This window comes from Nerophis ophidion, linkage group LG28 (genome assembly GCF_033978795.1).
Source record: "Nerophis ophidion isolate RoL-2023_Sa linkage group LG28, RoL_Noph_v1.0, whole genome shotgun sequence".
Lineage (NCBI taxonomy): Eukaryota > Metazoa > Chordata > Actinopteri > Syngnathiformes > Syngnathidae > Nerophis > Nerophis ophidion.
This window is the reverse complement of record NC_084638.1, coordinates 25,361,475-25,420,707: the sequence shown is the minus strand read 5'-3', so window position 1 is coordinate 25,420,707 and position 59,233 is coordinate 25,361,475. Positions and strand designations below refer to the sequence as shown.

Here is a 59,233-nt window from a genome sequence, read left to right as displayed (position 1 = left end):
TTGAGACACTCCTGATTAAGGGCTATATAAATAAACATTGATTGAATTATTAAGTCCATATCATTTAATATATAACAATATATATATATATATATATATCTTTTTTTTCTTCTTTTTTTTAAATTTGTTAGGTTTTATCATCCCACTTTGTGACAAAATTATTTAAAAAAAATTATAATTTGTTGATGCAAAATCAATAAAAACAAAGTAATCGGATTAGTGATGTGGAATTCTTACATTGTTAGTCACTTTGTCTCACTGCTTTGAAAAGCTTCCATGAGTAAGAACGGAGAAAAAAGGAAGCATTTTCAAAATAAAATGTGATGAACGTCGCTTTCAATCATTTTAACACAATATGATGGTTGTTCATTTGCCTCATATTTTGTGTTCATTATAACATAAAAATTAAAGCACGTACGTTATCTAACAAGAGCTGGTTCGAGGACTTAACCGACACGCTGTGCTTTCATTGTGAAAGACATAAGCGGAATTATAGTCTTTGCGGCTGAGCGTCTTGACCAGGCTGCCGCTGGCTGGGAGCAGGATGCTGTCAGGCCGAGCGGACGCACCGACGTAGCGGATGGCGACCTTTCTTCCCCCCGCAGCTTCACGGTAAGAACCGTTAACGTCTTTTTAATCCCCCGGACCCCAACACTGGGACCCCGGCCCTTTTTAAACGGGGGCGGCGGCGCTTGACGGCTAACGCCGTGGGGCTCTCACTTTGCCGTCGAAAACGAAGCCATTGTTGGCGTAAATGTCACCTAAGTCATTTATTTACATGTTGCTTTGTGTTAGGTCACCAAAGATGGCGGATGTGTCCTCAAAGGCCTCCCGACACACCGCTAGCCAGCATCCATGACGCTGCTGCGATATCGGCATCGGTATTTATCATCTGCCGAGCAGCTTCCGGTTTTATTACCGGCAACTTCCGGTTTTTCAGATTGGGACATTTTTGTTCCGCGTTTGTGTCGTTAAAGCTAGCGCACGCCCGACTTTTCGTAGGATTCGGTTTTCGGTGAAAATTGTCGGAAAAAGTTAGCCTCGGTTTTCTTGTCGGTCATATTTTAGACTTCATATAAAAATCTGGGCTAAAAATGGTATCACGATATACTTGTTTTACATCGGACGATATTGATAATTAATTATGAAGTGAAATTGCGCCAAAACGCACAAAAACTTTTTTACTCACGCACGATTCATCGGGAAAAAAATAATTAAAATAATGGTGTAATTTTTAAGAAAATTTTACCTTTAGGAAATAATTTTCACTTTTGTGAATGTTTTTTAATTGAATTATTTTTTAGAAACATAAAAATAATTTTCCGCAAAAAAAAAATACATGGGTTTTTCGCACACCCTACTTTTCGTAGGATCCAGTTTTCGCGGGAAAATTGTTGGCAAAAGTTTGCCTCGGTTTTCGTGAATGGAGTTAGTTGTTTACACAAGAATCTGGGCTAAAATCTGTATCACGATATATGTGTTTGTATCGGACGATATCGGTAATTAATCATCAAGTGAATTTGCGCCAAAACGCACAAAAACGTTTTTACTCACTCACGATTCAACGGTAAAAAAAATATTTCAAAAGTGGTGGAATTTTTAAGAAAAATTTACATTTTAAAAAGATATTTTTCAAAATGTTCAAATTTTTTTTGTCAATGCGAATCATTTTTTTTATTTTTAAGAACATCGTTTTCTTACATGAGTAAAAATCGTTTTTTTCTATGGAGTGAAATCACTGCAAAATCTCCACAAACGCACAAAAAAAATAATTCTGCAAGTAAAAAAGAACATTCGGAAACGTAAAAATAATTTTCCGCAAGAAATAAATAATACATCGGTTTTTTGCCTGCCAGACTTTTCGTAGGATTCGGTTTTCGGAGAAATTTGTCGGAAAAGGTTAGCCTCGGTTTTCGTGTCGGTCACATTTTAGACTTCATATAAAAATCTGGCCTAAAAATGGTATCACGATATATATGTGTTTTATATCGGACGATATTGATAATTAATTAAGTGAAATTGCGCCAAAACGCACAAAAACTTTTTTACTCACGCACGATTCATCGGGAAAAAAACTATTAAAATAAGGGTGGAATTTTTAAGAAAATTTTACCTTTAAGAAAATAGTTTTCACTTTTGTGAATGTTTTTTAATTGAATTAATTTTTTAGAAACATAAAAATAATTTTCCGCAAAAAAAAAGTACATGGGTTTTTCGCACACCCTACTTTTCGTAGGATCCAGTTTTCGGGGGAAAATTTTTGGCAAAAGTTTGCTTCGGTTTTCGTGTAGGTGAGAACGGAGTTAATTGTTTACACAAGATTTTGGGCTAAAATCTGTATCACGATACATGTGTTTTGTATCAGACGATATCGGTAAGTAATCATCAAGTGAAATTGCGCCAAAACGCACAAAAATGTTTTTACTCACTCACGATTCAACGGTAAAAAAAATTGTTTAAAAAATGGTGGAATCTTTAAGAAAAATGTACATTTTAAAAAGATATTTTTCAAATTTTTGAATTTTTTTTTCTTTCAATGCTAATCATTTTTTTTATTTTTAAGAAAATCGTTTTCTTACTTGAGTAAATTGTTTTTTTCTATGGAGTGAAATTACTGCAAAATCTCCACAAACGCACCCAAAAAAAATTCTGCAAGTAAAAAAGAACATTCGGAAACGTAAAAATAATTTTCCGCGAGAAATAAATAATACATCGTTTTTTTGCACGCCCTACTTTTCATAGGATTCGGTTTTCGGGGAAAATTTGTCGGCAAAAGTTTGCGTCGCTTTTCGTGTAGGTCACATTTTAGACTTTATATAAAAATCTGGGCTAAAAACGGTTTCACGATATACGTGTTTTGTATCGGACGATATCGATAATTAATTATGAAGTGAAATTACGGCAAAACGCACAAACGTTTTTACTCACGCACGATTCAACGGCAAAAAAAATTGTTTAAAAAATGGTGGAATCTTTAAGAAAAATGTACATTTTAAAAATATATTTTTCTAATTTTTGAATTTTTTTTTTTTTTCAATGCTAATCATTTTTTTTTATTTTTAAGAAAATCGTTTTCTTACTTGAGTAAATTGTTTTTTTCTATGGAGTGTAATTACTGCAAAATCTCCACAAACGCACCCAAAAAAAATTCTGCAAGTAAAAAAGAACATTCGGAAACGTAAAAATAATTTTCCGCGAGAAATAAATAATACATCGTTTTTTTGCACGCCCTACTTTTCATAGGATTCGGTTTTCGGGGAAAATTTGTCGGCAAAAGTTTGCGTCGCTTTTCGTGTAGGTCACATTTTAGACTTTATATAAAAATCTGGGCTAAAAACGGTTTCACGATATACGTGTTTTGTATCGGACGATATCGATAATTAATTATGAAGTGAAATTACGGCAAAACGCACAAACGTTTTTACTCACGCACGATTCAACGGTAAAAAAAATTGTTTAAAAAATGGTGGAATCTTTAAGAAAAATGTACATTTTAAAAATATATTTTTCTAATTTTTGAATTTTTTTTTTTTTTCAATGCTAATCATTTTTTTTATTTTTAAGAAAATCGTTTTCTTACTTGAGTAAATTGTTTTTTTCTATGGAGTGAAATTACTGCAATATCTCCACAAACGCACCCAAAAAAATTTCTGCAAGTAAAAAAGAACATTCGGAAACGTAAAAATAATTTTCCGCGAGAAATAAATAATACATCGTTTTTTTGCACGCCCTACTTTTCATAGGATTCGGTTTTCGGGGAAAATTTGTCGGCAAAAGTTTGCCTCGGTTTTCGTGTAGGTCACATTTTAGACTTTATATAAAAATCTGGGCTAAAAACGGTTTCACGACATACGTGTTTTGTATCGGACGATATCGATAATTAATTATGAAGTGAAATTACGGCAAAACGCACATAAACGTTTTTACTCATGCATGATTCACTGGTAAAAAATATTTAAAATAAGGGGTGACATTTTTAAGAAAATTTTACCTTGTAACAAAATATTTTTCATATTCGTGAACACTTTTTAATGGAATTCATTTTTTAGAAACATAAAAACAAATTTCCGCAAAAAAATAAATAAAATAAATTACATCGGTTTTTCGCACGCCTTACTTTTTGTAGGATTCGGTTGTAAAAAATGGTGGAATGTTTAAGAAAGTTTTACCTTTTAAGAAAATATTTTTCATAATTGTGAACATTTTAAAAAAAATTTTGTTGCGAATTTTAATTTTAAGAAATGTGTTTTCTTACTTGCAAAGGGTGTGTAAAAACATTTTTATTTCTATGCAGTGAAATTACTGCCAAATCTCCACAAACACACAAAAATAAATTTCTGCAAGTGAAAAAGAACATTCGGAAACATAAAACAAATTTTCTGCGAGAAACAAATAATACATCGGTTTTTCGCACGCCCTACTTTTCGTAGGATTCGGTTTTCGGGGAAAAATTGTCGGGGAAAGTTTGCCTCGGTTTCGTGTAGGTGAATACGAGGTTAGTTGTTTACAAAAAAGTAAAAAATACTTAAAACAAGGTGTGGAATTTTTAAGAACATTTTACCATTCAGAAAATAGTTTTCATTTTTGTGAATGTTTTTAGAATTGATTTTTTTTTATTTTTTTTATTGCGAATCACAATTTTTTTTATTTTTAAGAAAATGGTTTTCTTACTTGCAAATGGTAAGTAAAAAAAATGTTTTTCTATGGAGTGAAATGACTGCCAAATCTTCAAAAACACACAAAAATACATTTGTACAGATGAAAAAAAAACATTCAGAAACATCAAATTAAATTTCTGTGAGAAATAAATAATACATCGGTTTTTCGTACGCCCTACTTTTCGTGGGATTCGGTTCTCGGGGAAAAATTGTCGCCAAAAGTTTGCCTCGGTTTTCGTGTCGGTCACATTTTAGACTTGATGTAAAAATCTGGGCTAAAAATGATACCACGATATACGTGTTTGTATCGGACGATATCGATAATTAATTATGAAGTCAAATTGCGCCAAAACGCACAAAAACGTTTTTACTCACGCACGATTTGCCAGTAAAAAATACTTAAAAGAAGGCATGGAATTTTTAAGAAAATTTTAGCATTAAGAAAATAGTTTTTATATTAGGGAATGTTTTTTAATTAAATTTATTTGTATTTTTTATTGCGAATCATTAATTTTTTTTATTTTTAAGAAAATCGTTTTCTTACTTGCAAATGGTAAGTTAAAAAAAAAAAAAAGTTATGGAGTGAAATTACTGCCAAATCTTCAAAAACACACAAAAATAAATTTGTACGGATGGAAAAGAACATTTGGAAACATAAAAAATAATTTTCCGCAACAAAAAAATAATACATCGGTTTTTTGCACGCCCTAATTTTTAAAAGGTTCGATTTTCGGAGAAAATTGTCGGCAAAAGTTTGCCTCGGTTTTCGTGTCAGTCACATTTTAGACTTAATATAAAAATCTGGGCTAAAAAATGGTATCACGATATACGTGTTTGTATCGAACGATATCGATAATTAATTATGAAGTGAAATTACGCAAAAACGCGCAAAAAACGGTTTTAGTCACGCATAATTCACAGGTAAAAAATAATTAAAATAATGGTGGAATTTTTAAAGAAAATTTTACCTTTTAAGAAAATAGTTTTCATATTTGTGAATATTTTTTAATTGAATTTATCTTTTGGAAACATAAAAATAGTTTTCCACAAAAAAAAAAAAAATACATCGGTTTTTCGCACGCCCTACTTTTCGTAGGATTCGGTTTTCGGGGGAAAATTGTCGGGGAAAGTTTGCCTCGGTTTCGTGTAGGTGAATACGAGGTTAGTTGTTTACAAAAAAGTAAAAAATACTTAAAACAAGGTGTGGAATTTTTAAGAACATTTTACCATTCAGAAAATAGTTTTCATTTTTGTGAAGGTTTTTAGAATTGAATTTATTTATTTTTTTTTATTGCGAATCACAATTTTTTTTATTTTTAAGAAAATGGTTTTCTTACGTGCAAATGGTAAGTAAAAAAAATGTTTTTCTATGGAGTGAAATGACTGCCAAATCTTCAAAAACACACAAAAATGAATTTGTACAGATGAAAAAGAATATTCGGAAACATAAAATTAAATTTCTGCGAGAAATAAATAATACATCGGTTTTTCGCACGCCCTACTTTTCGTGGGATTTGGTTTTCGGGGAAAAATTGTCGCCAAAAGTTTGCCTCGGTTTTCGTGTCGGTCACATTTTAGACTTTATATAAAAATCGGGCTAAAAATGATACTACGATAAACGTGTTTGTATCGGACGATATCGATAATTAATTATAAAGTGAAAGTACGCTAAAACGCACAAAAACGTTTTTTACTCACGCACGAACCGCCGGTAAAAAATACTTAAAATAAGGCATGGAATTTTTAAGAAAATTTTACCATTAAGAAAATAGTTTTCATATCAGGGAATGTTTTTTAATTGAATTTATTTGTATTTTTTATTGCGAATCATTAATTTTTTTATTTTTAAGAAAATCGTTTTCTTACTTGCAAATGGTAAGTTAAAAAAAGGTTTTTCTACGCAGTGAAATGACTGCCAAATCTTCAAAAACACACAAAAATAAATTTGTACGGATGGGAAAGAAGATTCAGAAACATAAAAAATAATTTTCCGCAACAAAAAAATAATTCATCGGTTTTTCGCACGCCCTACTTTTCGTAGGATTCGGTTTTCGGGGAAAAATTGTCCGCAAAAGTTTGCCTCGGTTTCGTGTAGGTGAATACGAGGTTAGTTGTTTACAAAAAAGTTAAAAATACTTAAAATAAGGTGTGGAATTTTTAAGAACATTTTACCATTCAGAAAATAGTTTTCATTTTTGTGAAGGTTTTTAGAATTGAATTTATTTTTATTTTTTTATTGCGAATCATATTTTTTTTATTTCTAAGAAAATGGTTTTCTTACGTGCAAATGGTAAGTAAAAAAAATGTTTTTCTATGGAGTGAAATGACTGCCAAATCTTCAAAAACACACAAAAATGAATTTGTACAGATGAAAAAGAATATTCGGAAACATAAAATTAAATTTCTGCGAGAAATAAATAATACATCGGTTTTTCGCACGCCCTACTTTTCGTGGGATTTAGTTTTCGGGGAAAAATTGTCGCCAAAAGTTTGCCTCGGTTTTCGTGTCGGTCACATTTTAGACTTTATATAAAAATCGGGCTAAAAATGATACTACGATAAACGTGTTTGTATCGGACGATATCGATAATTAATTATAAAGTGAAAGTACGCTAAAACGCACAAAAACGTTTTTTACTCACGCACGAACCGCCGGTAAAAAATACTTAAAATAAGGCATGGAATTTTTAAGAAAATTTTACCATTAAGAAAATAGTTTTCATATCAGAGAATGTTTTTTAATTGAATTTATTTGTATTTTTTATTGCGAATCATTAATTTTTTTATTTTTAAGAAAATCGTTTTCTTACTTGCAAATGGTAAGTTAAAAAAAGGTTTTTCTACGCAGTGAAATGACTGCCAAATCTTCAAAAACACACAAAAATAAATTTGTACGGATGGGAAAGAACATTCAGAAACATAAAAAATAATTTTCCGCAACAAAAAAATAATTCATCGGTTTTTCGCACGCCCTACTTTTTAAAGGGTTCGATTTTCGGAGAAAGTTGTCGGCAAAAGTTTGCCTCGGTTTTCGTGTCGGTCACATTTTAGACTTTATATAAAAATCTGGGCCAAAAAATGGTATCACGATATACGTGTTTTGTATCGAGCGATATCGATAATTAATTATGAAGTGAAATTACGCAAAAACGCGCAAAAAAACGTTTTTACTCACGGTAAAAAAATAATGAAAAAAATAGTGGAATTAAAAAAAAAATGTACCTTTTAAGAAATTTTTTTTCATATTTCTGAACATTTTTGAATGGAATATTTATTTCAAATTTTTTATTGCGAATTATAAATTTTTTCTATTTTTAGGATAATCGTTTTCTTACTCGCAAATAGTGAGTAAAAACATTTTTATTTCTACAAAGTGAAATTACTGCCAAATCTCCACAAACACACAAAAATAAATTTCTGCAAGTAAAAAAGAACATTCGGAAACTTAAAGATAATCTTCCGCAAGAAAAAAACTGTTTTTTTTGCAGGATCCGGTTTTCGGGGGAAAATTGTCGGCAAAAGTTTGCCTCGGTTTTCGCGTTGGTCACATTTTAAACTTTATATAAAAATCTGGGCTAAAATCTGTATCACGATATTTGTGTTTTTTTATCGGCTGATATCGATAATTAATTATAAAGTGAAATTACGGCAAAACGCACTAAAACGTTTTTACTCACGCACGATTCGCCGGTAAAAAGTAGTTAAAATAAGGGTGGAATATTACCTTTATGAAAATAGTTTTCATATTCATGAATGTTTTTTGATTGAAATTATTTTTTAGAAACATACAAATAATTTTCCGCAAGAAAAAAATAATACATCAGTTTTTCGCACGCCCTACTTTTCGTACGATTCGGTTTTTGGGAAAAATTGTTGGCAAATGTTTGCCTCGGTTTTCATGTAGGTGAGAACAGGGTTAGTTGTTTACATAACAATCTGGGCTAAAATCTGTATCGCGATATGCGTGTTTTGTATCAGACGATATCAATAATTAATTATGAAGGGAAATTATGCAAAAACGCACAAAAATGTTTTTACTCACGCACGATTCACCGGTAAAAAATAATTTTAAAAATGGTGGAATTTTTAAGAAAATTTTACCTTTTAAGAAGATATTTTTCATATTTGTGAAAAATGTTTTTATTTTTTATTGCGAATAATTTTTTTTAATTTTCAAGAACACGGTTTTCTTGCTTAGAAACGGTGAGTAAAAACATTTTTATTTCTCTGGAGTGAAATTACTGCACAAAATCTCCACAAATGCACAAAAATAAAATTCTGCAAGTAAAAAAGAACATTCGGAAATGTAAAAGGAATTTTCCGCAAGAAATAAATAATACACCATGCACCGGTTTTTTGCACGCCCTACTTTTCGTAGGATTCGGTTTTCGGGGAAAATTGTCAGCAAAAATTTGCCGCGGTTTTCGTGTCGGTCACATTTTAGACTTTACATAAGAAACTGGGCAAAAATCTGTATCACGATGTTCGTGTTTTGTATCGGACAATATCGCTAATTAATTATAAAGTGAAATTACTGCAAAACGCACAAAAACGTTTTTACTCACGCACGTTTCACCGGTAAAAAATAATTAGAATAAGGGTGGAATTTTACCTTTAAAAAATTGTTTTTCATCTTCATGAATTTTTTGGAATTTAATATTTTTTTTATTATTTATTGCGAATAATTTTTAAGAAAATCGTTTTCTTACTTTCAAATGGTGGAAAAAAAGCATTTTTATTTCTACGGAGTGAAATTACTGCCTAATCTCCACAAAAACACTGAAATATTTTCACTCATGTGCAACTATTTGCAAGTATAAAGTAAAAAAAGATGCAGAAGTATAAAAACAAATTTCTGTGAGTAAATAAACAATTATTCCAATTAAAAAAACAACCTGTATACTCTATTAAGTATACATGCACATAGGAAATGTAAATGTATGTACATGTGAAGAAGGTACAACAATGTACAAGGTAAAACAAGGAGGTAAAAATAGATCCAATACAGGAAAAGTAGTTAAAAAGAGGTAAAATAGGTCGAGAGTATGTAAAAAGTGGATAAAAAGGAGGTTAAAAAATAATGCAAGAATAAAGTAAAAAGGATGGTGAAAAGAAAGTTAAAAAAGGTTAAATAATGTAAGATAAGGGTAAAAGGTAAAAAGTAGGTAAAGTAAGATAAAATAAGGTATAAAAAAGTTTAAAGAAGGTGAGAATAAGGTAAAAAAAAAAAAGAGCTAACATTTGGTAAAAGAAGGTGAATAGAAAGTAAAAAGAAGGTTCAATGTATGCAACTACGTAAAAAAGGTGTGTAAAAATTTGGTTAAATAGTATTATTTTAAAAAGGGTAAAAGAAAAAATAGGGTGAAAGGGTAGGCGAAGGAAGATAAAAGGTTTTAAAACGTTAAGAGGAGGTAAACGAATGTAAACATTTTGTTGAAAGAAGGTAAAATTTACATAAACACAAGGTAAAACGATTTTAAAAATAGGTTAAAAAAAGTAAAGAGTGTTAGAAGGAGGCACACAAAATATATATATTTTTTATCAAATCTTGAAAGTGATGAATCCATTTGAGATGTGAGGAGTGAGAATCCCAATTTGAATATCAATCCACTTCTATCTTTTAGTCCCCACGTCATGTACGATGTGTTGGAACTTGATGATGTTCACACGGCTCAAGTCCAACGTTGCATCTTGGCTGCAATGCAGTGAGTGTGTGTGTGTGTGTTTTCACACACTCCCCTCCACCACCCTCCTACCGTACCTGTTGGACACTCGGACCTGGTTTGAGCGCGCAGACCCGGTCATGCACCCTGGGACCAGTCCTGGAATTTGACGCCGGGGATTCAGCCGAAAGCTTGCTGACTAGGCACGTCGACTCGTGCTGCATGATTTATTAACTCTCTGTTTGCCAAAGTCCTGGTCAGTCTGCCGTACTTTCAATTTACTTTTTCAGGGCTGGTGACTGGAAATTACACACTTTTTCCCTACACTCTGAACCCTACGGTCTATAAAACGGTGCAGCTAATTTAAGGGATTCTTCTTCGCTGACGGCCAAATTAAAAGTTGTAAAAAAAAAAAAGAAAATACACTGAAAAGGTGTTTTATAGTTTGTGCTATAGCGCCATCCTTTGGACGGGTTCCCTCACTTTTTGTGTTCTCTACCGGAAGTGGAAGTGCAGTTTTTTCATGCATACATGTACAGGCTATTGTAATGTTAGTAATAATAATAATAATAATACATTTAATTTGGTTTAGCACTTTTCAGTGTACTCAAAGACGCTTTACAGGAGAAAAAATTAAAATGTAATGGGAAAAAGAAAGTTTAAAAAAGGTACAAAAAAAAGGTTAAATAATATAAAAATAAGGGTAAAAGGTAAAAAGTAGGTAATGGAAAATAAAATAGGGTAAAAAAAAAAAGTTACAAGGTGAGAATAAGGTAAAAAAAGAGCTAAGATTTAGTAAAATAAGGTAAAAACAAAAACGTTTGAAGTATGCAAAAACGTAAAATAGGTAAAATAAAAGTGGTTGGATTTTTTTTTTTTAAAAGGGTAAAAGGAAGATAAAGGCAGGTAAAAACTACATTAAAGAAATAAGATACAAAGTATGCAACAAAGTTAAAAAGCTCAAAAAACTATTGGATTAAAATGTAGGGTAAAAGGAAAAAAATAAGTAAAGCGGGATGAAAAGCAGTAAAAAAAATGTTAAAAGGTGGTGAGAATAAGGTAAAAAATAAAGAGTTAAAATTTGGTAAAATAAGGTACAAACAAAAATGTTTGAAGTATGCAAAAACGTGAAATAGGTAAAATAAAATTGGTTGGATTTTTTTTTTTAAAAAGGGTAAAAGGAAGATAAAGGCAGGTAAAAACTACATTAAAGAAATGAGATACAAAGTATGCAAGAAAGTTAAAAAGCTCAAAAAACAATTGGATTAAAATATAGGTTAAAAGGAAAAAAATAAGTAAAGGAGGATAAAAAGCAGTAAAAAAAATGTTAAAAGGTGGTGAGAATAAGGTAAAAAATAAAGAGTTAAAATTTGGTAAAAGAAGGTAAAAACAAAATAGAAAGAAGGTTCAAAGTATGAGAAAAAGGTCAAAAGAAGTTGGTGAAATATTATTTCAAAAAATAGGGTAAAAGATAAGAAGTAAATAAAATAAGGTAAAAACGAAATAAAAAATGAGGCACAAAGTATGCAAGGAAGTAAAAAAGGTAAAATAAATAGGTTAAAAAATGTTATAAAAAATGTGGTAAAAGGTAAAAAAGTAGGTAAAGGAAGATAAAATAAGATTTAAAAAAGTTATAAGAAGGTGAGAATAAGGTCAAAAAGAGCTAACATTTGGGAAAAGAAGGTATACAACAAAAATAAGGTTTGAAGTATGCAAAAACATATAAAAGATCAAATAAAATTGGTTGGATATTTTTTTTTTAAAGGGTAAAAGAAAGATAAAGGCAGGGAAAAACTACATTAAAGAAATAAGATACAAAGTATGCAAGAAAGTAAAAAAAGTCAAACAACAATTGGGTTAAAAAAATAGGGTAAAAGGAAAAAAAATAATTAAAGGAGGATAAAAGGCAGTAAAATAAATGTTAAAAAATGGTGAGAATAAGGTAAAAATAAAGAGTTAAAAGTTGGTCAAAGAAGGTAAAAAGAAAAGTAGAAAGAAGGTTCGAAGTATGAGAAAAAAGTAAAAAGAAATTGGTTAAATATTATTTAAAAAAATAGGGTAAAAGGTAACAAGTAAATAAAAGAAGGTAAAAACAAAATAAAAAACAAGGCACAAAGTATGCAACGAAGTAAAAAAGGTAAAAGAAATAGGTTAAATGTTTAAAAAAATTAGGGTAAACGGTAAAAAAGTAGGTAAGGGAAGATAAAAGAAGGTTAAAAAAAGTTCAAAGAAAGTGAGAATAAGGTGAAAAAAAGGAGTTAAAATTTGGTAAAAGATGGTAAAAACAAAGGTAAAAAAAGGTTTGAAGTATGAGAAAAAGGTAAAAAGAAATTGGTTAAATATTATTTAAAAAATAGGGTAAAAGGTAACAAGTAAATAAAAGAAGGTAAAAACAAAATGAAAAATAAGGCACAAAGTATGCAAGGAAGTAAAAAAGGTCAAATAAATAGGTTAAATGTTTAAAAAAATTAGGGTAAACGGTAAAAAAAAGTAGGTGAAGGAAGATAAAAGAAGGTTTAAAAAAAGTTCAAAGAAGGTGAGAATAAGGTGAAAAAAAGGAGTTAAAATTTGGTAAAAGATGGTAAAAACAAGGGTAAAAAGAAGGTTCGAAAAAGGGAAAAAGAAATTGGTTAAATATAAAAAATAGGTTAAAAGAAAAAGTAAATAAAGGTATATAAAAGAAGGTAAAAACAAAATAACAAAATAAGGCACAACGTATGCAAGAAAGTAAAAAAGGTAAAAAAAAAACTTTTGAAAATTAGAGTAAAAGGTAAGAAAGTAGGTAATGGGAGATAGAAGAAGGTAAAATTTTTTTTAAAGAAGGTGAGATAAGGTAAAAAAAAAAAAAGTTACAATTTGGTAAAAGAAGGTAAAAACAAAGGTAGAGAGAAGGTTCGAAGTATGAGAAAACAGGTCAGAAGAAATTGTTCAATATTATAAAAAATAGGGTAAAAGATAAAAAGTAAATTGAGATAGATAAAAGAAGGTGAAAAAATAGGACAAAAGGTAAAACTGTAGGTAAAGGAAGACAAAAGGAGGTAAAAGACGGTGAGAATAAAGTAAAAAAAAGAGTTGCAATTTGGTAAAAGAAGGCAAAAACAAAGTAAAAATAAGTTTTTTGATTGATTGATTGATTAAGACTTATCAGTAGATTGCACAGTACAGTACTGTGATGGACTTCCTGCCGTCCTGGGGTTGGTTGCGGGGACACTAACCACACGACGCATCGTCTATTATACAGTCTATTATACAGCATTATTCACATGTAAATAATATAAACACAGCATTATTCACATGTGAATAATATTAATACAGTCTATTATACAGCATTATTCACATGTGAATAATATAAATACAGTCTATTATACAGCATTATTCACCTGTGAAAAATGCTGTATAATAGACTGTATTATATTATTCACATAATAATAATGCTGTATAATAGACTGTATTAATATTATTCACATGTGAATAATGCTGTGTTTATATTATTTACAGGTGAATAATGCTGTATCTATATTATTCACATGTGAATAATGCTGTATAGTAGACTGTATTTATATTATTCACATGTGAATAATGCTGTATTTATATTATTCACATGTGAATAATGCTGGATAATAGACTATTTATATTATTCACATGTGAATAATGCTGTCTAATAGACTGTATTTATATTATTCACATGTGAATAATGATGTATAATAGACTGTATTTATGTTATTCACATATGAATAAGGCTGTATTTATATTATTCACATGTGAATAATGCTTTATATTATTCACATGTGAATAATGCTGTATAATAGACTGTATTTATATTATTCACATGTGAATAATGCTGTATAATAGACTGTATTTATATTATTCACATGTGAATAATGCTGTATAATAGACTGTATTTATATTATTCACATGTGAATAATGCTGTATAATAGACTGTATTTATATTATTCACATGTGAATAATGCTGTGTAATAGACTGTATTAATATTATTCACATGTGAATAATGCTGTGTTTATATTATTTACTTGTGAATAATGCTGTATTTATATTATTCACCTGTGAATAATGCTGTATAGTAGACTGTATTTATATTATTCACATGTGAATAATGCTGTATTTATATTATTCACCTGTGAATAATGCTGTATTTATATTATTCAAATGTGAATAATGCTGTTGCTGTATTTATATTATTCACCTGTGAATAATGCTGTATTTATATTATTCACATGTGAATAATGCTGTATAATAGACTGTATGTATATTATTCACATGTGAATAATGATGTATAATAGACTGTATTTATGTTATTCACATGTGAATAAGGCTGTATTTATATTATTCACATGTGAATAATGCTGTATAATAGACTGTATTTATGTTATTCACATGTGAATAATGCTGTATAATAGACTGTATTTATATTATTCACATGTGAATAACGCTGCATAATAACTGTATTTATATTATTCACATGTGAATAATGGTGTCTAATAGACTGTATTTATGTTATTCACATGTGAATAATGCTGTATTTAATAGTCCATAAAACAGGGTAATGTAACATGCATGTGTGGTAACAGCAGGTTGCTAGCTATACACCCGGCACACCCGAAACCGCTGCTAGAACTAATGGCAATTGAACTCTTTGGACCGGATCCGGAGAACTTTTGCCGGTGTTTCACTCTCATTCATTGGCTGAAAGTGGTGTGTAGGTGGGGACTGCGCCGTTCCCAGAATAAGTCCAGTAAGTCTGCAAGCTAAACCCATTAGCTGGGATAGAACTGTAGCCTCCGACCCGAGCCAGGAGTTCAAACCAGGAGCTGCTCCGAGGACTTGTCACGCTTTGAGGTTAATGGTATATAATAATATTAATGTGTTCATTGTGAGCGAGGGTGTGTGCCAGGACTGTGTGCTTCACCCGTTCATGGACCCCCAGGAACTGTGGGTGTGGTAAGGTCTTTGGACTAACCTTTTAGATGATAGAACAGGAATGTGTCGGTCTGGGTGTTGTTGATAAATGGCTGTGGCTTTGTATAGCAGAGCTTTAACTTGCATTTACAGATGTAGCGACCAACTGTAGTTACTAAGAGTGCTTGTCTGAAGTCTTCCTGAGCCCATGTGGTGATATCATTTACACACTGACATGGCTTATTGATGCCTTAACCCCTGAGGGATCCAAGGTCATGGGCATTCAATGTTGGTTTTTGGCCTTTCTCCAGAGTCTCTGAACTTTCTGATGATGTTACAATCCCTAAATTACTTGCAATAGCTGCTTGAGAAATGTTGTTCTTAAACAATTTAGTGAGGAAGTGGTGACCCTCGCCCGTACTTCTTTGCGCATTTCACGGAAGTTGCTTTTAAACCCAATCACGGCGCCCACCTGTTCCCAATTAGCCCATTCACCTGTGGGATGTTCCAAATAAGTCTTTGACGAGCATTCCCCGACTTTCTTAGTCAAAGCGTTTCCGGGTGTTGTTGATAAATGCCTGTGGCTTTCTGTAGCAGAGCTTTAACTTGCACTTACAGAGGTCGCGACCAACTGTAGTTACTGACAGTGGTTGTCTGAAGTGTTCCTGAGCCCACGTGGTGATATCCTTTACAAAGTGGTGACCCTCGCCCCAACAACCTTGTTTTTTAAAGAATGAGCATTTCATGGAAGCTGCTTTTATAGCCAATCACGGCGCCCACCTGTTCCCAATAACCTCGTTCACCTGTGGGATGTTCCAAATAAGTGTTTGATGAGCATTCCTCAACTTTCTCACTCTTTTTTGCCACTCGTGCCAGCTTTTGTGGAAACATGTTGCAGGCAGCAAACTCCAAATGAGCTAATATTTGCAAATATTCGCATCTTTCATCCAAAACTCGATTTCCATTGAGCAAAGGTATGAATTTATTTTACGGCGGAAGAAGGAGCGACATCATGCTGTTGTTGCTGCACCGTGGCGGGCTGTCCGCCTCAGTGCCTGCAGAGAATGTGGGAGGATACGGCAGATAAAAAAAAAGAAGCGGAGGTTATGATATCGCAATGAGTCATGGAGAGGAGTTTGGCAGGAGCCAGCATCAATGACTTTGTCACACCTTTTTTTATCCTTGTGACTAACAAATATTGACGTCCATATTTTTGCCTGTATAAAATGACTTTGTTGTAAGTAATCCTTAGCCCGTCACAATATGTAACTTGGCACATTATCCATCCATTTTATACCGCTTGTCCCTATCGGCATTTCTAATCAGCCAGACCTAAACCTCAGTGTTAAATAACACTCACCTCTTTGATTGACAGCTCCAGTTGCTGAGTGACACCTGCCGGACAAGGAGGAGGCAACAAGGTGTGGAGAAGAACCTACACCATCCAAACATTACCACGCTGGTAAGGAGGATGTCCTGCGTTTTCTCACGTTTTGACTTTGACGACTTTTGCTAGCCAGCAACGCTAATAAGGAGAACACCAAGTGTGTGTGTGTGACAATTTTTTTTTTTTTTTACAAAAGTAATTTGTGTATCATATCTGATACAGCAGGTCACAAAGTATTATTGGAGTTTGATTATATTACAACCAAAAACATAATTAAGTATCTATCATGTTATTTCCAGACATAAAAAGAACATTTGATATTGCTGCTCCACATCACTTAAATTCACATTTGTATCATTTTTAAAGCATCTTAAATGTTGTATAAAAAACGTTGACATCATTATGCATTTTTTAATGTGTCTTTTAAAAAATCGTAAGGGCAAATTTTAATTTTCAGCACAATCCCATTTTTTAAACTGTATTTATTTTATTTTTATTTTTTTCACAACACACCGAGTGATCGCCACAAAAATAATATAGCAAATTGTATACGTACATTTTACCTCTAAACACAACATAGTGTAATGTACACGTGGCATTTGTTTATTTAAAACCGTGGTATTTACTATGCAGGAAATGCAATAAAATGACAATTAACTCATTTTTAAAGTGGTATCAAATTTGATACACAATTTTTAAAATAGCTTTTCTACAAAATTACAAAAACCGATTAACTGTTCATACTGATGTGTCAGTAAAAAAAAGTACATTTTTATTATCTATTCCCTTTAAATTCGGCAAAGTTTATCGGAAAAAAATGGGGTGTGTCTCGTTTCTTCTTTGTGGCAATCTTGCAGAATGACTAGACTGTCCATTACTGCCTCCGTGTGGGTGATGCATGTAATGCATGCATCTGATCTGATACATCGTGCTAATTAGGAAAAAAAATAAATGACACTGGGTTCCAAAACCTGTTGTTTCACTTTTGATACATTTGGCATTTAGAGGTTTAAAATTACCTGTGATGAGGTGGCGACTTGTCCAAGGTGTACACTGCCTTTTTGGGAGCATGTTTTATGTACAGTAGCAGGACTTGTAGCATGTTTCATGAAGCATGTTTTATTTTTTTTGGATCAGGTTTTTTTGGAACATCTATGTACAGTAGCATGACTTGTAGCATGTTTCATGTAGCATGCTTGAGTTGTTTTTGGAGCAGTGTTTTGAAGCATATTATGTACGGTAGCCTGATTTATAGCATGTTTCATGTAGCATTTTTGAGTCCTTTTTGTAGCATGTTTTTTATAACATGTTTTATGTAAAGCTGTATGATTTGTAACATGTTTCATGTAGCATTTTTGAGTGCTTTTTGTAGCATGTTTTTTGTAACATGTTTTATGTAAAGTAGCATGATTTGTAACATGTTTCAAGTAGCATTTTTAAGTCCTTTTTGTAGCATGTTTTTTGTAATGTTTTATGTACAGTAGCAGGACTTGTAGCATGTTTCATGAAGCATGTTTTATTTTTTTTGGATCAGGTTTTTTTGGAACATCTATGTACAGTAGCATGACTTGTAGCATGTAGCATGCTTGAGTTGTTTTTGGAGCATTTTTTTTGTAGCATATTATGTACGGTAGCCTGATTTATAGCATGTTTCATGTGGCATTTTTGAGTCCTTTTTATAGCATGTTTTTTATAACATGTTTTATGTAAAGTTGCATGATTTGTAACATGTTTCATGTAGCATTTTTTAATTGTTTTGTAGCAGGATTTTATAACATGTTTTATCTACAGTAGCATGTTTTTGTGGCATGTTTCATGTAGCATTTTAAGTTGTTTAGTAGCATGTGTTAGTCACATGTTTTATGTACAGTAGCATGTTCTTGTGACATGTTTCATGTAAGATTTTAAGTTGTTTTGTAGCATGTTTTGTATTATGCTTAATGTTGTGTTTATTATTGTGAACTGTTAGCATATTAATGGTAGTACGCTAGCTTTGCAGCTAATTGTGCACCCCATAGCCTGATATTTTGGTACTGGACAAATGCTTACCGTTAGCATGTATGCTAGCTTTTTTTGGCAAATTATTCAGATAAACACCTCACAGTCAACGATTATACGTGACACATGCTTGCTGTTAGATCGCTAATGTTAGCATGTTAGCTTTTTGAGATATTTTTATAGGTATGTACATTTTGCTACTTGACGCATGGTAACGGTTGTATTAGCATTTTTTTACCTGTTTTTAGCAGATCTCATATATTTTTGGTGCTTGGTGCGTGCTAACTGTTAGCATGCTATCTTTGTAGCATATTTAATGTGTGTGAGTGAATTATATTTATATAGCGCTTTTTCTCTAGTGACTCAAAGCGCTTTACATAGTGAAACCCAATATCTAATTTTTACATTCAAACCGGTGTGGGTGGCACTGGGAGCAGGTGGGTAAAGTGTCTTGCCCAAGGACACAACGGCAGTGACTAGGATGGCTGAAGCTGGGATCGAACCTGCAACCCTCAAGTTGCTGGCACGGCCGCTCTACCAACCGAGCTATACCGCTATATATTATATATATAGTGGTATATATATTAACATGTGTACGCCTCAAAGTTGGATGTTTTGGTACGAGACAGATGCTAACTTTTGGCATGTTGATGTTAGCATGCTAGCTTTGTAGCTAATTTCACATGTGTATGCCTCAACGTTGAATGTTTTGGTACTACATGTTGGCATGTAAACATGCTAAAATTAGCAGGCTAGGTTGTTTGGCAATTTTTCAAATACTCAACTCAGTCATATATTTTTGTACATTACGTATGCTTACTGTTAGCATGCTAAAGTTAGCATGTTAGCTCTTTTAGATACTAATAAAGGTATACACCTTATTGTCATACATTTTGGTACTTGACGCATGCTAACTGTTATATTTTTTTTACCTGACACTAGTGTGCTAACTGTTAGCATTTCAGATGAGCTTTTTAGCATCCACACGCACTTGTCTAGTTGCTCATCACGTTTCTTTTGACTTGTGCTGTATTTCAGGTCGTGGTGATGGTTGGGGTCTTCCCCGGTTTCTAGGCGTCCCCTTTCCCAACCCGTGTCTTCATGTTTTGGGGGTCCCTCGGTGGCCCCGCCCTCTGCCAGCCCCCCTGCTCCCGCTGCTGCCGCCACCACGGCCGGCCCCCCCCGCCACTACATTGCCATGCCAACGGAGACCCTCGCGGCGGCTCTGGCAGATAGCAAGGCCGCTGGCAGCGCCGCGCCCTTCAGTTCCGCCGTGCCCCTCCGGATCCTGAATAAGGGCCCGGACTACTTCAGGAGACAGGTGCCGCCTCACCGTGCACTCATGCTTTAGCTTAGCTTAGCTTTTTTCTTTTACATGCTTTAGCTTAGCAGTTAGCACGGCCTTTTGTATCCTCCCATGATGTGTAGCTAATTTTGCAGGACTGGACAAATGTTAGCATGTATGCTAACTTTTTGGGAAATTATTCAGATAAACACCTCGAGGTCAAATATTTGACGTGACGCATGCTTATTGTTAGATTGCTAATGTTAGCATGTTAGCTTTTTTAGATACATTTTCAAAAATATCGACAAAAGCTAACATGCTAACCGTAGGCATGTGTCAAGTACCAAAATGTATGACTGTGAGGTGGATACGTTCATTAATATCTAAATAAGCTAACATGCTAACAGTAGGTATGTGTCAGGTACCAACATGTCTGACTGTGAGATGTGTACTTTAATATCTAAAAAAGCTAACATGCTAACAGTAAGCATGTGTCAAGTACCAACATGTATGACCGTGAGGTGTATATCTGAAAATTTGCCAAAATAGATGTTCCATTTAGCATGCTTACATGCTAACAGTTAGCATTTGTTAAGCACCAAAATATCAGCGTTTGAGCTGTATACATGCGAAATTAGCAACAAAGCTAGCATGCTAATGTTAACATGCTAACAGTTCACATGCGCTCCGTACCAAAATATATGACTCCTGCAAAAAATACCTAAACAAGCTAGCATGTACCATGCTAATGTTATCATGGCTGAAAAACTGTATCATGACATAAGGTTTTACATCAGTCAATATCGATAATTGTTGGTATATTTTTCATTCATCCCGATTCCGAATGGATTCATAATTTTCAAAAAATGTTTTACAAAATCCCCCCGCGACCCCAACAGGGACAAGCAGTAGAAACTGGATGAATGGATTAACAACATTTTATAAACTATTTAAATATTTTTTCTTAGTTTTGTAGTATTATTTTGAAAAACAGTCATTATAATTATTGTGGGCAAATGTAGGTAAATTGTCACCCCAGGAATGGGAACCGGATCAAATGGTTAGGTGCCCGAAGGTACAAAAAGCGTTCATTCCCGATTATTGATCAGAGTGGACTAAGACTACACATTTTTGGGCTTACTTCTGATAATGCCAAGCCACGCCTGGCGCCAGTCAGCCCTACAAACCAATCCTGTACCTGGAATTCTCACACCTCACTTTGGATCTTGGCTCTGTTTCAGGTGGAACCCAACCCCAAACGCCTCAGTGCTGTGGAAAGACTGGAAGCCGACAAGGCCAAGTATGTCAAGAGCCAGGAAGTTATCAACGCCAAACAGGAACCGATCAAGCCCCAAATTCCGGCCAAGCCTCCCCTTGAGCTCACCCTGCTGTCAAAAAGGGGCACCGGAATGTGCGGCGGAGGGCACAAAGGCGAAGTCCCTTTCAAACCCTCGAACAACAACGCCAAGTCGGACACGTGTGCCACGACCAGCGGCGGCAAGCGAGATAATTTGAACCTGGAAATCTTGAAAAATCTCCTCAATTCATCATCGTCTTCGGTAGCGGGTCCCGAAGGACTCCGTGGCGGAGCTAAGAGTGCCGTGTTGATGAGGTCGTCCGGGGGAATGACGAGGAGTTGGACGCGCTCGCCGTAAGTAACCAAACAGTTTCAAGGGAATGACGGCTGCGGTCAAATATTCTGGGTTGTCTAAAGTGTCAATACTTGGACACTTTCAAAGACTTGTCATGCAGGGGCAGCAGCCTAAGAAGGGAAGTCCAGACTTTCCTCTCCCTAGCCACTTTGTCCAGCTCCTCCCGGGAGACATAGTCTTCCCCATGGGCCTCTACCGGTCGGACGTGCCCTAAACACCTCCCTAGGGAGGCGTTCGGGTGGCATCCTGGGCGGTATAGCTCGGTTGGTAGAGCGGCCGTGCCAGCAACTTGAGGGTTGCAGGTTCGATTCCCGCTTCCGCCATCCTAGTCACTGCCGTTGTGTCCTTGGGCAAGACACTTTACCCACCTGCTCCCAGTGCCACCCACACTGGTTTAAATGTAACTTAGATATTGGGTTTCACTATGTAAAGTGCTTTGAGTCACTAGAGAAAAGCGCTATATAAATATAATTCACTTCACTTCACATCCTGACCAGATGCCCGAACCACCTCACCTGGCTCCTCTCCATGTGGAGGAGCAGCGGCTTTCCTTTGAGCTCCCCCCGGATGGCAGAGCTTCTCACCCGGAGGAAACTCATTTGAGCCGCTTGTACCCGTGATCTTGTCCTTTTGGTCATAACCCAAAGCTCATGACCATAGGTGAGGATGGGAATGTAGATCGACCAGTAAATTGAGAGCTTTGCCTCCTGGCTCTGCTCCTTCTTCACCACGACGGATTGGTACGGCATCCGCATTACTGAAGACGCCGCACCGATCCGCCTGTCGGTCTCACGATCCAGACTTCCCTCTCCCCAGCCACTTCGTCCAGGTCCTCCCAGGGGACCCCGAGGCGTTCACAGGCCCAGCCGGGAGACGTAGTCTTCCCAACGGGTCCTGGGTCTTCCCCGTGGCCTCCTACCGGTTGGACGTGCCCTAAACACCTCCCTAGGGAGGCGTTCGGGTGGCATCCTGACCAGATGCCCGAACCACCTCATCTGGCTCCTCTCCATGTGAAGGAGCAGCGGCTTTACTTTGAGTTCCTCCCGGATGACAGAGCTTCTCACCCTATCTCTAAGGGAGAGACCCGCCACCCGGCGGAGGAAACTCATTTGTACCCGGGATCTTGTCCTTTCTGTCATAACCTAAAGCTCATGACCATAGGTGAGGATGGGAACGTATATCAACCGGTAAATTGAGAGCTTTGCCTCCCGGCTCAGCTCCTTCTTCACCACACCGGATCGATACAGCGTTCGCATTACTGAAGACGCTGCACCGATATCACGATCCACCCTTTCCTCACTCGTAAACAAGACTCCGAGGCACTTGAACTCCTCCACTTGGGGCAGGTTCTCCTCCCAACCCGGAAAAGTTGCATTTACCGACTCCTCAAAATTTGGCAACCCTATTCAATCAGCCAGTTTGGGGGTCCTGGTCATATTTGTGGTTGATTTTGCCCTGATGGGTCAACTAGAGCTGTTTGCAAGGCACGCCTATGGAACCTCCAACCTGAGGCCATGTTCTCTGCCGGTAAATGGTGGATTGCACTCTCTGGGTCGGGTGAAAGTGTTCATGTGAATCCTAGTGAAGGTGTTGGAGTTGCCATAGACTGTAGCGAAAGATGAATTCAGTAACAGCTCTGGGGTTTCACGGCAGTGCCGGATGACTTCTTTGTGTCAAAGAATACGAACGTGTCTTAGCGTAACAATTCCGGACTGTGTGGTTGAAAACATTGGTGTGTCTTCTTCTGTAACATTTGGTCTGTTCTCTGCTCCTAGGATGCCCCTAACTTACCGATCCACCATGGCTCTCAACGAGCAAGCGCAAGACTCTGCGCCCAGTCCGAGCACCTCGCATTCCCTGCGCTCTTTTTCCCATTCCTTGAAGGTAGCACCAATGAACGGCGGCGGGCGGCGCAGTCCGCAGCTGGTGGGAAACCTCAATCTCAGCAGGAGAGTCCTGGACGAGCGAGGGGGCGAAGGACGGGTGACAACGGATCGATCACAGTCTCCGCTTCCGCCGCTGCTGACCTCCCACTCCTCCTCGGACCTCCTACGATTGTGCAATGGCAAGCCTCTCCGCACCGCTCGATCTAGCAGCTCCTCGGCGCCGCCGCTGCCTCCGAAACCCAACCCAGCCTCCTTTCCGCCTCCGACCCTCTCGCTGTCGCTGCCTCCTCGTCGTGCAAATGTGTCCCCGCTGCTGTGCGATAACGAAGCTCCTCAATCACTGAATCCTGAAGACACCTCCAATCCTCCGATAGACCCCAATCTGGAGTTAGAGCTGGGTTCCTCGGTAGCGCGTCGCTCCTCTCTACACAGGTCAAAATCAGACCTGTCGGACCGCTACGCCCGTGCCGGAGCTGACGTGGAACGTTTTTTTAACTACTGCGGCCTCGATCCTGAGGAGCTGGAGGCGGTAGGTCCAGAGAACTTTGGTCGGGCCAATTCGGACATAGTGAGCTTCAACTTGCGGTCGGCATCCATGATCTCCGACTGCGACCAGTCCCGGCAGTCCTCCAACGCCGGCCTGTCGGACGGGGACGAGGCTGAAGACGAGGACGAGGAGGCCGGGGAGCGAGTCCCTTACGGCATCTCTGCCGTGGAGCGGAACGCCAGAGTCATTAAGTGGTTGTACAGCATCAAACAGGCGAGGGAGGCGCAGAAGGTTTCACATGTTTAGCGAAAACACGTGGCAATCAAAGTGCTTCTCGGGACGGATCGGACGTCTCGAACTCTGGACTTGGGAGGCTTGCTAGAATACATAAATCCCATCATGGCGTACATGTAGGTATTGAAGTAAAGACTTCAATGTAAGCCCGTTTAACTCGACTAAAATAGACCAGCTCAGTGGGCATGTGGTTAGAGAGTCCGCCCTGAGACCGGGAGATTGTGAGTTGAAACCCCGGCCAAGTCATACCAAAGACTACAAAAAATGGGAGCCATTGCCTCCCTGCTTGGCACTCGTTGAGACTTTAACTTAAAATTGATTCGGTTGAGCTTTTAGCTGAAGGTCTTCGGCTCCGTCGTTGACCACGACCACACCTTTACAGTACATGCCAAATTATGGATTGCGAGAAATCTGTTTGGATCGAGAATCAAGTCTGCATCGAAATGCTACCCCCAAGGATAGGAATCGATCTGAATCGTGATCTGTGAGGTTCACATCCCTACAGAACACCCGCGTTACCTGGTAGTGTGGAATGCCCTTAACCTACTGGGTCCGGTCTCTGGGTGTCCTCTCCTTTGATCCAATGTGCCCATCTCGTTTTTTTCCGAAGGACGAAGCTAAAAGGGGAGTCCACCTTGAACGCGGTTTCCTCTAAGGCCGCCCTTCGGTTTATTTTCATCTTGTACCAATTAGCGCAAGGACGTCTGCTAAGACCTCAACCAAACCAATGTCAGACCAAGAGCAAACACAAATGCAACCTAAGTCTTGAATAATTTCATAAAACTAAACAGTAGCTAACACTCACCTGAACGACTTAAATATTTAACTCCGCCTATTTCGAGCAAGCTTCTTCGAGCTCCGGGTTTGAGAGTTCCAAACCCTTTTGTCGTCGTCGTCGTCGTTGGTCTCATTTCTACTGACCTTTATGTGAAGAACCACGCTATGAAGCTACAAAAAAAATGTTCAAAAGTGTTAGTGTTCACGCGCTAAAAGTTTTGTATCGCTCATGACAGCTTGTCGCAACCTCAAACGAGACCTTAAGGGTACGCAGGTGCCACCTGGACCCATGTTTTCCTTCCTTGATAGCGCAGTTCTTACAGGTTGGTGTTCATCTGAACGTGTCGCAATCCGAACTACGTTAAAGCCCGTTACTTATTTGACTTGGCCCTCTCGGAACGTGGGCCACCCACAAGATTCCCCCGACCAGGTGGCACCTCTGCCGGCCTCTGCACCTTCTTCTGAGCGTCAGCCTCTCAGTATCGTCGCCAGGTATTTTGAAAAAACAGCCCATTTCCTTCAGGGTTCTGCTGTAATGTATCTGGTTCGGGTCTCGTCTGTGTTTCCTATTCCATGGACTGTTAACTTGTCCGTGCCCAGAACTCTTGGTTGCTGATAGTCTGTATTCCGAGTATTCTTCGGACGTAAAAGTTTATAAATGTCTGGATTCTTGTGGTGATGGTTAGGGTGGCTGGAAGATCCTTCAGTTGATTTGATCGACTATGGACCGATATCTTACATAGTCAGCAGTTTTACACCATGCTAACGTTTTCCCCCAACTTGGGGGACTCATCGGCACCCGATTCTGTGTGGTCCATGAAGATACAGTTCTCATCACAACTTTTGTTGGCAAGAGCTACGCCTGCAACTTAAACATCCATCCATCTTCTCCCGCTTATCCGAGGTCGGGTCGCGGAGGCAGCAGTCTAAGCAGGGAAGCCCCGACTTCCAACTCCTCAGTTGGTCCAGCTCCTCCCGGGGGATCCCGAGGCGTTCCCAGGCCAGCCGGGAGAGATAGTCTTCCCAACGTGGCCTGGGTCTTCCCCGTGGCCTCCTACCGGTCAGACGTGCCCTAAACATCTCCCTAGGGAGGCGTTCGGGTGGCATCCTGACCAAATGCCCGAACCACCTCATCTGGCTCCTCTCCATGTGGAGTTCTTCCCGGGTGGCAGAGCTTCTCACCCTATCTCTAAGGGAGAGACCCGCCACCCGGCGGAGGAAACTCATTTCGGCCGCTTGTACCCGTGATCTTATCCTTTCGGTCATGACCCAAAGCTCATGACCATAGGTGAGGATGGGAACGTAGATCGACCGGTAAATTAAGAGCTTTGCCTTCCGGCTCAGCTCCTTCTTCACCACAACGGATCGATACAGCGTCCGCATTACTGAAGGCGCCGCACCGATCCGCCTGTCGACCCCACAAGCTACTATTCCCTCACTCGTGAACAAGACTCTGAGGTATTTGAACTCCTCCACTTGGGGCAGGGTCCCCTCCCCAACCCGGAGATGGCGCTCCACCCTTTTCCGGGCGAGAACCATGGACTCGGACTTGGATGTGCTGATTCCCATCCAAGTCGCTTCACACTCGGCTGCGAACCGATCCAGTGAGTAAACAGCCGACCCAAACTTATTTCATTGGAAGGCTCCCGTCACAAGTCTCCCCGCACCTCGGGAAAATCAGGCGCACACGTCGAGCTTTCACAATAAAATCTTGTCTGACTGCCTTAAAGGCACGAGTCCCAGACGAATAGCTTCCATTTTTAGTTAGCATATGTCAAGTACGAAGTCATATGACTCTAAAGGTATACGGTTGCAAAATTAGCACTAAAAACAGTTAGCGTGCTAACAGTTAGCATGAGTCAATTACCAAGTTATATGACTCTAAGGTATACGGTTGCAAAATAAGCGCAAAAAAAGTTAGCATGCTAATGTTAGCAGGGTAAAAAAGTGTTGCTAATATTAGCATGCTTACAGTTAACATATGTCAAGTGCCAACTTATATGACTCTAAGGTATACGGTTGCAAAATTAGCACAAAAATAAATTTATCATGCTAATGTTAGCATGGTAAAAAGGTGTTGCTAATATTAGCATGCTTACAGTTAACATGTCAAGTACCAAGTTATATGACTCTAAGGTACACGGTTGCAAAATTAGTGCAAAAAGTTAGCATGCTAATGTTAGCAGGTTAAAAAAATGTGTTGCTAATATTAGCATGTTTACAGTTAGCATAAGTCAAGTACCAAGTTATTTGGCTCTAAGGTATACGGTTGCAAAATTAGCGCAAAAAAAGCTATCATGCTAATGTTAGCATGGTAAAAAAAATGTGTTGGTAATATTAGTATGCTTACAGTTAGCATAAGTCAAGTACCAAGTTCTGTGACTCTAAGGTATGCGGTTGCAAAATTAGCACAAAAATAAATTAAGCATGCTAATGTTAGCATGGTAAAAAAAATTGTTGCTAATATTAACATGCTTACAGTTAGCAAAAGTCAAGTACCAAGTTATATGACTAAGTTATACGGTTACAAAATTAGCATAAAAAAAGTTTGCATGCTAATTTTAGCAAGGTAAAAAATGTGTTGCTAATATTAGCATGCTTACAGTTAACATAAGTCAAATACCAAGTTATATGACTCTAAGGTATGCTGTTGATAAATTAGCACAAAAATTAATTTAGCATGCTAATGTTAGCATGGTAAAAAAATGTGTTGCTAATATTAACATGCTTACAGTTAGCATAAGTCAAGTACCAAGTTATATGACTCTAAGGTATACGGTTGCAAAATTAGCAAAAAAAAAGTTAGCATGCTAATTATAGCATGGTAAAAAATGTGTTGCTAATATTAGTATGCTTACAGTTAGCATAAGTCAAGTACCAAGTTATATGACTCTAAGGTACATGGTTGCAAAATTAGCACAAAAAAGTTAGCATGCTGCAAAAAATGTGTTGCTAATATTAGCATGCTTACAGGTAGCATATGTCAAGTACCAAGTTATATGACTAAGGTATATGGTTGAAAAATTAGCACAAAAAAGAAAGTTAGCATGCTAATGTTAACATGGTAAAAAAAAGTGTTGCTAATAGTATGCTTACAGTTAGCATATGTCTAGTACCAAGTTATATGACTAAGGTATATGGTTGCAAAATTAGCACAAAAAAAGTTAGCATGCTAATATTAACATGCCACAAATTTTTTCTGTTAATTTTAGCATGCTTACAGTTAGCATATATCAAGAACCAAGTTATATGAATAAGGTATATGGTTGCAAAATTAGCACAAAAAGAAAGTTAGCATGCTAAATTTAACATGGTAAAAAAAAAATGTGTTGCTAATAGTATGCTTACATTTAGCATATGTCAGGTACCAAGTTTTATGAGTCTTAGGTGTACGGTTGCAAAATTAGCACAAAAAGAAAGTTAGCATGCTAATGCTAACCTTTTTAGCCATTTTTGCAGTTATACACCTTAGAGTCCCATTTTGTTACACATGCTAACTTAAAAAATATATATATTTTTTACTAATATTGCATTTATACGTCTCAGAGTCACATATTTGGTTACACATGCTAACTTTTTTGCAACTAATTGTACATACTCCTTGATAATGTTAGGCAATTTCTTGTATGCTAACATTTTTAGCCATTTTTTGCAGTTATACACCTTAGAGTCACATTTCGTTACACATGCTAACTTTTTAAAAACTTATTTTTAACTAATATTTGGTTACACGTGCTAACTTTTTTGCAACTAATTGTACATGCTCCTTGATAATGTTAGTCGATTTCTGGCATGCTAACCTTTTTTGCCATTTTTGCTGTCATACACCTCAGTCGCATTTTGTTATGCATGCTAACTTTTTAAAAACTTTTTTTTAACTAATATTTGGTTACACATGCTGACTTTTTTGCAAGTAACTTTGCATGCTCTTTGATAATGTTAGTCAATTGCTGGTATGCTAACCTTTTTAGCCATTTTTGCAGTTATGCACCTCAGTGTCACATTTTGTTACAAATGCTAACTTTTAAAAAAAACTATTTTTCAACTAATATTGCAGTTATTAGCTTTTTTAAGACTACTGGTAATTTAGCATGTTAAGTTGTTATATATATATATACACAACTGACTCACATATTTTGTTACGCATGCAAACATTTTTAAAATTTATTTTGCAGGTGTACAGTGAGTAGAGGTTTTAGCTTTTTTTATCAGTTTCACTCTGTTACTTGACACATGCTAACTGTTAGGTTAGCGTTTGAGTTGGACCTCTACAGCATTCACACACGTTTTAAAGTTTTCCTCTATTTTGCACAAAGTTGCCTGGCGGCACATGGAGTTGAGGGGGTTAGCACTACCGATGTTTGCATCCACCCGCCCGACCCTGGTTTACAACAGTTAGCAGAATCCACCGAATTACGAGTAAACATTTTACAACCCGCTCCCACTTTGAAAACTGTACAAAGCTTTTGTGTTTTCGACAGCCCATTTCTTGTCAGAGTGAAGGATCAGTACGGCTAAGTTAGCATGTTGCTACCTGTCCTGTCATTGCTGTGTGTCAAAATGTGGTGATCTTGTAGTGTCCATTCTTTGTTTAGACTTCAGCCCACAAAAGTTCTTCTGTGGTACTTTTTTGTTGTTGCTGTATGTAAAATATTGTAAAGGAGGGGGAAAAAAATGTATATATTTGGCTTGGTTTTAGAGGAATCGGAGCCGCAGTGTTTGCTAACAGCGAAGAACTGTCGGCTTTTGGACCTGGAAGCGTTGGATTTTTATTTGACGGGAGACGAACACGTTCATGTTTTCATTCTCTTTTTGCATTGTTTCAATAAACGGCTCTTTTGCCACCTGCTGGCCTTTATTTTGAAGGACAAACGGTACCAAACGTGCAATTGCTATTGTACTACTTTTTTTTTCAGCTATAGTCACATGAATTATTACGACTTAAGTCATTATCTTGACTTGGAAAATTACTGAGTCAAAATATTGACTTAGTAAGTCATATTAACGACATACTTAGTGTCTCAGGTAACTAGGACTGTTCTGGTTTTACTTTATGGAAAAAAAGTAGATATATATCGTGTATTGCCATTCAGCAAATAGAGCGGAAAAGAACCAGAAACTGTAGGCTTCTTCACGCGACGAAGCCGGCCTACTTCACCACAGTCTGTAGTCTATTGCCTCCCCAGGCTGTGGTGGCAGCGACGAGGTGGAGATGTGATGGTGGCGTCAGGCCAAATTACACCACTCACCCCCTTACCCCGTCTGTCCGCCGGGTTAGACACCACCTTAACTAACACATTTTCTGGGGGAAACACTGTATTATCAATATAAAGATTTCCATATAAGACTTTATATCATCAAATATGATTTATTATCCAAATAAAGATGTAAATACAAGACTTTATATCATCAAATATGATTTATTGTCATTATAAAATGTAAATATAACCCTTGATATCATGAAATATGATTTATTGTCATTATAAAGATGTCAATATAAGACTTGAAATCATCAAGCATGATAGAAAGACTTAATTCACGACTAACTCCAGTCCTCCTGTTTGATCAAACATTTTAGGGACTGAGCAGCACAAGTAGAAATCCCAATGTTGACATTTGGTCGCCAACAAAGTAAAACCCCTGAAAATTGATCGAGAAATGAGCAAAAGTTGAGATCCACGCGTGGTGTTGCATTGGCTTGAACGGGGACTTGGCCCCCACCAACATGGCCGCCGCGCGGGTACGTCAACTGCATCCTGTTTAGAATGACGTCACTTCCGGGCTAGTTTTGTATGACGTGGGTCAGCACAGGAAGAAGACGCTGCGCCATGTTGGAACATCTTCACATCTTATGATAGCTTATATCTTTTACTGACATGTTGGAATAATATTTGTCGCAAGGTAAGCACTCACTTTGTTAAAAACATATGTTTGATGACTCTGCTTCTCCTTAAAAGGACGTTTCATCTCAACCAAATAGTTGAACGAACAGCGTCGCCGTGTGATAAATGTTAGTAACGTTGTTGTGTCAAAATGTTAACGACGTTGTTGTGTGATAAATGTTAGTGACGTTGTTGTGTCTCACGTTACTGAGTCAAAGTATCAAAATAATAGCCAATATTGTTGTTTTTGTATAAGTTTCTTTTTAGCACCTTGTTTACTTCTGTATGTTCTTACTTCGCTGCCGACATAAAGGAGACGAAAACAGAAAAAGTAACTCGCGCGCCCCCTTAGGTTGGAGGTGGATTAACACTACCGCGTATATTTATGTTTAAGTGATATTACACCATCTGCTTGCTTTTTACTATTTTTATGTTGGAGGTGGAACAACACCACCTCATTGTTGTTATTGTGTTTAGGTGGAATAACACCACCTAATTGTTTTTATTACGTTTTGGATGGAATAATACCACCTAATGTTTTATTATGTTTCTGTTGAAGGTGGAATAACACCACCAAATGGCTTTTATTATGTTTAGGTCGAACAACACCACCTAACTGTTTTTATTATGTTTATGTTGGAGGTGGAAAAACATCCAGTTGTTTTTTATTATGTTGGAGGTGGAATAACACCACCTCATTGTTTTTATTATGTTTAGGTGGAATAACACCACCTAGTTGTTTTTATTATGTTTAGGTGGAATTACACCTTATTTTTGTTATGTTTAGGTGGAATAACACCACCTAGTCGTTTTTATTATGTTTATGTTGAAGGTGGAATAACACCACCTATTTGTTTTTATTATGTTTAGGTGGAATTAAACCACCTTATTTTTATTATGTTTTGGTGGAATAACACCACCTAGTTGTTTTATTATGTTTATGTTGAAGGTGGAATAACACCACCTAATTGTTTTTATCATGTTTAGGTAGAATAACACCACCTAATTGTTTTATTCAGTTTATGTTGAAGGTGGAATAACACCACCTAATTGTTTTTATTATGTTTATGTTGGAGGTGGGAAAACACCACCTAATTGTTTTTTTATTATGTTGTAGGTGGAATAACACCACCTCATTGTTTTATTGTGTTTAGATGGAATAACACCACCAACTTATTGTTTTTATTATGTTTAGGTGGAATAACAACACATCATTGTTTTTATTATGTTGAAGGTGGAATAACACCACGTAGTTGTTTTTATTATGTTTAGGTGGAATTTCACCACCTTATTTTTGTTATTATGTTTAGGTGGAATAACACCACCTAGTCGTTTTTGTTATGTTTATGTTGAAGGTGGAATAACACCACCCAGTTGTTTTTATTATGTTCAGATGGAATAACACCACCTAATTTAAAAAAAAATTATGTTCAGGTGGAATAACACCACCTATTTGTTTTTATTATGTTTAGGTGGAATTAAACCCACTTATTTTTGTTATTATGTTTAGGTGGAATAACACCACCTAGTCGTTTTTATTATGTTTATGTTGAAGGTGGAATAACACCACCTATTTGTTTTTACTGTGTTTTTGTGGATTTACATCACCCAGTTGTTTTTATTATGTTCAGATGGAATAACACCTCCTAATTTATTTTTAAATTATTTTTAGGTGGAATAACACCACCTAATTTTTTTTATTATTTTTAGGTGGAATTAAACCACCTTATTTTTGTTATTATGTTTAGGTGGAATAACACCACCTTGTCGTTTTTATTATGTTTATGTTGAAGGTGGAATAACACCACCTATTTGTTTTTACTGTGTTTTTGTGGATTTACATCACCCAGTTGTTTTTATTATTTTCAGATGGAATAACACCTCCTAATTTATTTTTAAATTATTTTTAGGTGGAATAACACCACCTAATTGTTTTTATTATTTTTAGGTGGAATTAAACCAGCTTATTTTTGTTATTATGTTTAGGTGGAATAACACCACCTTGTCGTTTTTATTATGTTTATGTTGAAGGTGGAATAACACCACCTATTTGTTTTTATTGTGTTTTTGTGGATTTACACCACCCAGTTGTTTTTATTATGTTCAGATGGAATAACACCTCCTAATTTATTTTTAAATTATGTTTAGGTGGAATAACACCACCTAATTGTTTTTATTATGTTTAGGTGGAATTAAACCTCCTTATTTTTGTTATTATGTTTAGGTGGAATAACACCACCTATTCGTTTTTATTATGTGTATGTTGAAGGTGGAATAACACCACCTATTTGTTTTTATTGTGTTTTTGTGGATTTACACCACCCAGTTGTTTTTATTATGTTCAGATGGAATAACACCTCCTAATCTATTTTTAAATTATGTTTAGGTGGATTAACACAACTTCATTGTTTTTATTATGTTTAGGTGGAATAACACCACCTCATTGTTTTGATTATGTTTATGTTGAAGGTGGAATAACACCACTTAATTTTGTTAATTATGTTTAGGTGGAGTAACACCACCCAGTTGTTATTATGTTTACGTTGGAATAACAGTTAGCATGTGTCACGTACCAGGTTGTAAGGTGTATGCCTTACTTTTAAAAATACATGTAAAATTCTCCTAAAAAGTTAGCATGCTAATGTTAGCCTGTGTCAAGTACCAAGTCCACAATTGACAAGGACTATTCCACCACTCTTATTTTGAAAGGCTTCTTTCCGCCAGCGCAGAGATGAGTCCAAGTCTTCAGTCCGAGGAGGACTTCCGACACCTGTGCCAGGTCTTCCTGAAGACGTCCGATCGGCTGCGCGACGGCTGGAGCTGGGAGCGTGTCCAGGTGAGGACCCAGGACCGGCTTGCGCTTGGGACCACTTTCACTTTCACTTTGTCTGGCTCAGGGCTCGGAGGAAGGCTACTTGAAGAAGACCGCTCTCAGGTCGGTCCTCATCCAGTCGGGAGATCAGGACCTCAAAGGATCCGGCTCCGACTCTGAGGTAGATGAAGGGAGTCAGCGGTGTTATCCCAGAATGCATTGCGCCAAGTAAGCGTCTTCTCCGCAGGACGTCTCAGAGGGCGATGATACCGATACCGCTGCAGAGTCCGAAGGCAGCACTTGTGCGCTTCAGTACGAATATCACATCCTGTACTCGTGCAGCTTCATGACCCCGGTCTTGTACTTTCGAGCGTCCACTCTGGGTGAGTTTGTCCCTTCTTCGCCGTCGTCTGCGTTGATGTTTCCACTTCCTGTGTCTCCATGTCAGAGGGGAGGAGCCTGTCCCTGGAGGAGGTCTGGGGTTCCGTCCACCCACACTTCAGGTCCCGCGTGCGGCACAGTCCCCTGACGAGCATCACGCAGCAGGTGAAGGTGAGGCGGGGCCAGGTGCAGGGACTCGGTCTGACTCTGGTGGTTTACGTGTCAGGAACATCCGGTTCTGGGCCAGCCCTTCTTCATGCTGCACCCGTGTAAGACGGACCACCTGATGTCGGCACTCATGCACTCGGCACAGCAGCAACACAGGTACGATGTCGGCACTCCTGCACGCTCTCGTACCAAGCATGCGTCTACATTCTCAAAACCATGTAGGACTATGACTAGGACCCCAAAAAGGTCCTAGGGGCCCCCCTCTGGAGCCAGGCCCGGAGGTGGGACAAGATGGCGAGCGCCTGATGGCCAAGCACAGCTCGGAGAGGCAACATGGGTCCCCCCTTCAATCGGCTCACCATAGAGGTCAGGTGCATCGTGAGCTGGGCGGCAGCCGAAGGCAGGGCACTTGGCGGTCCGATCCTCGGCTACATAAGTTAGCTCTTGGGCCGTGGAACGTGACCTCGGTGGGGGGGATGGAGCCTGAGCTTGTGCGTGAGGTGGAGAAGTTCGGGCTAGATATAGTCAGACTCACTTCGACGCACAGCAAGGGCTCTGGAACCAGTTCTCTCGAGAGGGGCTGGACTCTCTTCCACTCTGGCGTTGCACACAGTGAGAGGCAACGAGCCGGGGTGGCAATTCTGGTTTTCCCCCCGGCTCAAAGCCTGCACGATGGAGTTCAGTCCAGTGGACGAGAGGGTAGCTTCCCTCTGCCTTTGGGTTGGGGGACGGGTCCCGACCGTTGTTAGTGCTTACGCACCAAACAGCAGTTCAGAGTACCCACCCTTTTTGGGTACACTCAAGGGAGTACTGGAGAGTTGTCCCTCGGGTGATTCCCTTGTCCTACTGGGGGACTTCAACGCTCATGTTGGCAACGACAGTGAAACCTGGAGAGGCGTTATTAGAAAGAATGGCAGCCCGGATCGGAACCCGAATGGTGTTTTGTTATTGGACTTTAGTGCTGGTCACAGAATGTCCATAAAAAACACCATGTTCAAACATAAGGGTGTCCATATGTGCACTTGGCACCAGGACACCTTAGGCCGCAGTTCCATGCTCGACTTTGCAGTTGTGTCATCGGATTTGCGGCCTCATACGAAGAGAGGGGCGGAGCTTTCTACCGATCACCACCTGGTGGTGAGTTGGCTGCGATGGTGGGGGAGGATGCCGGACAGACCTGGCAGGCCCAAGCGCATTGTGAGGGTCTGCTGGGAACGTCTGTCGGAGAGTTTCAATTCCCACCTCCGGAAGAACTTTGAACATGAAATAATGGAGGTGCTGGACATTGAGTCCGAGTGGACCATGTTCTGTACCTCTATTGTCAAGGCGGCCGATTGGAGCTGTGGCCGCAAGGTAGTTGGTGCCTGTCGTGGCTGTAATCCAAGAAGTCGCTGGTGGACACCAGCGGCGAGGGATGCCGTCAAACTAAAGAAAGAGTCCTATCGGGTCTTTCTGGCTCAAGGGACTCCGGAGGCAGCGGACAGGTACCGACAGGCCAAGCGGTGTGCGGCTTCAGCGGTCGCAAAGGCAAAAACTCAGACATGGGAGGAGTTCGGCTTCGAAGTGATTCTGGACCACCATCCGCCGCCTCAGGAAGGGGAAGCAGTCCACTGTCAACACCGTGTATGGTGCGGATGGTGTTCTGCTGATCTCGACTGCAGATGTTGTGGATCGGTGGGGGGAATACTTCGAAGACCTCCTCAATCCCACTAACATGTCTTCCTATGAGGAAGCAGTGCCTGGGGAATCTGTGGTGGGCTCTCCCATTTCTGGGGAAGATGTTGCCAAGGTAGTTAAAATGCTGCTCGGTGGCAGATGGATAAGATCCGCCCAGAGTTCCTTAAGTCTCTGGATGCTGTGGGGCTGTCTTGGTTGACAAGACTCTGCAACATCGCGTGGACATCGGGGGCGGTACCTCTGGATTGGCAGACCTAAGTGGTGGTTCCTCTCTTTAAGAAGGAGAACCGGAGGGTGTGTTCCAACTATCGTGGGATCACACTCCTCAGTCTTCCCGGTAAGGTCTATTCAGGTGTACTGGAGAGGAGGCAACGCACGATAGTAGAACCTCAGATTCAGGAGGAACAGAGTGGGGATCCTCCTGGTCGTGGAACTGGGGACCAGCTCTATACTCTCGGCAAGGTCCTTGAGGGTGCATTGGAGTTTGCCCAACCAGTCTACATGTGTTTTGTGGACTAGGAGAAGGCCTTCGATCGTGTCCCCCGGGAAGTCCTGTGGGGAGTGCTCAGAGACTATGGGGTATCGGACTGTCTGATTGTGGCGGTCCGCTCCCTGTATGATCAGGGTCAGAGCTTGGTCCGTTTCCAGTGAGGGTTGGACCGTGCCAAGGCTGCCCTTTGCCGCTGCTCCTCCACATGGAGAGGAGCCAGATGAGGTGGTTCGGGCATCTGGTCAGGATGCCACCCGAACGCCTCCCTAGGGAGTTGTTTAGGCCACTTCCGACTGGTAGGAGGACACGTGGAAGACCCAGGACATGTTGGGAAGACTATGTCTCCCGGCTGGCCTGGAAACGCCTCCGGGAACCCCCGGAGAGGAGCTGGACGAAGTGGCTGGTTAGAGGGAAGTCTGGGCTTCCCAGCTTAGGCTGCTGCCTCCACGACCCGACCCACTAAAACTCTCAGGGACCCAAAAGGCTCCCACTCATAAAAGTGTTCCAAATAAGTCCTACATTAGCTGACATCTCTACACCAACCTCAGATCTATCCATGGATTCCAAGTTTTGATGACTTGTTCTGCCCATTTGGCAAATTGCCCCCAGGGGCCACCTTGGACTCTGACATGTGGATGACTTGTGTGCAGGCCAGTCAACTACATGCTGACCTGGCTCAGCACGGTGGGACCCCTGCTGGGCTTGGAAGTCCCCCTGGAGTATTTGACCCTGCGGCATCCTTCGTCACCATGGCAACGCCCCTAAGACTTGTCCACCTTTGTATTTTTTATCAGTACAGTTAGCATGCTAATGTCAAAAGGCTAACTTTTTTCCTCATTTTGGTATTTTTTAGCCCAATAATCATGGTTTCCGTTACTTTGCACCTTCTTAGAAGTATGCTAGCTCCTCACCAATTAGCATGCTAATGTCAACATGCTAACATTTTTCATAATTTTGTATTTTCAACCCAATAATCCTGGTTTCTGTTAATTGGTGCTAGATCTTCAACAGTTAGCATGCTAATGTCAACATGCTAACATTTTTCAAAATGTTTATATTTTTTAACCCAATAATCATTGTTTCTGTTTGTTGGCTCTTTTTGAGACATATGCTAGATCTTCACCAGTTAGAATGCTAATGTCAACATTCTAACATTTTTCCTCGTTTTTGTATTTTTTTAACCCAATAATCATGGTTTCCGTTACTTGGCACCTTTAAGAAGTATGCCAGCTCTTCACCGGTTAGCATGCTAATGTCATCATCTTAACATTTTTCATATTTTTAAAATTTTTAACCCAACAATCCTGGTGTTTGTTAATTAGCGCCCTCTTAGAAGTATGCTAAGTCTTCACCCCTTAGCATGCTAATATCCACATGCCAACATCTTTCTTAAATTGTTGTATTTTGAATCCAATAATCATGGTTTTTGTCAATTGCCACCTTCTTAGAAGTATGCTAGCTCTTCACCTTTTAGCATGCTAATGTCAACATGCTTAAAATTTTCAAAATGTTTGTATTTTTTAACCCAATAATCCTGGTTTCCATTACTTGGCACCTTCTTAGAAGTATGCTAGCTCCTCACCAGTTAGCATGCTAATGTCAACATGCTGACATTTTTCCAAATGTTTAAATTTTTCAACCCAATAATGATGGTTTCTGTTAATTCCCTCCTTCTTAGAAGTATGCTACCTCTTCACCAGTTAGCATGCTATTGTCAACACGCTAACATTTTTCCTCGTTTTTGTATTTTTTTAACCCAATAATCATTTTGTCCGTTACTTTGCACCTTTAAGAAGTATGTTAGCTCTTCAACAGTTAGCCTGCTAATGTCAACATGCTAACATTTTTCTAAATGTTTGTATTTTTTAACCCAATAATCCTGGTTTCTGCTAATTGTCGCCTTCTTTGAAGTATGCTCAATCTTCACCAGTTAGCATGCTAATGTCAACATGCGAATAATTTTCCAAATTTTGTATTTTTAACCCAATAATCATGGTTTCTGTTAATTGCCTCCTTCTTAGATGTATGCTCGCTTCTCACCGGTTAGCATGCTAATGTCAACATGCTAACATTTCTCTTAATTTTGTATTTTTTGACCCAATAATCATGGTTTCTGTTAATTGGCGCCTTCTTAGAAGTATGCTAGCTTTTCACCAGTTAGCATGCTAATGTCAACATGCTAACATTCGCCCTAATTTTGTATTTTTAACCCACTAATGATGGTTTCTGTGACTTGGCACCTTCTTAGAAGTATGCTAACTTTTCACCAGTTAGCATGCTTAATGTCAACATGCTAACATTTTTCCTAATTTTGGTATTTTTTCAACCCAAATAATCCTGGTTTCTGTTCATTTGAGCCTTCTTACAAATATGTTCGATCTTCACCAGTTAGCATGCTAATGTCAACATGCTAACATTCTTCCTAATTTTGTATTTTTAACCCAATAATGATGGTTTCTGTGACTTGGCACCTTCTTAGAAGTATGCTAACTTTTCACCAGTTAGCATGCTAATGTCAACATGCTAACATTTTTCCTAATTTTGGTATTTTTTTAACCCAAATAATCATGGTTTCTGTTAATTTGAGCGTTCTTAGAAATATGCTATAACTTCACCAGTTAGCATGCTAATGTTAAAATGCTAACATTTTTCCTAATTTTGTATTTTTAATCCAATTATCATGGTTTCTGTTAATTGGCGCCTTCTTAGATGTATGTTAGCTTTTCACCAGTTAGCATGCCAATGTCAACATGCTAACAATTTTCCTAATTTTGGTATTTTTTTAACCCAAATAATCCTGGTTTCTGTTCATTTGAGCCTTCTCAGAAATACGCTAGATCTTCACCAGTTAGCATGCTGATGTCAAATGCTAACATTTTTCCTAATTTTGTATTTTTAACCCAATAATCATGGTTTCTGTTAATTGGCGCCTTCCTAAAAGTATACTAGCTTTTCACCAGTTAGCAGGCTAATGTCAACAAGCTAACATTCTTCCTAATTTTGTATTTTTAACCCAATAATCCTGCTTTCTGTTACTTGGCACCTTCTTAGAAGTATGCTAGATCTTCACCAGTTAAAATGCTAATGTGAACATGCTAACATTTTTCCTAATTTTGTATTTTTCAAGCCTATAATGATGGGCACATAGACACAATCTCACCTGAAAGTGCATCTTCAAGTTATGTATTGCACTGAAGCATCATATTTTAAGTTTTTGCTTCTTTTCTCTCAGACCATGTTTCTATTTTTCTTTTCTTTTGTTTGGCTGTCACTCTTGTTTTGTTCAGATGAAGATATTGTTGGTTTAATGCATTTTGCTGCTATTAAAGTCTATTAAATGTAATGTGTTGCGGCAACCACCAGAGGGAGCTGTTCTCCAGAGAATTGCACTATTGTAGTTTACCATTAAAGTTAATTTTCCTTCATAGTTGGTCAAATATTACATTATTTAGTATTATATTATTATTATTATTATCAAGTCACATTTTATGACAATGTTTATTCTATAATTTCAAAGAAAATATTGGATATGTAAACTATATTCTCAATGATGCTACTTTTTTAATTTAAAAATGTTAAAATAGCTAAAAAAAAAAGTTACTATGCTAATGTTAGCATGTTAAAATGCTAACTATAATGAGTTGTCAGGGACCAAAATATATTACTCTGAGGTGTTTACCTGAATATGTTGTTTAAAAATGCTACCATGCTAATGTTAGCATGTACCAAAATATGACTGAGGTGTATACCTAAAAAAACAGTTAGCACACTGGCCATGTAGCGTCAAATAACATAAGTAGAACAGCGAGCAAAATGAGCTCAAATAGATTAATAAATAAAGCCAGCAGGCTAACAGTACCTTGTTAACCACTAACATTAGCATGCTTACTGTTAGCATTGGTGAAATACCTAAAAAAAAATGTTAAATTTGCACAGAAAAAAGTTTAAATGCTAATGTTAGCATTTTAAAATGCTAATTATAACGAGCGTCAAGTACCAAAATATATTACTCCAAGGTGTGTACCTGAATATGTTGTTGAAAAATGCTGCCATGCTAACTTTAGCATGTATCAAGTACCAAAATATGACAGAGGTGTATACCTACAAAAACAGCACATTGGCCATGTACCTTCAAATAGTATAAGTAGAATGATTAACATTAGCTAAAAAAGTAAAAAAAAATATAGCTAGTAGGCTAACAGTACCTTGTTAACTCACTCACATTAGCATGCTTACAGTTAGCATTGGTGAAATACCTAAAAAAAAAGGGTTAAATTAGCTCAGAAAAAAGTTTATATGCCAATGTTAGTATGCTAAAATGCTAACTAAAACGAGTGTAAAGTACCAAATATATCACTCTGAGGTGTGTACCTGATAAATTAGCGTACAAAATTCGGTATGCTAATGTTAGCATGTCAATATATTATATTTATTTGAGGTGTGTACCTGAAAAATGGTTTTAAAAATGCTACCATGCTAACTTTAACATGTATCAAGCACCAAAACATGACTGACGTGTATACCTGAAAAATTTGCTTAATAAGCTGTTATGCTAACATGTAACAATAGCATGCTTATATTTAACTTTAGTGAAATACCTAAAAAATATGACACTGAGGTGTATAAGTGTTAAATTAGTGCAGAAAAAAAGTGACTATGCTAATGTTAGCATGTTAAAATGGTCACTATAACAAGTGTAAAGTACCAAATATATTACTCTGTGTGTAACTGCTAAATTAGCCTAAAAAAAGCTAGTATGTTAATGTTAGAAAATGTTAAATTAGTGTAGAAAAAAAGTGACTATGCTAATGTTAGCATGTTAAAATGCTCACTACAACAAGTGTAAAGTACCAAATATATTACTCTGAGGTGTGTAACTGCTAAATTAGCCTAAAAAAAGCTAGTATGTTAATGTTAAAAAATGTTAAATTAGTGTAGAAAAAAGTGACTACGGTAATGTAAGCATGTTAAAATACAAACTATAGCAAATGTAAAGTACCAAATATATTACTCTAAGGCTTGTACCTGCTAAATTAGCTTCCAAAAGCCAGTATGCTAACGTTAGCATGTCAATGTATTATATTACTGTGAGGTGTGTACCAGCTAAATTAGCTTATAAAAGCTAGTATGCTAATGTTAGCATGTTAATGTATATTACGCTGAGGTTTGTACCTGAAAATTTCATTTTTAAATTGCTAGTATGCTAATGTTGGCATGTATCAAGTACAATAATATGACAAAAGTAGCTAAAAAAAGAAGACGAAGCTAGCATGCTAACAGGTGTCATTCAACAAGTGACAAAATAGTTGATGCTAAGGTGTAGACAGGCTAACCTCAGAGGACGAAGCTACGAACAATGGGAGACTCCCAGTCTGTGGAACGCTTTCCCTGACCACCTGAGGGCACCACAGACTGTGAATGCTTTTTTAAAAAACGCTTAAAAACCCTTCTTTTTAAAAAAAATTTTTAAAAATGGTTGTTATTTTTTTTAAATGTGTTCTAGCTATTAGGCTGTTCTGTTTTTTATTTTTATTTATTTGTATTATCTTTTTTTTTTTTTTTAATGCACCGTAGCACTTTGAGGTTGTTTGCTCAATGTAAAGTGCTTTTAAAAATATAATCTGTTATTATTATTATCATCATCACTTGTAAAAATCTACAACAAAAAACTAGCATGCTGACAACAAATCTAGTCAGGCTTCCTGACAAAGAGCGAGTTAGTTTTGTCGTAGTGAGTTTGCGTGCAGCAATGAGGAGTCCCTTGACCCGCCTGAGAGGAAGTCGTCTCCACAGGACCCCGGACAAGAAGTCCTTGAACTGACAGGAGTCCTCAGACCCCCGCCTCTTCAGCGGACCCGTCCAAAGTCCTGCTCACACCTTAATGTCGGAAACATACTCGCACGATCTTCCACTGAAGTCATTAGCAGAAGCTAAACAGGCTAGGTTACGTGCTAGCAGCTACGCGACAGCTAAGCACACTGTAGCATGCCAGCTAGACGCAGGTATGTAGTGTACTTTATTATGGTTTTACTTTTACTTATAAATGAAGTCCATGCCAGCTTCTTCTGAACAAAAACATCGATAACTTGTTTACAGAAGTCTTCCTTATCTTTCTTCGGTTTTAAAAGTCTCTCTGTCTCGATGGAGATCTTTGTCTTTTTGAAAGCAAGAGCTACTTCTTGGGTACCGATTCATGTGAAGGGCTACCAGTTTGATACACACTTCAATAAATTGCCAGAAATAGCCAATTTGCTCAATTTACCTTTCATAAATAAATCTATATATATATATATATATATATATATATAAAAAATGGGTATTTCTGTCGTACATTTTTTTTCGTTTTACGGAAGTTTTTTTGTAGAGAATAAATGAATTGAACGGTTTAAAAGAGGAGAAAACACGAAAAAAATGATAACATTTTGAAACGTATTTTATCTTCAATTTCGACTCTTCAAAATTCAACTGAAAAAAATGGCTAAAAAATAGCAAATTCGAATATTTTTGATTAAAAAATTTTTTTTAAATAATTTATGGAACATCATTGTCATTTTTCCTGATTAAGATTAATTTTAGAATTTTGCTGACATGTTTTAAATAGGTTAAAACCCAATCTGCACTTTGTTAGAATATATAACAAATTGGACCAAGCTATATTTCTAACAAATCATTATTTCTTCTAGATTTTCCACAACAAAAATTTTAAAGGAAATTCAAAAGACTGAAATAAGGTTTAAATTTTATTCTACAGATTTTCTAGATTTGCCAGAACATTTTTTTTTAATTTTAATCATAATAAGTTTGAAGAAATATTTCACAAATATTCTTGGTGGAAAAAACAGAAGCTAAAATGAAGAATTAAATTAAAATGTATTTATTATTATTTATAATAAAAACAAAGTACTTGAACATTGATTTAAATTGTCAGGAAAGAAGAGGAAGGAATTTAAAAGGTAAAAAGGTATATGTGTTTAAAAATCCTAAAACCATTTTTAAGGTTGTATTTTTTCTCTAAAATTGTCTTTCTGAAAGTTATAAGAAGCAAAGTAAAAAAATAAATGAATTTATTTCAACAAGTGAAGACCAAGTCTTTCAAATACTTTCTTGGATTTTCAAATTCTATTTGAGTTTTGTCTCTCTTAGAATTAAAAATGTCCAGCAAAGCGAGACCAGCTTGCTAGCAAATAAATACAATTTCAAAAATAGAGGCAGCTCACTGGTAAGTGCTGCTATTTGAGCTATTTTTAGAACAGGCCAGCGGGCGACTCATCTGGTCCTTACGGGCGACCTGGTGCCCGCGTTGGTGACCCCTGATGTGTTCCTTTAGTTATTACCTCCTGCTTCGATTGAAAGGCCAGTTTAGAAAAGTGTTTTATTTTAGATATGTAATCCTCCGTGTAAAAAGTCCAGGGGAGAGGTTAAAAACTAAACACACGCTGCTTGTTGTCACTTCTTCTGCAGCCGAATGATCACTGGCGCCCTCTAGCACCAGGAGGCAGGGACAGCAGGTGCCTCACAAGGTGTGTCTTTGCAGCCCTTTTAGGATTGGCCAGCACAGGAACTACTTTATTGTTGACAAAACACACTGAACATAACTCAACTATTCACATGTAGGATATCATTGGTCACACCTTGTCTTAGACTTAGACTGGTCACATCTAGTCTTAGACTTAGATTGGTAACATCTAGTCTTAGTCTTAGATTGGTAACATCTAGTCTTAGTCTTAGATTGGTCACATCTAGTCTTAGACTTAGATTGGTCACATCTAGTCTTGGACTTAGATTGGTAACATCTAGTCTTAGTCTTAGATTGGTCACATCTAGTCTTAGACTTAGATTGGTCATATCTAGTCTTTGACTGAGATTGGTCACATCTAGTCTTAGACTTAGATTGGTCACATCTAGTCTTAGACTTAGATTGGTCACATCTAGTCTTAGACTTAGATTGGTCATATCTAGTCTTGGACTTAGATTGGTCACATCTAGTCTTAGACTTAGATTGGTCACATCTAGTCTTAGACTGAGATTGGTCACATCTAGTCTTGGACTTAGATTGGTCACATCTAGTCTTAGACTTAGATTGGTCACATCTAGTCTTAGACTGAGATTGGTCACATCTAGTCTTGGACTTAGATTGGTCACATCTAGTCTTAGACTTGGACTGGTCACATCTAGTCTTGGACTTAGATTGGTCGCATCTAGTCTTAGAATTAGACTGGTCGCATCTAGTCTTAGACTTAGATTGGTCACATCTAGTCTTAGACTTAGACTGGTCACATCTAGTCTTAGACTTAGATTGGTCACATCTAGTCTTAGACTTAGATTGGTCACATCTAGTCTTAGACTTAGATTGGTCACATCTAGTCTTAGACTTAGATTGGTCACATCTAGTCTTAGACTTAGATTGGTCATATCTAGTCTTACACTTAGACTGGTCACATCTAGTCTTAGACTTAGATTGGTCACATCTAGTCTTGGACTTAGATTGGTCACATCTAGTCTTGGACTTAGATTGGTCACATCTAGTCTTAGACTTGGACTGGTCACATCTAGTCTTAGACTTGGACTGGTCACATCTAGTCTTAGACTTAGGTCTGAGTGCCCTCCTGGTGTGCAGCATGAGTACTATCTAAGTTATTTATTAGTATTAAAAGAAGGAATTTATCCATCGACTGCTTTGTCTGCCGGCTCTCATTTGACTGCCCTTCATGTGCCCTCCTCAACACACACACACACACACACACACACACACACACACACACACACACACACACACACACCAAATAGATGCCTGCTGTGGTCCTCAGAGACCTGCAGAGAGTAGCAGCTGCTGTCCACACACACACATTAACACACACACACACGCACACACCAAGTGTAACGCCGCCATGCTTGTTTGCCATTTGTAAGGGCTGGTAAACATCGATACGGCTCCCTTCACACGACCGCTCTCCTGTGATATCAGCCTCAAGGACTTCTTGATTGACTTTTATTGGGGGCGGGGCTTCAACCTCTAAATGCTGCGGCCGTCATCCAACCTTTGGCTTCTGGAGCAAAAAAAACAACAAATTTCTTGACCATGTTGTTGTTTACTGTATCATACCTACAGATGATACATTATGATTCCGAACACTATGGTTGCCTCTCCAAAAAATGCAAAATGCAAAGGTTGCCACTCCAAAAAATGCAAAATGCTAAGATGGCCTATCCAAAAAATACAAAATGCTAGGGTTGCCTCTCCAAAAAATGCAAATAGAAAAGGTGGCCTATCCAAAAAATGCAAAATGCTGGGGTTGCCTCTCCAAAAAATGCAAAATGCAAAGGTCGCCTCTCCAAAAAATGCATAATGCTGAGGTTGGCTCTCCAAAAAATACGAAATGCCAAGGTTGGCTCTCCAAAAAATTCTAAATGCAAAGGTTGCCACTCCAAAAAAATGCAAAGGTTGCCTCTCCAAAAAAATGCAAAATGCAAAGGTTGCTACTTCAAAAAATGCAAAATGCTAAGGTGGCCTATCCAAAAAATGCAAAATGCTAGGGTTGCCTCTCCAAAAAATACAAAATGCAAAGGTTTCCTCACAAAAAAATGCAAAATGCAAAGGTTGCCTCTCCAAAAAATGCATAATGCAGAGGTTGCCTCTCCAAAAAATGCAAAATGCAAAGGTCGCCTCTCCAAAAAATTCTAAATGCAAAGGTTGCCACTCCAAAAAAATGCAAAGGTTGCCTCTCCAAAAAATGCAAAATGCAAAGGTTGCTACTTCAAAAAATGCAAAATGCTAAGGTGGCCTATCCAAAAAATGCAAAATGCTAGGGTTGCCTCTCCAAAAAATACAAATAGAAAAGGTTGCCTCTCCAAAAAATGCAAAATGCAAAGGTTTCCTCACAAAAAAATGCAAAATGCAAAGTTTGCCTCTCCAAAAAATGCATAATGCAGAGGTTGCCTCTCCAAAAAATGCAAAATGCAAAGGTCGCCTCTCCAAAAAATGCATTATGCTGAGGTTGCCTCTCCAAAAAATACGAAATGCCAAGGTTGGCTCTCCAAAAAATTCTAAATGCAAAGGTTGCCACTCCAAAAAAATGCAAAGGTTGCCTCTCCAAAAAATGCAAAATGCAAAGGTTGCTACTTCAAAAAATGCAAAATGCTAAGGTGGCCTATCCAAAAAATGCAAAATGCTAGGGTTGCCTCTCCAAAAAATACAAATAGAAAAGGTTGCCTCTCCAAAAAATGCAAAATGCAAAGGTTTCCTCACAAAAAAATGCAAAATGCAAAGGTTGCCTCTCCAAAAAATGCATAATGCAGAGGTTGCCTCTCCAAAAAATACAAAATGCTAAGGTTGCCTCGCCAAAAAAATGCAAATTGCAAAGGTTACCTCTCCAAAAAATGCAAAATGCAAAGGTTGCCTCACCAAGAAATTCAAAATGCAAAGTTTGCCTCTCCAAAAAATTCAAAAGGTAAAGGTTGCCTCTCCAAAAAATGCTAAATGCTAAGATTGCTTCTCCAAAAAATGCTAAATGCAAAGGTTGCCTTGCCAGAAAATGCAAAAATCTAAGGTTGCCTCTCCAAAAAATGCAAAATGCTATGGTTTCAACTCCAAAAAATGTCAAATACAGAGGTTGCCTCTCCAAAAAATACAAAATGCTAAGGTTGCCTCTCCAAAAAATACAAAATGCTAAGATTGGCGCTCCAAAAAATGCAAAATGCAAAGGTTGCCTCTTCAAAAAATGCAAAATGCTAAGGTTGCATCTCCAAAAAATGCAAAATGTAAATATTGCCTCTCCAAAAATTAAAGAATGCAAAGTTTGCATCTCCAAAAAATGTTGTTTGTGGCATCAAAATATCTGAGCGCCAAAACCTGTCACAAACCCCGCCCCTGAACAGACCAACTGGGTGGGAGACATCCCCCCTAGTGTCCGCCAGCTATTTGGCATTCAAGAGCGCTAGCTTAGCGGTTAGCATGGCTTCTTGTATGCTCAGACAATGTGTAGTGTAGCATTTTGAGCTTGTCCTCATTCTCCATTGATAATATAATTTGGAAGAAACAAAAAAATACTGGAATGGGTATGTTGAAGAATTTAAAATGCTCAAAATGAGGGACAAATCCGAATGATTAATTTAGGTATTTAAAGGTATGTTATTTATTTTCAAAAAAGTACCGGAATTGGTACCCATCCCTAGTCATGGTGCATGAATCATGAACAGTATATTATTCAACATGTTTTAAAAGGTTGCTTCTCCAAAAAAATGCAAAATGCTCAGGTTGGCTCTCCAAAAAGTGCAAATTTCAATGGTTGCCTCTCCAAAAAATGCAAAATGCAAAGGTTTCCGCTCCAAAAAAATGCAAAATACAAAGGTTGCCTCTCCAAAAAATGCAAAATGCAAAGGTTGCCTCTCCAAAAAATGCAAAATGCAAAGGTTGCCTCCCCAAAGAAGGCAAAATACTAAGATTGGCTCTCCATAATAGCCAAAATGCAAAGGTTGCCTCTCCAAAAAATACAAAATGCAAAGGTTGCCTCTCCAAAAAATGCAAAATGCAAAGGTTGCCTCTCCAAAAAATACAAAATGCTAAGGTTGCCTCACCAACAAAGGCAAAGGTTGCCTCCCCAAAAAAGGCAAAATGCTAAGATTGGCTCTCCAAAAAAATGCAAAATGCTAAGGTTGCCTCTCCAGAAAATCCAATGGTTGCCTCTCCAAAAAATACAAAATGCTAAGGTTGCCTCTCCAAAAAATACAAAATGCTAATGTTGCCTCTCCAAAAAATGTTGTTTGTGGCACCAAAACATCTGTGCCCCAAAACCCATCACAAACCCCGCCCCTGAACACAACAACTAGCTTAGCGGTTAGCATGGCTTCTTTTATGCTCAGACAATGTGTAATGTAGCATGATTAACTTGTCCTCGTTCTACAGTGATAATGTAACTTGGAAGAAACAAAAAAGAACTGGATTCGGTACCCATGCCTAGTCATGGTGCATGTTTAATGAACAGTATATTATGCAAGATATGTTGTGGCAGGTTGCTTCTCCAAAAAATACAAAATTCAAAGGTTGCCTCTCCAAAAAAGGAAAATGCAAAGGTCGCCTCTCCAAAAAACACAAAATACAAAGGTTGCCTCTCCAAAATATGCAAAATGCTAGCGTTGCTTCTCCAAAAAACGGCAAAAACTTGTGTTGCCTCTCCAAAAAAAGCAAACGGCCAAGGTTGCCTTTCCAAAGGAGGCAAAATGTAAAGGTTGCCTCTCCAAAAAACTGATAGCATGGCCTCTCCAAAAAATGCAAATTGCAAAGGTTGCCTCTCCAAAAAAATACCGAATTTGGTGTGTTGAAGAATTTAAAATGTTCAATGTGAGGAAAGACGCACAGGAAGTTGAATAGTAAGGAGAGTTGTGTTGGCTGACCCTCAGGAAAACACTGCCCCCTAGCATTTTGGCAGAGAATTACAAGACAAAAGCAGGTGAGAATGATTGATTGAAGTATTTAAAGGTAGCTTATTTACTGCTTGCTAACGACATGCTGATCCCGGCCAAGTCAAACATGCTGTAATTCAACATCGTGATAGAAAATGTCTTCCACCAAACGCCTGCAATCCTTTGTTGACTTCCCTTTGTGAGCGCTAATCCTCTCTGGCACAAAGTAAACATGGATGAAGGACGCACACTTGCGCTGTTAGCACCTCGCCAACTCCTACAAGCCCATCACTTAGTCCCACACCTGCAGGAAACTTGTTTTTTTATCTGGAAATATTCCTTGTTTTGGTCATTAAAACTCATCTTTATTGCAACTTTTTTTACAATGACTTTTTGTTGCGCCTTAAAAGGTGTTGATACTATAGGCATTGTGCTTGTTAGTTGTAGTTTTCATTAACACATTTGGCACTGTTGAAATTGCCATGTAGAATCGCTAATGCTAATCAGTAGCATGTAAACAGCAAAGCCAATGTGTAATAGCATCAAGCTAGTGCATTTTTGGAAAAGTGTAGCCTTACTTTACTTAGGTTGGAGGCAGTTTCTTTGTTGGCGTGGAAAATGTCAACTTCAAGTAGTTTGGCTGAGTCCGCTCTCAGTGCTGCTGGAGTATTCCCAATTTCCGAAGTGAGTTTGAAACCAGGCACAACGTCATGGGCCACGACGGCACCATTTTGTGTGAATTGTTGCCCAGTAGGACCTAATGCATCGGGTTCAGTATTTGCCTCTCCAAAAAAAAGCAAAATGCTAAGGTTGCCTCTCCAAAAAATGCAAAATGCAAAGGTTGCCTTTCCAAAAAAAAATGCTAATTGCAAAGGTTGCCTCTCCAAAATATGCAAAATGTTAAGGTTACCTCTCCAAAAAGTGCAAAATGCTAAGGTTGCCTCTACAAAAAATGCAAAATGCAAAGGATGTTTCTCCAAAAAATACAAAATGCAAAGGTTGCCTTTCCAAAAAATGCAAAATGCTAATGTTGCCTCTCCAAAACATTTAAAATGTTAAGGTTGCCTCTCCAAAAAATGCTAAATGCTAAGGTTGCCTCTCCAAAATGGAAATATTGCCTCTCCAAAAAATGCAAAAGGCTGAGGTTGCCTCTCCAAAAAATGAAAAATGCTATGGTTGCCTCTCCAAAACATGCAAAATGCTAAGGTTGCCTTTCCAAAAAATGCAAAATGCAAAGGATGCCTCTCCAAAAAATGCTGAATGCTAAGATTACCTCTCCAAAAAATGCAGTTTGCCTCTTCAAAAAATGCAAAATGCAAAGGTTGCCTCTTCAAAAAATGCAAAATGCAAAGGTTGCCTCCCCAAAAAATGCAAAATGCAAAGGTTGCCTCTGTGAAAAATGCAAAATGCTAAGGTTGCCTCTCCAAACAATACAAAATGCAAAGGTTGCTTCTCCAAAAAAAGCTAAATGCTAAGATTACCTCTTCAGAAAATGCAAAATGCCAAGGTTGCCTCCCAAAACATGCAAAATGCTATATTTGCCTCTACAAAAAATGCAAAATGTTAATGTTGCCTTTCCAAAAAATGCAAAGGTTGCCTCTGTGAAAAATGCAAAATGCTAAGGTTGCCTCTCCAAACAATACAAAATGCAAAGGTTGCTTCTCCAAAAAAAGCTAAATGCTAAGATTACCTCTTCAAAACATGCAAAATGCCAAGGTTGCCTCCCAAAACATGCAAAATGCTATATTTGCCTCTACAAAAAATGCAAAATGTTAATGTTGCCTTTCCAAAAAATGCAAAGGTTGCCTCTCCAAAAAATACTGAATGCTAAGATTACCTCTTCAAAAATGCAAAATGCTAAGGTTGCCTCCCAAAAAAATGCAAAATGTAAAGGTTGGCTCTCCAGAAAATGCAAAATGCAATGGTTGCCTTTCCAAAAAATGAAAAATGCAAAGCTTGCCTCACCAAAAAATGCAAAATGCAAAGGTTGCCTCCCAAAAAAAAATGCAAAATGTAAAGGTTGCCTCTCCAAAAATTGCAAAATGTAAAGGTGTCCTCTCCAAAAATTGCAAAATGCAAAGGTTGCCTCTCCAAAAAATGCAAAATGCTAAGGTTGCCTCTCCAAAAAATGCAAAATGCAAAGATTGCCTCTCCAAAAAATGCAAAATGCAAAGATTGCCTCTCCAAAAAATGCAAAATGCAAAGGTTGCCTCACCAAAAAATGCGAAATGCAAAGGTTCCTTTTCCAAAAATTGCAATGTGCAAAGGTTGCCTCTCTGAAAAATGCAAAATGCTAAGGTTGCGTCTCCAAAAAATGCAAAGGTTGCTTCCCAAAAAAATTGCAAAATGTAAAAGTTGCTTTTCCAAAAAATGCTAAATGTTAAGATTACCTCGCCAAAGAATGCAAAATGCTAAGGATGCCTCTCCAAAAAATGCAAAATGCAAAGGTTGCCTCACCAAAAATTGCGAAATGCAAAGGTTTCCTCGCCAAAAAATGCTAAATGCAAAGGTTGCCTCTCCAAAAAATGCAAAACGTTATAGTTGTCTCTCCAAAACATGCAAAATGCTGAAGCTGCCTCTCCAAAACATGCAAAATGCTAAAGCTGCCTCTCCAAAACATGCAAAATGCTAAAGCTGCCTCTCCAAAACATGCAAAATGCTAAAGCTTCCTCTCCAAAGCATGCAAAATGCTAAAGCTGCCTCTCCAAAACATGCAAAATGCCAAGGTTGCCTTTCCAAAACATGCAAAATGCTGAGGTTGCCTCTCCAAAAATGTTTTGGCACCAAAACATCTGTTCCCCAAAACCCATCACAAGGCCCTGGACCGAAGACCTGGGTGGGAGACATGCTGGCTTGTGTCCATCAACTATTTGACCTTCAAGAGTGCTAGCTTTGCGGTTAGCATGGCTTCTTGTAGCCTCCTAAGATATTTAGTGCTGACTCAGCTAGGATTGGTGAATATCGTACATCGTCCATACGGCACAACCTCTGTGACGAGCTGAGTCTTAAATGGTTCCGATTGTTCTGGCAGAATCAAAGACGGAATTTCCCGCCAGCATGTTTGGGTGTTGCTGAAACAATGAAAGGTTTGCAGAATAAGACGACACTTGATCCGAGCTGACATGCAATCTGCGAATTACAAGCCTGCTCCTGAACGTCAGGCTCGATTCCCTCCCGCGGCGTAATGAAATGATTCCATGTGACACCTGCGCTCGCTGCTTCTTGGAGGCGTGCCCGGCGTGTCACATGGTCTTAGCGTTTGGCAGGACGGATGCTAGTCATGTGACCACACAGTTAGCGAGAGAGACGCAGCAGGTCCCGATCAGTTTTAAGGCGGACTTACATCGTGCAAGGGGACCGAACAGGAAGACTGATGCATACATGCATGCTAACACAGTCAGGCCAAACACAGTGTGTCCATTAGAGACAGGGAAGCAGTTTTGTTGCGTCTGGGCTGCACTGTCCTCTGGGGGAATCTCAGCCAGAGAGAAAAAAAATCCCGATTACAATGTTTGTGTTTGAGCGAGCAAAAACACATAACAATTTTTCATTTTCAATTATCTATTTGTGGTCCCTCAAATTCATCACAATTTGCCATGCAGAGCACACGGCATCTCCAGGATATTGTCCAGTCTGCAATTTAGTAAAAAAAAAAAAAAAAAAATAGAATATATCCATCCATCCAGTTTTCTACTGTTTGTCCCTTTTGGGGTCGCGGGGCGTGCCGGAGCCTATCTCAGCTATTTTTCGCACCTTAGAGTCATGTGACTTACTACTTGACATATGCCATGCTAACATTAAAAAGCTGCATTTATAACCAATTTTTCAGCCAAATACCCAAAGTCATATAGCATGATAGTTGGCACATGCTAACTACAAGTATGCTAACATCAGCATGCTAACCTGTTTAGATATAGTTTCAGCCCAACATGTTGGAGTCTTATAACTTGGTACGTGAAATTTGCTAACTTTTAGCATGCTAACGTGCCAACATGCTAACTTTTTTAACCATTTTTTTCCAGGCGTGCACCTCAGAATTATACAACTAGTTACTCATACTCGGAATATACATGTAATATAACCACATAGCATTCATGCTAATTGTGTCATGTTTGGAACGCATTTTGAATGCGCGAGTTGTCACCTCCAGATGCTGCAGGACTCGAACTAGGCAGGATAGCAGCTAAGAACTTGTTTTGATATAAAAAGGTAAAAAGAACACTTGACAAAAAGCAAAGAAACGGCGTGCCTACGCACAGGAAGCTAAATGCTAATGTTAGCATGCATAGAGTTCAAAGTCCAAGTAAATGGACGTGCAGAGTGCACTCGAAGCTGAGACGTGACTTAGCAGAGTAAGTACAAAGCAGGAAAAACAAACTTGACCGTTGCGAGTAGCAAACAAAACATCCAGGAAGAACTAAGGTAGCAGGCCGGTTTATATACTAAAACAATAATCATCAACAGGTGTGCGTCAGAAGGTCAGTGCAGGTGGAGCAAATGAGGTCGCCATGGTGATAAATACAAACAATGAAGTGCTCAAAGAAAGGGATCGGAAGAGTCCAAAAATAATCAAAAGACACAAAAGGACTCAAAACACAGACTAAAGATGTGATCCGGGAACCAGATCACAACAAATAGCATGTTGACCACAAGCAAATTACAGTAAATATACTAAAAAATATATATGAAGTAATTATTTTTTTACATTCTATTCAAAAAATATGAATTTAGACGAACGTGTGATCAATAAAGAATATATACATTATGTTACATTTATTTGTATCTGCACATATTTATAGTTGTATACTATATACTCTGTATGGGTTTTATGTGCGGGTGTGTATGTACATATATATATATATATATATATATATATATATGTATATGTATATATATATATATATATATATATATGTATATGTATATATATATATATATATATATATATATATATATATATATAATTTTTAACAAGATTTAGTTATGTATATATTTATATAAAATCTTTTTTGACAATATTTAGTTGTATATATGTATGTATATATATATAAATACATATTATATATATACATATATATATGTATATGTATATATATTCTATTTTTAACAAGATTTAGTTATTTATACATTTATAAAAAATCGTGTATATATACATATATATATATATATATATATATGTATGTATATATAAACATATGTATATATATACACATATATATACACACATATATATATATTATATATAATACAATTATTACAATATTTAGTTAAATGTAACTTGGTTTCATACACTTATTAGTCTGTCATTTTGTTATTGTTATATATAATTTATGTTTTCATAAACAATACTACATGTAACATATTTTTTTACATTATTAGCTTGTGTTTATATATATATATATATATATATACATATATATAAATTATTTTTTAACAATATTTAGTTGTATGTATGTATATATATATATATATATATATATATGTATGTATGTATATATATGCATATATATATGCATATACATATATATATAATTTTTAACAAGATTTAGTTATGTATATGTTTATATAAAATCTTTTTTGACAATATTTAGTTGTATATATGTATGTATATATATGTGTATATAAATACATATTATATATATATACATATGAGTGTATGTATATTCTATTTTTAACAAGATTTAGTTATTTATGCATTTATAAAAAATCGGGTATATATATATATATATATATAAACATATGTATATATATACACATATATATACACACATATATATTATATATGATACAATTATTACAATATTTAGTTAAATGTAACTTGATTTCATACACTTATTAGTCTGTTATTTTGTTATTGTTATATATAATTTATGTTTTCATAAACAATACTACATGTAAAATATATATTGTTTTACATTATTAGCTTGTGTTTGTATATATATATATATATATATACATATAATTTTTAACAAGATTTAGTTATGTATATATTTATATAAAATCTTTTTTGACAATATTTAGTTGTATATATGTATGTATATATATATGTATATATATAAATACATATTATATATATACATATATATATCTATATATCTATATATATTCTATTTTTAACAAGATTTAGTTATTTATACATTTATAAAAAATCGTGTATATATACATATATATATAAACATATGTATATATATACACATATATATACACACATATATATTATATATAATACAATTATTACAATATTTAGTTAAATGTAACTTGATTTCATACACTTATTAGTCTGTCATTTTGTTATTGTTATATATAATTTATGTTTTCATAAACAATACTACATGTAACATATATATTTTTTACATTATTAGCTTGTGTTTATATATATATATATATATACATATATATAAATTATTTTTTAACAATATTTAGTTGTATGTATGTATGTATATATACATATATTTATATATGTATGTATGTACATATATATGCATATACATATATACATATATATATATATATATATATATACACACACACACACAATTATTACAATATTTAGTCAAATGCAACTAGATTTTATACATTTATTAATCTCTAGTTTTGTTATTGTTATGTCATTTCTGTTTTCATACACAATACTACATGTAACGTATATTTTTTACAATATTTAGTTGAATATATATTTATATATATATAAATATATAATATTTTTTACGATATTTATATATACATATATATGCTTCATACACAATTATTACAATATTAAAGTTAAATGAAACTTAATTTGATGCATTTACTAGTCTCAGATTGTGATTTAGTTTTATATATATATATATATATATATATATATATATATATATATATATATATATATATATATATATATATATATATATATATATATATATATATGTATGTACAGTTTATGTTTTCACACACACTGCAGGTAAGGTGTTATGCAAATGAGCCACGAGGTGAATGCTGATTGGTTGTTCCAGAACGAACGTGGCGACGCGACCATCCTGCACGTCAACATCACCTTGTCAAGCTAGAAGAGAGTAGGTGTTGCAAAACAGGAAGTGGGGTGATTGTGCGTTCAACATAAAATTATTGAGTGGTTTGAATCCAGGCGACGTATTGTTCATTTTTACAGTAAACGTGTTTATTTGTAACTGTATACACAATTAAAACATTTTTGTGGTGCTTTTGGGCACTTGACAAATCAACTGACATATTTCCACCTGTCACTTGCGGTTACTTTGAAAATCAACCGGAAGTAGCGCGCTCACACCGGCGTGCATGTAACCTGACTTTGTCGCTATTGTGAACTTTAAAAGCAGGTAAACACCGCACAAACACTTTGTTAATACTCCATTTAAAGTGCCATTTGACACCTGTGGCGTCGGCCGCTCGCCAGGTAAGACAAACTCCTCGCCGGCGGGGGAATAACACTTTTTACTTGAGTGAAACTCGGGTTAAAAATGGTGAAATGTGAAAAATAACAATGCTAATTTATCAAGCTATCGTAATGCTAACAATGCTAACTGGATTAATTCGGTGTCCTAATTAATTAATTAATTTTAAACTGTGAAATTGAATTATTTTGGCATTAATATCACTTACACACGCCTGAAATAATGGAATTTCGCATATCTACACGTTTGTTTACCTTTTGCGCCACATAGCAACGGGTGATGACGTCACACGTCGTCATATTGCTCATTCGTTTAGTTCAAGGGTGTCCAAAGTGTGGCCCCAGGGCCATTTGCAGCCCGCAGCTAATTGTTTTGTGGCCTGCCACACATTCTGGAAATGCTTTTGCAAAAATCAAAATAAAAACATTAAAAAAAAAAGTATAATGAGGTGAAATCTAATGGGGAAAAGTTGCAATGTTGACACAAAGCTGCCATGCAGGCTGTTTGTTTTTCTTTTCTTTTTCTTTATTTTGCTCTTATTGCCAATGCTAAAAAATTAAAAAAAAGTAAAAAATAAAAAATTTTTTATAATGAATTGTTGACCTACCGTATTTCCTTGAATTGCCGCCGGGGCGCTAATTAATTTAAAACCTCTTCTCACTCCTGCGCTTACCAAAGGCATGCGGTAAAAGTAAGCATGCGCTAATTATTTTCAAACCTCTTCTCACCCCGGCACTTACCAAAGGCATGCAGTAAAAATTTGAGTGTGATGTAAGGTCTGACCTTGAGTCCTACTGAATAGCTCTTAATCTTCTTCCCTTTATGCGGCAATTGAAGGAAATACGGCATTTAAGGCTCCAATTACTTCATTTCCGCCGGGCATATAGTATGCGCCTGCCTTGAAATACTGCCGGGTCAAACTTGCTTCGCAAAATAATTAGCGCATGCTTAGTATTACCGCCGGCTCAAACTCGTCGCGTCACGAGTGACACTTCCCCTGTCATCATTTTCAAAATGGAGGAAGCTGATTTCAATCATTTGAAATCACATAAAGGGAAGAAGATTAAGAGCTATTCAGTAGGATTTAAGGTATTGAATATGCTAAAAAGAACAGTAAGCAGCTATGTTTTATTAATATACTGTAGCTGCGTGTGTCAAGTATGAGTCATTAAATGACTCCCGCCTCCTGGTAGTAGAGGGCGCTAGTGATCCTTCTTGCGACTACTCGGCTGCAGAAGAAGTGACAATGAGCGACGTGATATATGATGGGACAGATATGTCGCAAGGGGTGCACGACGGACATTTTAGAATGTAACAACCGGGCTGAAATAAATCATGTTCCAGTCCTAAAAACCCAGTGTATTATTTATACGATAACACTTCATGGTGGCAGCGGTGGGATAAAGAGATCACCCACGGAGCAGAACGGGAGGGGGAGTTTTACGAGGATAATTCTGCCGTCGCCCGCACCCGACCTAACTGATAGCAGCGGTCTGATAGCAGTTTTCTAAACTGGACTATCAATCAAAGCAGGAGGTAATAAAGGAAGATCTCCATCGAGACAGAGAGACTTTTAAAACTGAAGAAAGATAAGACTTCTGTAAACAAGTTATCGATGCTTTTGATCAGAAGGTGTTGGAATGGACTTCCATCCATCCATCCATTTCCTACTGCTTTTTCCCTTTAGGGTCGCGGGGGGCGCTGGTGCCTGACTTTATTTATAAGTAAAGGTAAGACCATAATAAAGTTTTTTTTTTTAATTAAATGTGCTTTTCATGATGGTATCCTTACATCACACTCAATTTTCTACTGCATGCCTTTGGTAAGTGCCAGAGTGAGAGGAGGTTTTGAAATAATTAGCGCATGCTTACTTTTACCGCATGCCTTTGAGTGAGAAGAGGTTTTAAATTAATTAATTAAAGGAAATACGGTATTTCACTTTATAATGTTTTATGTGGACAATATTGTGTGCTTGCCATATAAAAACAGTGTTTTCTTTGATAAAAGAGCATAAAACCAACAAAATAGTTCAAATGTAAAATCGACAGACATGTCTGAAGTTGATTTTGTAATTTAAGTGTTGAAAGTAAAACAAGTAATAATAAAAATGTATGACTTTATGAGTGGGGGACCTTTTGGATCCTAAAGATATTTAGTGGGATTTTATTGATTTTTTCACTGTGATTACTCAGAAATAATAATACTTTTAAATCAATGTTGTCCTGCATTATTGATATTTTTAGGGCTCCAATTATTGAAGATCAAACATTGCTTTCTGAATGTTTTGGGCAATGGGGGAAATACTGCAAATATCAGTATTACTATAAAAAAAAAAATACAAAGTCGTCTTTGACTGAAAGGAAATAAAACCTTTTTTTTTTTTTTTTTTCTTTTTTTTTTAAACTTTATATAGAGATTTACTGTAAGTATTACATTAAAAATGAAAATAATAATTGGACTTATTTTTTTCTATGGTCCCTGGGAGTCCTAGAGGTAAAAAAATAAATAAATAAAAAATCCATATATTTTGTTATAGTTTGAAAATTAAAAATATAAGAAACAGCCCTTGCATGGTTTAATTTTTCCATGTGTGGGCCTCAGTGGAAAAAGTTCGGACACCCCTGGTTTATTTAGTCCCTTCATATATGATGCTGTATGTACAGTTTGTCCGTATAAGTGATCGATATGTCTGTGTGGTGTATTATAATATATGTATTGTTTACCTTCTGCGCTGCTTAGCAACGGGTGATGATGTCACACAACGCTTATGACGTCATATGATGCCATTTTGCTAATTACAAACTTTTCTTCACTTCATATATGATGTATACTGTACATCAGGGGTCACCAACGTCGCCCGTAAGGACCAGATGAGTCGCCCGCTGGCCTGTTCTAAAAATAGCTCAAATAGCAGCACTTACCAGTGAGCTGCCTCTATTTTTTAAATTGTATTTATTTACTAGCAAGCTGGTCTCGCTTTGCTGGACATTTTTAATTCTAAGAGAGACAA

General features: G+C 37.0%; 3 protein-coding genes across 11 annotated transcripts in view; all 3 read left to right on the top strand.

The window, feature by feature from the left end:
- Positions 1 to 504: 504 nt before the first annotated feature.
- On the top strand, positions 505 to 29,849 carry fam110b (family with sequence similarity 110 member B). 4 transcript variants are annotated; one of them, XM_061890462.1, is made up of 6 exons: positions 543 to 612; positions 796 to 881; positions 16,615 to 16,701; positions 19,663 to 19,945; positions 21,151 to 21,560; positions 23,337 to 29,849. In XM_061890462.1, exons 4-6 carry the CDS (start codon positions 19,823 to 19,825, stop codon positions 24,238 to 24,240), a joined length of 1,437 nt encoding a protein of 478 aa, XP_061746446.1. In that variant the 5' UTR covers positions 543 to 612; positions 796 to 881; positions 16,615 to 16,701; positions 19,663 to 19,822; the 3' UTR covers positions 24,241 to 29,849. The 4 variants fall into 4 exon arrangements, with proteins under 4 accessions (XP_061746445.1, XP_061746446.1, XP_061746447.1 ...); XM_061890461.1 differs by lacking the exon at positions 796 to 881 and having other exon boundaries at positions 505 to 612; XM_061890463.1 differs by lacking the exons at positions 543 to 612; positions 796 to 881 and adding an exon at positions 14,847 to 15,179.
- A 904-nt stretch (positions 29,850 to 30,753) lies between these two features.
- On the top strand, positions 30,754 to 39,840 carry atg10 (ATG10 autophagy related 10 homolog (S. cerevisiae)). 3 transcript variants are annotated; one of them, XM_061890467.1, is made up of 7 exons: positions 30,754 to 30,906; positions 33,597 to 33,723; positions 33,785 to 33,880; positions 33,947 to 34,082; positions 34,148 to 34,245; positions 34,307 to 34,404; positions 39,703 to 39,840. In XM_061890467.1, the coding sequence occupies exons 2-7, from the start codon at positions 33,619 to 33,621 to the stop codon at positions 39,704 to 39,706; spliced, it is 537 nt and encodes a 178-aa protein (XP_061746451.1). In that variant the 5' UTR covers positions 30,754 to 30,906; positions 33,597 to 33,618; the 3' UTR covers positions 39,707 to 39,840. The 3 variants fall into 3 exon arrangements, with proteins under 3 accessions (XP_061746451.1, XP_061746449.1, XP_061746450.1); XM_061890465.1 differs by having other exon boundaries at positions 37,066 to 39,840; XM_061890466.1 differs by lacking the exon at positions 39,703 to 39,840 and adding an exon at positions 37,025 to 37,152.
- A 16,245-nt stretch (positions 39,841 to 56,085) lies between these two features.
- Positions 56,086 to 59,233, top strand: part of cnpy1 (canopy FGF signaling regulator 1) — a 29,614-nt gene continuing 26,466 nt past the window's right edge. The window contains exons 1-2 of one of the 4 annotated variants that reach the window (XM_061890544.1): positions 56,110 to 56,225; positions 57,911 to 57,953. The gene's annotated coding sequence lies outside the window, so the exon portion shown is untranslated. Of the gene's footprint in view, positions 56,226 to 57,910; positions 57,954 to 59,233 lie in introns of all 4 variants that reach the window. The other 3 variants (XM_061890541.1, XM_061890542.1, XM_061890543.1) reach the window with 3 other exon arrangements.

Bases quoted from the DNA above. Each gene is read 5' to 3' on its own strand.
- fam110b (XM_061890461.1), top strand. From the start codon at position 19,823: ATGCCAACGGAGACCCTCGCGGCGGCTCTGGCAGATAGCAAGGCCGCT. The intron at 19,946-21,150 runs GTGCCGCCTCAC...GCTCTGTTTCAG, and splicing joins CGGACTACTTCAGGAGACAG to GTGGAACCCAACCCCAAACG. The intron at 21,561-23,336 runs GTAAGTAACCAA...CTCTGCTCCTAG, and splicing joins AGGAGTTGGACGCGCTCGCC to GATGCCCCTAACTTACCGAT.
- atg10 (XM_061890465.1), top strand. From the start codon at position 33,619: ATGAGTCCAAGTCTTCAGTCCGAGGAGGACTTCCGACACCTGTGCCAG. The intron at 33,881-33,946 runs GTAGATGAAGGG...TCTTCTCCGCAG, and splicing joins GATCCGGCTCCGACTCTGAG to GACGTCTCAGAGGGCGATGA. The intron at 34,246-34,306 runs GTGAAGGTGAGG...TTTACGTGTCAG, and splicing joins TGACGAGCATCACGCAGCAG to GAACATCCGGTTCTGGGCCA.